At 40.2% G+C, this 72,089-nt stretch overlaps 1 protein-coding gene and 4 pseudogenes across 1 annotated transcript; 1 reads left to right on the top strand and 4 right to left on the bottom strand.

The window, feature by feature from the left end:
- Positions 1 to 1,403: 1,403 nt before the first annotated feature.
- On the bottom strand, positions 1,404 to 6,990 carry EMB3103 (Pentatricopeptide repeat (PPR) superfamily protein). The gene is made up of 10 exons (XM_089606856.1): positions 6,642 to 6,990; positions 6,069 to 6,153; positions 5,672 to 5,935; positions 4,800 to 5,102; positions 4,069 to 4,173; positions 3,406 to 3,505; positions 2,956 to 3,275; positions 2,167 to 2,343; positions 1,948 to 2,076; positions 1,404 to 1,862 (listed from the first exon to the last, which is right to left on the bottom strand). The coding sequence occupies exons 1-10, from the start codon at positions 6,920 to 6,922 to the stop codon at positions 1,629 to 1,631; spliced, it is 1,998 nt and encodes a 665-aa protein (XP_089462982.1). The 5' UTR covers positions 6,923 to 6,990; the 3' UTR covers positions 1,404 to 1,628.
- Positions 6,991 to 8,665: 1,675 nt separating this feature from the next.
- On the top strand, positions 8,666 to 9,256 carry LOC149405015 (protein-tyrosine-phosphatase PTP1 pseudogene; annotated as a pseudogene).
- A 21,690-nt stretch (positions 9,257 to 30,946) lies between these two features.
- LOC149405014 (germin-like protein pseudogene) lies at positions 30,947 to 31,829 on the bottom strand (annotated as a pseudogene).
- Positions 31,830 to 49,968: 18,139 nt separating this feature from the next.
- LOC149405013 (germin-like protein pseudogene) lies at positions 49,969 to 50,873 on the bottom strand (annotated as a pseudogene).
- A 4,125-nt stretch (positions 50,874 to 54,998) lies between these two features.
- On the bottom strand, positions 54,999 to 55,535 carry LOC149405012 (germin-like protein pseudogene; annotated as a pseudogene).
- Positions 55,536 to 72,089: the final 16,554 nt, after the last annotated feature.

Below are 72,089 nucleotides of genomic sequence, written 5' to 3'. Positions count from 1 at the left end.
GTTTGATTGGGCCAATCAGTCCCGAATCGTGGATTACATAACTGTCACCAACAAATCTTTGAAGCACTCGTGGCCGTGGGTGGACGTCGATGTCGTATACGTTCCCGTTTGTTTCACGGATAGGTCGCACTGACTTCTTCTACTTGTGAACATTCGAGAGCGGTCTATTACGATCTACGATTCAATGTCCGAGACAAACTTGCTGAATTCATCCCGTTAGCTCTGTGTTTTCTTCATGTGTTCGATAGATTGGGTATTGAAGACACGAGTTCGGCCAAGTTCAATGTCGGAACTGCTGCCAACATGCCACAACAGGGAAATGGGTACGTACATGGTTACATATTGTTTAATATTACCAATAATACACAAATTTGTTTAATACCATATTTTTGTAAAACAACGGTGATTGTGGCATGTTTGTTGTGAAGGCCATTGAGTTTATAACTCACGGGTTTGACGTGTCGACGATCAAACAAGAAGACATGACCATGTACCGACATAAGTTCACCATCGACCTATACCGACACAGGGCGGTGAAAATTACAACAGAGGCGGAATCGGACAACGACATGGATGAATGAAGAAAATTGATGCATGAACTCTTATTTATTTTATTTAGTTTTTGTTAAAATTATGGTACTTTAATGATTATGGTATGTAAAACTTTAACTTAATCTCAATTTAATTATATATGTACTTTATTAAGATAGTGTTGATTTATTATGGTACTTTATTATGATTTGTTGGGATGTGATTTCAGATGCAAATATTATGTACATAGATATGTCAACAATGTTGATACAAAGGTGTCAACAATGTTGATACAGAGGTGTCAACATTGTTGGCATCTAAAGTCAACATTGTTGACATAGATGTCAACAAATAATGAACGTCATCTTCAAAAATCACATAACATACCCATAACAAACTCAAGCTTTTAAACAACAAAAACTTTATTATTTGAAGACAAAGAGCTTTTTTATACCCGGAAAATGAAAAAACAACGAATCTAGGGCTTTATTCCGTGGATTGCAACTTCTCTTTTTTTGGGCTGAGATTCGGAATGCTCCTCCGACAATAGCTGAGCTCCTCCAACGACTTTTTTGAGCTGTGTTCACGAGTTTTCTGAGCTTGGATGAGATGGGGGAGAGAGAGAAGATTTGGACGAGAGACAGAAGAGATGGACTGGACGAGAGAGAGAAGAGATGGACGAAGGAGGAGAGAGAGAGAGAGTGACTGAGACCTAAAAAGGAATTATGTCTTCATTTCGGGAGTGAAGATAAATTTGTTAAAAAAATAGATAGTAAAGGGCAAACTTGACTTTTTACACATGTGATGGTGGCATTTTGGGCGAAATTATGGTTTTCGTGGAAAGTGGGAAATTGTTATCAAATAGGTGGCAAATGGGGCAATTTCTCTTCTTTGAATGATGAGTAGTTCCGAAAGGTGGGATCTACATGACTACAACCAGACTCAGAATACGAAAAATATAACAGACAAAACAAAAGTAATAATAAGACCATATAAACATGGCTCTTGATATTGCACTACAAGTACTATTACGTACAATACACATCTACAACAATACATTAACAGTTTGACTAAATCAACTATTTTGAGAAACTAAATCACCTCTTACTCTTACTTTGATTATATTCCGGAGGCCTTGACATGATTTGCTGTTTCGAGAGTATCTCAGCGACCAATTGGCGGCCCAACAACTGCGAGTTCTTCAAAATCAGGTTTCGGGTCGGAGAATCTACAACATACCCTTGACTTGTCATCCATTGAAGAAGTTGGAGAAGCAAATCTTTCTTTTCGGGGTTCATCACATAACGAGTCACAGCCATCCCAAATATCTCCTGAGAAAACAAAGACAACCTTAATTCCCAAAGGAAAAAATAAATAATAAATTAAAAAATAAACTTATTTGCTGAATGCTATTACCTGGTCAACCTTGCCGCCGAAACCGTTGACCACTTGCAAGACGTCATTTATAAGGTTGATGTTCCCCGACTTCATGAAAGCAGACGCGAACTTCTTCCGAGCCGGTGACGATATCAACTCTCCATTGTCCTGATCGTGTATATATATACATACATATATAATATTAATTATATATACAGGAAAATGGGGTGAAGAACTATTCCAGGATGATTGGCAGACCTTGACAACAACATAGGCGTCTTTGAGAAGACCACCATCAATGAGAATGTGGAGAATCTTCTCGTGAAGAGCCTTGCACATCATGCTTTTTCCGTACTTCAACAGATTGTACACCGAGAATGCTTCTCCGTGAGCCTTCATTTTCCCGAGATAAAACATTAATGGTGAACATAGCTCCTGTACGAGAATGTGTTAGCATTAACAAATAGGCCCAAAAAAAAAAAAAAAAAAAAAAAAACTTCTATTCCATGCCAAGAACAAAAATCTCGTATCAATACATATACTTGAATCCTTCTCTGAGTTCCATTTCGGTCCTTCAAATAATTTATAGCATAACCCGTAGTTGAACTCTTGATTTGCAAAAAAATTTGTTCTGTCCGTAATGGTATTACCTTACATTTGAAGAATCTAACACCTAAAACTTACGTGACAGCAACAACTTCATTATATAATATAAAATAAAAAAAACTAATTAAGTTTAATACAAAATCTAACCATAGAAATCCAAAACTGATTAACTTTTGTTTACTTTTTTAGAAGTCATATCACGTTTTAATTAGTTTATTTCATAAAAGTAATAAGGTATTTGAGGTCTCAAATATATTTGCTAATGGCTTAGGTATTACATTCCACACAACAACACACACACACACACACAAAAAAAAAAAAAAAAAAAAAAAAAAAAAAAAAAAAAAACACGTTTATAACTTCAATAGCACAAAAACTGCTACGAAATCTTTAGAACAAACCCTTTCTTATTATTTTTATAAAAATCGGACGAGAAGTTACCTCCTCTACTTGGTGGCCTTTGTTGTGCATGTCCATCAACATGCGATAAGCGAGCAAATACATGTTCTCTTTGCAGAAATACCTAATCAAGATATGAAACGTGTTTCGGTCGGGGCTGATCGCCAATCCGTCCATCTTCTTCAGCATCTCCATCACGCTCGCCATGTCTCCAGCTCTGCAATACGCGCAGAGCATCGTGTTCATCATCACGAGGTCGTACTTGTCGTATGTCGATTCGAAATCCTTTGCCAATCGCTTCGCATCTTCGAAGAGACCCACCCGGCAAAAAGCTGAGATCATGATGCTGTACGCGAAACCATCTGAAAAAAGAAAAAACACAACTGCGACGCTAGTTTTCGGATCATAGAATTGCTTTGTATGCAACGTTAAATGGGGTGATTGGCCCTTTTTATTTTTTTCTTTTTTCTTTTTTTTCCTCTTTTTACATACCTGATTTAACGCCTTTCTTCTTCATTTCCTTAAAAACTGACTTGGCTTCATCAATTCGTCTGGCTTTTGAAAAAGCATCCATCAGTAAACAGTAAGGCATCTGAAAATACAAAAAAAAAAGAAAAAAAAAATGTTAATTAGCTGTTGAACAATATCAGTGCTGCTATAATTCGAGGAGGATTTTATTTGCGAATTTTCCCGTTATTAGTTCAGAATCCGAGGAGGATTAGTTATGCTCTAATCGTCGTACTTAAAATGTTTTAGTTATCCAGTCAGATAGTTTGCTTTCCTAGTATTACTCTTACGGATCAAATTGTTTGTCAATTAAGTACAATTCTTTTATTCAAACACACAAAAGCCCTAAAATGAAAAAATCCATAAACGTTCAACGTGTAGAGAGGATTGTAGTTTCTGATATAAAAAGCGACGAATTAAAGTTTTCTTTTACAGGAAATAATCTTGATATAAATAATTAAGATGACCAATATACGTAGCAAAAGGGCTCGTCTATAAACATAACAAACCAAGTGGAAATAAATTCAGAAGATCTTAAATGGCTAAAATTTCACTAACGACAGAGTGGCACTCAACACATTTTAAAGTTAAATAATAATAATAATAAAAGGAGTTTATTGATGAACACTAGGATAAAGCTAAGAGTACCTCATCATGAGCATAGCCCATGGCTTCCAATTCAGCTAATAGCTCTCTAGACTTTTCAAACACGCCTCCCCTCACATATACCTTTAATAATGTGGTTAACATCACCTGAAATGCATTCAACACAAACTTGATGAACGCTGCTTTTTAGCCATCATGTAAATTAATATTTTATTTAAAATATTTCATAGGCCGCTCAAATCACAAAGGTAGATGATCTTAAATAGGCCGGGGATGCAAAAAGAAAGAAGCCAATGACCAAAAACAGGTACCACATTAATGGATTTTTCCCACTAGTATAAGTCCACGTGAATAAACCACTAGTATTTCTAGAAGCCGTTCTGTTCTTAAGTTATCGATTTAGCATAAAACTGAGAAGGAAAACCATGCCAAGCCATTGTTTCTAAAAACAAAGAAGGTAGTCAAGAAATTCTTTTTAACACTGACTTTTTTCCTACTCGTGATTCAGTAAATGGCTCAAGTCCCTTAATGGGTTCCCATGAGTCATTCACTATATTACAATAATACATGATGAACAGATTGATTACTATCTAAGGGACCCATAAAAAATATTCATTGGGTTTTCGTTTCTCTTCGTTTACTTTTACAAGTGCAAGCTATTCTAATTTGTAAAGAGTACCATGTTCTATTTCCTTCGGAATTCCCAATCCACATCGCGCAGGATCTAATTGGCAAATTTTTTTTTTTTTTTTTGGGTAAGCATGAAAACAAACCTTATTTGGTACTAACCCTGCGTATTTAATATCTCGGACCACAGCCTCGGCCTTTTTGTAGTTTCCACTCGCCGAATAGGCATTAAGCAAAGAGCTGAAGTGGAACAGGTTCGGCGAATGCCCTTCCTCCTTCATCCGAATAAAATAAGTTTCAGCTTCTTCCAGTTTGCTGTTCGACGCACAAATCGCCAAAAGCGTACCATATATCACACCGTCCATCTTCAACCCGCTTTGCTGCAATTCTTCAACAAGCTCCAACACCTTCGAGTAGCTGTGTTTCGATTTTATGCAACCTGCAAGTAACTGACCACAAGCAAGAACAGTCAGCTTTCACAGAATCTTTTTAGTCGGTATAAAACGAGGCTGTTCACAATCTTCTAGCTCTGGCTTCGGTAGTCAACAAAGATCATCTGTTAGATTGATACAAACTTGTATAAAATTGTAATATTGAAAACATAAGCAAAAGGAAATACATCAATATCGGACATCTTCTGATCCCTTCTATTTATACCTTAACTTTTTTAAGTTCTTTTTTTTTGCCCCTAACTATTTACTTATTGTGATTTCCTCAATATCTAGATTCCTAAGATAGAGTCCTAATTAAGCTAGGGATGGAAAATTAGTAATTCCATTTTATTTGCCTTGGTATGAATAGATCATTAGAGGGGTCAATAGGGTCCATGAGAAGACTTATTCAGTTAATTATGTTTATTTCCTTAGTGGCATCTTGGTGAAAATCTGAGGGACTAGTTCACCTTTGGGATAGCGAACCGAGTTTATCAATAATACTCTACCGATTGCATTTCCTAAGACAAGAGATCAAACTGTCGATGACCAGTAAAGAACGAAAAGAAAAGAAAAAAACTGCATACCGTGCTATAAGTAATTATATCCGGTGTCAGACCGTCCCGCTTCATCTGATCGAACAATTTGATTCCGCTATCGAACTTTCCGTTCTTGACCAAAATATTCAGTACAGAGTTACACACAACGACGTAGGTTTTGATCGATTCATCTTCGATTCCGTTGTATATTTCCAGAGCCCTGATCGGATTGGAGGTCTTTCCCATGAGCTTTATGTATGTGCTGTAAGATTGGGGACTGATCTTCCCACTCTGCTTCATCCAATCAAAAACCTGAACTCGAAAACGCAGAAGATCATATACAGATAAAAGCGCCGGGTCATTCAAAAAACCCCGAAGATGAAAATCCATTAACATATGTATATATCTGAAAAAAATAAAATAAAAAGAAACCAAATAAAAATACCTGAGAAAGTTCATGCCATTTTTTCCCGGCTCCGAAATACCTTAATATAGTATTTAGGTCTTGCACTCGTAAAACATCGTCTAATCTGCATAAAAACCATCATCTGAGCTTCAATTCACTAATTAAGCAGGCATTTAAGAGGTTGAGATTATCGATGAAGCCATGTCAAACTACAACAAGGTAATCATAGATTTGCATACACTCGTCCTTATCATATTCAGTTCAAAAATCCAGTTTGCTAATCAGAATGCAACAGCCTTTCATCTCCAACTTATTACTTCACTTTTTCCCATGATTATTTAATCATATGTTTCTCATTCATTTATGGATACAATATATAAATAAATAAGACATATATCAAATTACAGTACGAAATTATGAACAGTAAGACTCCAAATTTTATCAACTCTCTGGATAACCCTGCCAAGGAACTTCAAATTGAAAGCAGAGGAAATCCAATCACAAAACCAATTAAGTGCCAAAAATCCAATAGATATTATCATCCTCGCAAAACACCTAATCGAAAAAAAAATAAAAAATAAAAAGAAAGTAAAGAGAGCGAGTGCTTGGGACCTTGAGAGAGTGGAGGCCAAGTCAGAGGAGGTTTTGACTTCGGAAACGGCAGAGTATCTAGCAGCGTTAGGGTTGAAATGTGGCGTCCTTCGATCATTGGTTGGTCGGCCATTCGAGTGCTGTTCCGCGACCAATGTCGTCGCTCTTTGTGCCGCGAAACTGAGTCGAGAATCGCTCGGTTTTGGCGGGAGAGACAACGAAGAAGAAGAAGAAGAAGAAGGGAAAGACAAGGAGCGAGGAAGAAGAGGTTGTAACCCAGCGCCGAGAACAGACACCTCCATTTTATCTCAGTTGATGAACCGCTCATAAATGGTTAAAAACAAATCAATCTGCGGGAAGATAAATGTTTAGCCTATTCTCAATAGTGCTCTAAACTTTTCTTTTGTTTTGCTATTAGCCCTGGACTAGGAAATGTTCGGTATTCCTCTCAAAAACAATTTTTTAGTTTTTGAGTTGAAAAAATTGAAAACAAAAATTGAAAACATGTTTGGTTTAAGATTTTGGAAAAAAATTTCAAAAATTTTTGAAGTTGTTTTGGAAAAAAGTAAAGAAAACTGAAAACAAATAAAAGGTGTTTTTGAAATAAAATTTATTTCTCTTCTCTCCTCTTTCTCCTCATCTTCTCTTTTCATTCTTTCAAAAACAAAAATGAAAACTATACCAAACACTTTTTTCAGTTTTTTCACTTTCTCAAAAACAAAAATGAAAACTGTACCAAACAGCTTTTTGAAAACAACTACGAAACAGTTTTTCAGTACAACTACAAAAATTAGAAAACAGAAAACAAAAACTTTTTGAGTTAACTACCAAACACAATAACATTTGTAGTTTCTTTTGCCCGTTTATGTCTAGTATTTTAGGTGAGTGACAAAATAAAGTTGGATTGTGCCCTTAATACAAGTCTATTTTGTGGTACTTAACGCAACCTAATTATTAGAGATCAAATAAGTTTGTATGTGTCGTTTATGTCTAATAAACGATAAGTTGAACAAGTTGTTTTTCCTTTATTTGTTTCATTGTATTTTCCTTTATTTTCCTTATGTTTCATGGCTATATAAAGTCATTTAGTTGTACTTTTCTCATTGAAGATTGGAATAAACATTTTCACTCTCAATCATTCAAGATGAGAGTTAGTTTTCCCCAATTCTCAAATCCAATTTATATCTATCCTAACCTAAAAATGTAATATGGTATCAGAGCGAATTTCTGCATTCGATTTTCTAGGTTAGAGAAAATTCACTTCGTCCTCCCCGATTTCCTCGACGATCGGAAAAGATCTCCGACGCGAGCCCGGTGGAATTTCACGAAGGTCAATTTCCTTTTACCTCTAAGTATTCCGGTTATTTGGCGCATCTTTTTCTCGATTTCAAGTTCTTCTCACCATCGCTTCATCTACGGAAGAAGCTTCATCAACGGAGCGCATTGGAAGTTCGGAGTGTTTTTATCAAGATTCTAGTCCGGCGAATTCAAAGCCGTTTCATCAACAAGAATCTATTTCCGGCGATTCAAGCCGTGTTAACTTTCAAGATCTTCTTCCGACGATTTTCCGCTTTGTCAAGACTTCAAGATCTTTTTTTTTTCGGCGATTCAACGTCGTATCAACGGGTTCAAGATCCCAATCCGGCGAGTCCCGCCGCGTCGACATTCAAGATCTTCTCCGGCGAATTCCCGCCGTGTCAAGGCTTCAAGCTTCTTTTTTGTTGCTATGATGCCGGATAATGAAGCTTCATTGACGGAGATGGTTCATACGATTACGTTTTGCCCCCAAATCCAAAATTTGTTTCTTCTTCATTGTCTGTTTCATGACGCTTCAAGAAACCTCGACGGAAAGTGGATCGGCGACGTTGCTATGCCTAATACTGATTCAAGATACCCAACCAAATCAGGGTTCTTTCTTCCACGTCCGTACTCTAATGGCGTCCATGGCTGCCGTAGGAGCGAGTCCCTTCGTCTTCATCTCTCTCTCACACATTCTGGGGAACATCACTTCACGGCGATCCAGAGCCCACTGGAAATTTTCCTCCGCCATGGACTCCGTCGCCGCTAAGCCCTTGGCGCCTCTGAACTTCCCGCCCGAATCTCCACCGCGAGCTTCGCTGAGCCCCGACCAGCTCAGGTGGTGCTCGGAAGCCCCAGGGCTCTTCAAGGACAAGCTCCGAACCCCGCAGAGGATTCACAAAGAGTTCACTTCGCTCCAGGCTAATAGGCTTTCTCCAATCGAGATGATGAACAGAAGTACCGTCGCTTTCGACCCCGTCAACTTGAGCAAGAATCGATACACCGATGTCGTGCCTTTTGACAGCACTAGAGTCGTCCTCGAATCTTGCAAAGATTACAGACCTTCGGCGAGGGGCTACATTAATGTTAGCTTCGTCACGGCCTCTAATTCGGAGAGCGTTTCCCGGTTCATAGCCACACAAGGTCCGCTTCCAGAGACTTACGAGGACTTCTGGGAGATGGTGATTCAACAACGATGCCCTGCGATTGTGATGATAACTCGGCTGATTGACAATTATAGGACAGAGAAATGTGGAGATTATTTCCAGGCAGAAGATCATCCAAGAGAATTCCTGTTCTTCTTAGCGCACTCAAGGTGTTCGACAAAATGCCTCTGAGAGATTTTTTCCTCAAAACAAGACTGGTTCTTCACAAAGTCAATTTTTTCTTCATTCATTCGATCGAGGTCTTCTCCGAGTTGTCTTCTCCGATATCAAGTTCAATCTAAGATGAACTTTCGGGAAAGTTCATCTTGCGGGGGTGTATTAGAGATCAAATAAGTTTGTATGTGTCGTTTATGTCTAATAAACGATAAGTTGAACAAGTTGTTTTTCCTTTATTTGTTTCATTGTATTTTCCTTATGTTTCATGGCTATATAAAGTCATTTAGTTGTACTTTTCTCATTGAAGATTGGAATAAACATTTTCACTCTCAATCATTCAAGATGGGAGTTAGTTTTCCTCAATTCTCAAATCCAATTTCTATATATCCTAACCTAGAAATGTAATACTAATTGATAATTTTACACCACCACCACCACCTTTAAAGTAGAGATTGTAGGTTCAATCACCACCGATAAAACTGCCCTTCAAAAAAAAAAAAATACAAGTCTATTTCCTCATTTATAAAGGAGTAAGTCTTGTTAAAAGGTTTCCTGTATTATTGAATATCCTCTTTCTGATTCTCTCATATTCCTCTCTTGTGTCGAGGCCTTTCCTCCTTCCTTCATGAAGCCCAAGATCATTACCAAATACACAGTCTTTCATTCGACCCCACGAACCCACAAATATCACACCTTTTTTATTCTTTTCTTTTTCTGCTGATGATAGCCTTGTTTTTTTTTTTTTTTTTTTTTTTTTTTTTTTTCTTTTTTTATTATCAAAACCACCATTAACGACCACCTTGTTCTTAGAGACACCCTAAACACCTATTCCACCATTTCAGGCCAAAGAAATTAATTTTGATAAATCTGAGCTGTGTTTCGGGAAGTCGGTCCATGTCGACCAACAAATTTCCATTACCTCCACGCTCCTTGTTCGTATCGTGCCTTGTCATGAGAAATACCCTAGCCTTCCCGTTTTCGCTGATCGCACAAAAAAAAAACCTCTTCACCTACATTAAAGATCGGGTTTGGAATAAAATAAGGGACTGTAAACTTCTCTCTTCTCCCAATCCGAGAAAGAAATACTCATAAAATTCATAGTCCAAGCAATCCCTAGCTATGTCATGAGCTGTTTCCGTCTCCCAAAAAGCCTCACCACCACAATACATCATATACTAGCTAGCTTTTGGTGGGGCTCTACCGAGGAAAAATTAAAATTCATTGGTGTACTTGGAAATTTCTTTGTAAAAGAAAGACCGAGAGTGGGCTGGGATTTCAAGACCTGTAGCCTTCAATCAAGCCCTCCAAGCCAAACAAGTGTGGAGTATCATTCGTAATCCCACATCCCGAATCCTTAAAGCTTGCTGTTACCGGGCTACTTTTGACTCGGTGCAAACTTGCAGGCATGGACCCACACGAGATGCAGCCACAGGCCTAGCCGTTGGAGCCAAAAGACCCACGCAAAAAGGTCTCGGAAGGCGGGACCTCGGCCGCCCAGCCAAGGTCTTTCCCGAGACCGGGAAGTCTCGACAATGGAAGGTGTCTTGGCCTATGAAGTCATGCCTGGTCGACCAAGGTCCCGCCCGGCCTACTAGGGTATCGCCCGGTGACGCGAGGTCTCGTCCAAAAGATCGCGACACCGGGAGGTCCCGGCCATGAGGGTTTCGGCCTACGAAGTCCCGCCTGGTCTGCCAAGGTCACCACCCGGGAGGTGAAGCACCATGAGATCCCAATCCGCCTACTAGGTTCTCGGCCGGTGACGCGAGGTGTTGTCCAAGAGGTCGCGACACCCAAAGGTCTCGTCCGGAAGCTTGTAGGCAAATGTCGGGCTTTTATAAGAGCCCACGATGTGAGCCTGAGAGTGAGTTTCGATTTGGTCAGGTACACATGTTGGGCTCAAGGATTAAAATCTCGCGCGAGATGGGTGTATCTCGCACGAGATCTCGCGTTTTTAAGAAGTGCAAGAGGGGTATGTGAATATCTCGCGAAATGTATTAAATCTCGCGAAATCTCGCCAAATTTCTCGCGTCTCCCTTGATCTCGCGCGAGATCTTCATTTACCGTCCGCCGGATGTTCATTTTTGTGTAAATCTCGCCGTTTTCCGCCATTTCCGCGAGGTAAGTGTTCTTGTCTTATTTTTAATGTTTTTTAGTTGATTTTTGAATGGATTTTATGTCCGGTTTAGACTTTAAATATTGATTTTTGAATGATTTTTAATGAAATTATGATGTACGAAGAAGAAGACATAGATTTTTTTATTTTTGAGTATTTGTTCACTTGATTTTATATGAATTTTTTATCATCCGAATTTAGGTAGTTATTTGAATAATTAGATGTTATTGTTAATGTTGATGTTGTTGTTTTGAAATGGGTTTTTTTTAATCCGTATTTAAATATTTATTTTGTTGATTAAGATGTAATTTGTAATTAATTTGATCTGTGTATTGATTTGTACTCTATTTAGAATTCTTTGTGTGAAATATTGAAAACTTTATTTTTTTGTGTATCCTAAATTTAAACAAAATCTTAATTAAAAAGTTGTTTAAATACCCCGCGGAATACCCTTTTTTGGGCGGTATATCCCGCGAAATGTTGTTTATCACACGGTACGAGATACCCCGGACGTTCATCAAATACCACGGGATACCACGGTATGAGACGAGATACCCCCAAAATTAAAAGTGCGGTACGACCGCGAGATGCGAGATTTTAATCCTTGGTTTGGCTTGACAAATAAGGTCTTTAGCCCATGTGGAATTAAAGGAAAAAAATAAATGTGCGTTTGGTTGTAGGATATCGCACAATAGAATGACCAGCGACAAACAAAAAGAAGAAAAAGGGAAGTAAAGAGGAAAGGAAATGAAGAAAAAGAAAGCTAAGATTTTGGCAATTTGTAAGACGCTTGGTAGTCAAACATCTTCTTTTTATGTTCAAGTTTGGAGATGAGATTTCTTGCATTGTGCTCATCATTTCCAGTAGTGTTGCTCTTTTTTATTTGCTCTCTAGATACCCGATTTGGGTATTTCATCATTTGGTGAGAATATTGTTCCTCTTTTGTGCCATATTTATTTAGATGATGTTGAACCTCTACTTGTTAGAGAAGACTTTTGGGTATCCCGTATATTGTTAATGGAAAGTTTCTTATGCGACCTATAGGTTTCATGATTTTTTACTCTCGTCTTGAGGATTTTCCACATTAAAATTGGTTGTGTGTTGATATTGTTGTTGATTATTTGATTTACTTTACAGTTAGCTTGGTTACTTTGCCTTATTAGATTTAAGTGAGCGCATTAAAGTTATGAAAAATCATATTTTGCATTGTTTTAGGTGATTTTTTTCCAACGCTTTAAGCTGCATTGAAAGATGTTCTTTACTCACTCTATAATGTCTTTAGAAGCACTATTACTATTATTTTGTGTAGTCAACATCGACCTTTGAAGTGGAAAAGATCTCGGTTTGTGCTTTGATTTAGAATAAAATTTGTGTTCCTTCTAAGTAACTACAATATCCTCGTAGACCCAAGGATAAAATGATACTTGACATTTGTTGAGCATATATATTCTACAAAATCGTTTCTTCCATTTTTCGTTAACATACTCGACCGTTATAGAGATTTTTATGTATTTCTAATTGGGATGAATCAATTACAATGAATGAACTTCTTTTATATCTTTCGAAGTCCATCACCATGTGCTTCCTTTTTGGATGTGGGACTTTGTGTTGCTATTATTTTTTCAAAAACTAATATACGGCTAATCAAACATGGCCAACAGTCTGGAATCGTGGACGCTTGATTTGATGTTGAAGGATTGTTGAGTTTAATTATGTGGTCTTTCAAAATCTTCGTAAAGAAATCATCCTCGTCCCCCCAATCCTACATTAACTCATATCATTCTATCAATGTCTTGAGTCATAAGGAGAGCAAAAATACACACACACACAAAAAAAAAAAAAAAAAACTACATGTCAATAACTCAAGCATTGTGATCACAATGTTTAGTCTCCATTATCTAACATAATATATTAATTGGATTCATGCACATAATGAATTGATTCGATAAAGTAAGATCTGTAAGTGATATCTTTATAAGCTGCATTTTGAGGTCTTCTCGGGCTCGCTAGATGCACTATTACCATTATTATGTGCAGTCGCTATCAACTTTTGAGTAGAAAAAAAATCTTAGTTTGCGCTAACATTTAGACTAAAATTTATTGTTCCTTCTAATCAGGCAAACATCTTGAATGTACAAATGACACTTGATTTTTTCCGCACAAAATACACTTATTCCTAACTATGAGTAAATTAAACCTTCTATTTTATTGATTTTTAATACCTAAACAGTTCTAAAGATGATCTATAATTGAAAATGATATCCTCGTTAACATATCATAGGAAATGATACTTTCCATATGTGGAGCATATGTTTTTATTTATTTATTTATCAAGATGTAGTCGTTCATAATCGATTTTACATTTTCTGTTTTGGTGGTCGAACAATGTAGAAAACAAAGAAGAACTCATATGTTTTTATTTATTTATTTATCAAGATGTAGTCGTTCATAATCCATTTTATCATTTTTTGTTTTGGTGGTCGAACGATGTAGAAAACAAAGAAGAACTTAAAAAAAAAAAAGCAAATCAAATCATAATGGGGAAGTATGAGGCGTGATGAATATTCCGGCAAGTTATTCTAGTTATTAACAATTAAAATGAATTAAGATATTTTTAACTGCCTATTAGAAAATTAAAACAAGTTATAATGGTTACAACTATCTCATTATCATAATAGCTTTACTTAAAAAAATGCATTAAAAAGTACTTTAGTTTAAAGAGAAATAAATCATAATATATAACGTTATACATTATTATTTTCATAATTTATAAATTTGGTTGCTACATGATACTATTATGCTCTCAATCAAACGCATGCGAAGTTTCTTGGGAAATGGCCGGTTATAGTAGTCATTTCAATGATTTGGACCAAAATATAGGGTAGCTTGTTTTTGAACACTTTTAGTAGTGTTTTTAGGAGAGATAATTAGTTTGATACCCGGTTTGCCCTTTAATTTGTAATTTTGTTCATTCAAGCCTTAAACCAAAACTTGCTCAACAAGACTTCTCATACGGTCTTGTTTATTGTGTCATGCACAGCTCTCTCTCTCTCTCCTCTCTTTTTCACTACTACAAAATTGATTTTCTGATGCGCAAGACTATCAGATGCGACTAGTCGCATCTAAATAACTTTTAGATGCGACTAGTCGCATCGGATAGTCAATCAGAAGCCGAAAAAATTCGCTCAAATTGTCTTTTGATTTTGACAATCCGATGCGACTAGTCGCACCTGAAAATATGTTGAAACTTTCAGGTGCGACTGTGTCGCATCAGATAGTTTTAAATTTTTAGGCGGGCCTCATCTCCCCCTATTTTATTTCATTAATCTGACATGGCGAATGAAATTTTTATTTTTTTTTAATTATAATCCGGTGCGACTAGTCGCACCTGAAGAGTTATCCGGTGCGACTAGTTGCACTTGAAGAGTTATCAGGTGCGATTAAGTCGCACCTGATGATTAGGGTTTGTTTAAAAACCCAGGTCGCGATCCTTTCTTCTCCAGCCGCTCAAACCCAATTTCTTCACTCTCCCTCTCTGCTAACTTCCCTTCTCCAACCACCCTCTCCTCCGTCCACCCAGCTCTCCTCCGTCCCTTTCTTCTCGGCCTCTTCCTTCGCCGACCACCGCGCCACGTACCCGTACCCGCTTCACAACCTCGTACACATTCGGTCCTCCGTGCGTCTCTGGTCCTCCACCTCGTACCCGGCCACTGGACCTCCGCCTCATCCGGCCACCGGACCTCGCCAGTCACCACTGCCTCTCTCTCTCACTCGGTATTTCTCTCTCTCACTCCCTCTCTGCCTCGCTCCCTCTCTGCCTCGCTCTCTATCACTCGGTTTAAACTCACAGACGTCGTCTCGTGCCTCCGGACCTCGTCGTGCGCTCAGCCCCGGCCCCGCTGCCTCCGAGTCACCACTGCCTCTCTCTCTCACTCCCTCTCTGCCTCGCTCCCTCTCTGCCTCGCTCTCTCTCACTCGGTTTAAACTCACAGCCGTCGTCTCGTGCCTCCGGATCTCGCCGTGCGCTCAGCCCCGGCCCCGCTGCCTCCGAGTCACCACTGGCTCTCTCTCTCACTCGGTATTTCTCTCTCTCACTCCCTCTCTGCCTCGCTCCCTCTCTGCCTCGGTCTCTCTCACTCGGATTAAACTCACAGCCATCGTCTCGTGCCTCCGGACCTCGCCGTGCGCTCAGCCCCGGCCCCGCTGCCTCCGAGTCCCAGCCACCGAGCCGTTGTCCCCGAGTCCCAGCCTCCGAGCCGATGTCCCCGAGTCCCCGGCCGGCCGTCCTAGGTTAGTGTATATATTAGTTTTTTTTTTATAATCACATATTAGTTAGTTAGCTAGGTTAGTTAGGTTGATAAATATATATTAGTGTATATATTAGTTAGTTAGGTTAGTGTATATATAATATGTTAGTTAATATGTTAGGTTAGTTAATTAATGTGAAATATGTAAGTTAATAATAATGTGTAACTTAATTAGTATTAATTTGATAATTAATTTAACATGTTTAGTAATTTGGTTAAGTTTAATAATTCTATTAGTTTAGGTTAAAAGTTTAAATTGATTGTAAATTAGTTAGTATTAATATCTTATTTTGGAGGATATTTAGGTGTGACGTTTGGTGCGACAAGTCGCACCCAAAATGTCGCACCTGATAGTTATGACTTTCAGGTGCGACAAGTCGCATCTGATATCATCAGGTGCGGACTTTCAGATGCGACTTTGTCGCATCTAAAGTCGCACCTGATGATACTTTCAGGTGCGACTGTGGTGCTTTCAGGTGCGACTTTTTTCGCACCTGATGCTATCAATTGTACTAGTGTTTTCTCTGCTTGTGAAGGACGTTTCATCATCCTCCATGAGCTGCGTGTTTATGAAGTGAAGCTCAGCTCTCCAGCAACCTCGTCCTCGTCTAAAAGTAAGCTTCTTTTGTTTATCATCGTCGTCGTCTTCTCTCCTCTCTTTTTGTTTCTGGGCTTTCGTTCATCCTCGTCGGGTTTTTGAGTTTCTGGGTTTCGGATTCATGTCTGTTCAACGTCATCATCGTGCATCTTAAAAGAAAGTTTATTTTTTGTCGTTCATCTTTGTTTTCGTGCGTTTGTTGTCAGGGTTTTAGGTCTGTGTCATTCTTTGTTTGTTGGTGCCATTATCCGCCGTCTCTGTGTTGTTTGTTGCTGGGTTTGTTTGTGTGTTGTTCTTCATTGTTTTGGACGTTTGAGTTTTTTTCGCGTTCTTGAATTGTAGACATACATGTCTACAGTCTCTGAAATTGTAGACTGTAGACATATAGTAATTGTAGAGATATAGGTCTACAACTTCAGTAATTGTAGACATATAGGTCTACAACTTCCGTTGTTGTAGACGTATTAGTCTACAACAACTGAAGGTGTAGACCTGTATGTCTACAGTTACAGTAATTGTATATGGTATATCTACAATTGGTGTAATTGTAGATACACATTTCTACAAATATTCTCATTGTAGACATTTAATTTTTTTTTTCATGCATGATAATAACAAAATCAGATATGCGTTTTTCCTATGCAGGAATGTCATAAATATATATATTTTTGAAGCATAGTGGTACATGGGTCGAACCCACAGTATATGTCGAGGGAGGAAATTTGGGTATTATGATGTCGTCTTCGGTGAACTACCCTAGTCTGATGTAGATGTTGTTCATGGAGCTTAGCCTTTCCCCATCAACTCACAGAATCAGTTTGAAGTACTTGATTGATGGTGCATGTAAACCTGTTGAGATTAAAGACATCGGTCAATTGAAAGCTTATTTGTATTTGAGGAAAACGATACCTGACGTCGGAAGATTTCATATGATTTTGGAAATATCTGAAGAGCCGCGGGAAGGGCATGAGGCATCAAGGGAGAGCTTGTGGAATGCCGGTATGTTGATCTTTTTATTTTATTTTATTTCGTACTGTGTTCTAACTGCAGACATACGTTATCTACAATTGTGGTGATTGTAGACATTTATGTCTACAATTAGTAGTGATTGTAGACATTGATGTCTATAATTAGTAGTGATTGTAGACATTGATGTCTACAGTTGAAGGCCTTAAATTCTACAATTACAGGTATTTATAAACATCTACGTCTACAGTTTTAGTCATATGTCTACATGTACATGACTTACTCTTATTATTCTTCTATTCTAGGTGAGGCCATCATCATTCCTCGAGTTTGAGGTAGGTGACAGAGATGGGAACACGTGAGCTGTGAATTTACACGAAAAAACATGCTCGTGCCGGGAATTTCAACTTGACAGTTTCATATGTGCTCATGGTATTGTTGCGTGTGGACATCGTAACCTTTCGGTTGATGGCTATATTTCGCCTTACTATAGCGCAGAGTACTGGAGAGCAAGTTATGCAGGTGTCCACCATCCCTATGGTAATTTTCCCATGAGGTCGCGAATTTTATAATTCAGCCTCCGACACACAGAGCACGTGCCGCCGGTAGACCGAGGAAGAGACGTATACCTTCTCAACGGGAAGAGCCTATTCGTAAGAAGTGTTCGCGATGTGGAGAAGTTGGTCACAACCGGACTACATGCAGCAATCTAGTTCCTTTGTCCGAGAGGAATGGATGAATTATTTTCCGGATTTTCAGAGTCCAACATACACATGAACTTCTAAAATTTCGGCTGAGTGTACGTCTTTGAATGTGTATTTCATATCTTTTTAGAACTTGGAGTGTATTTCATATCTTTCATGTCTTTTTTACGTCTTGAATGCATTACATGATAGAAGTTGTTCAAATTGTAGACTTCATTGTCGACCAGTTGAGGTGATTGTAGACATTAAGTTCAAACGAGAGATATATATGTCTACAATTGTGGTGATTGTAGACATTAAATGTCTACAATCAGTTCAAATTGTAGATATATATGTCTACAATCACCACAACTGTAGACATCACTGTACACATCTGTAGACACATCCATAACAGTTTTTAGGCATTCAAGCTTCAAATTGTCATACAATTCCATACAAAAATATAAACATAGTTTTAAAAGTAACTTCATAGTTTGAGATTTGAGTTCATGTAAACATAAAAATCCTAGTCCAAAGATGTCGGAAACTCGTCGTCAGATCCGTAGCCGGTAGCGAGTTTCACTGCCCCATGACGGTATAACTCGATTGTGAGCTTCTGCCTAAACATGTTCATGAGGGATGAGTCTAAACCAGCCATGTGTACACCGTGGGTCAAGTACTCAACTGCCTTGATCACGAACATGCCACAATCCCCGCTGCAAATATATATGTTAGTATAGTATAAAAAAAATATGAAATACACAAGAATTCTAGCGGAGGACATTACCCATTCTCTTGTTGTGGCATAGTGTTACACCCTTAGGTGGTGACTCGGCCGGCGATGCACAATGACGCTGAAGTGCGTTGCCGGCCAACGCCAAGGCATGCACGGGCAGCATGGCCTTGGGCAAAATTGGAAGGCGTAAAGGGCACGTGTGGGAGGCATGTGCGGGAAAGCAAGTGAGAACGTGGGAAAGACGGTTAGAAGATGCAGTGTGGCATTCAGGAAGAGAAATGGCTAAGGCATAGCAAGGATTGACGCGTGGCGGGCAAAGAGTCTAGGGCGGGAACGGTTACCGGGCGGTTACCAAGATGTCTTTGACGAACGTGGGCGATTATGGACATGCACGACCATGATCTTTCTAGCATGGATGAGGCGAAGACGTGGGCACTTTAATCATGGGTAAATAACCGCTCGTGCCATGTGGGCAGCGACGGTTATAGGTAGTTTCCTAGGCGGTTTGGGATGAAAACCGCATGTTCTCTATTTATGCTTGGATATTCGAGGTAGAAGGCACGGGGTGATCGAGAGAGAATTACATTGTCGTGTCATATCCTTACTTTGAGTGTATTTCCTTTGTTTATGGTAATAAAGGTTGGGTGGTTCCCGTAAATCGTGTGTTCTCTTGATTGTGTGCTTATTTTACTTGTCCCGTGTGTATTGTTGGGTTCTATTTGCTTGCCGGATTATTGTTACCGTGCACTTTTATTCCGCTGTGCATTGTGTAGGTATTTGGCTGAGTCGAGTGTGGGCGACGCTCGAGCCATCACGTGGGCAATTCTTGTGTTGGAAAATTGTCCCCGTGACAATTGGTATCAGAGCCTTAAGTGGCGTTAATGGTGACGGCGGCGTAGACGCAAACGATGAACGAACTGAGGGACAAGTTGTCCCATGTGGAAAGCATTGTCGGGATTGATGATCCGCGAGATGATGATGCTGGAAGTCTCTCGCTCCAGACGATGGTCAATGGCGAATCGCTGGAATCCCTCAACCGGGCTCATCTTGACTGGGTGAAGACGGTGGAGAACCAATTTTTATCGCTAAGCGATCAGTTGAGGACTTCGACCGGGTCGTTGAAGAAGTTGGAGGAAGAGATGGCTGTGATGAAGAGGGCATTGGCAAGTCCAGGTCCAGCGAGTGTTGATGGGGGCACGTCGAAGGCACGAGTCCCGGAGCCAAAAGCGTTTGAGGGTGCACGCAATGCCAAAGAGTTGGAGAACTTCTTGTGGGATATGGAGCAGTATTTCAAAGTTGTTCGTATGCCGGAGGCGGAACGAGTAACCATCACGAGCATGTATCTTATGGGGGATGCAAAGCTTTGGTGGCGCACCCGGATGGAAGGCGATGCTGCTTCGGGAAGACCTGTCATCGAAACTTGGGAAGTGCTAAGAAAGAATTTAAGGATAAATTCTTGCCTTGCAACACGGCATGGATTGCTAGAGAGTCCATTCGAAGGCTAAAGCATCGAGGCACAGTAAGAGAGTACGTGAAGGAATATAGTTCTTTGATGTTGGATATCAAGAACATGTCGGATGAAGATAAGTTGTTCAACTTCCTTTCGGGTTTACAACCATGGGCACAGACCGAGTTGCGAAGGCAGTCAGTGCGAGATCTTCCTTCGGCCATGGCGGCAACGGATGGTTTGATAGACTTCGATTCGTCGCAGGGTGCTTCGAAGGAGAAGAAGAAATCCAAGGATAAGGAAGTGGAGCCTTCTCGAGAGGGGAATGGCGAGAACAAGTAGAAGGATCGACAAGGAAAGAAGGATGGTGCTGGTCCTTCGAATAAGAAGAAATGGGGCTGCTTCATTTGTGATGGAGCACATTTGGCAAGAGATTGTCCGGATAGAGAGAAACTCAATGCCATGACTAAGGAAGGTGATGATTCTGAGCCAGCGCTTCGATGCAACCCGATGCAATTGCTAAATGTGGTGATAGCCGATGCTAGAAGTCCATGGACTGACTTGATGTATGTGGCTGTGCGCATCAATGACCGGAGGGTCAAGGCTTTGGTGGATTCGGGAGCGACTCACAACTTCATGTCGAAGAAGGAAGCAATGAGGCTAGAGTCAACGGTGGAGATTTGCACGGCCAAATTCAAGATGGCCAACTCTGTGGCACAACCAACGTCGGGAAGACAAGGCTGGTCATGGAAGTTGGAAAATGGTTTGGTGAATGTGAAGTCACCGTGGTAGATCTGGAGGACTTCAATCTAATCCTTGATATGGATTTCTTTATTCAGGCAAAGGTGGCAGCAGTGCCATACTTGAGGGGGATTTTCATCCACGATGAAGATCGACCGTGCTTTGTCAAGGCTATGGACGGAGACTTGGGCAAAGATGGTGAAAATGGGACACTTGAGAAGAAGCCGTCCAAAGATGGGAGTTGGAGAGGAAAGGAAGCAAGGCTGACCACGATCCGAGAGATCAAGATAGATGATGCAGAAGGAGGCGGTGACACAGCGGGGCATGTGCCGAGCCATAGCAATCAGGCTGGTCTCACTGAGGAAGACAGTGACACGGCAGTAAGCTTATCTAGTCAGAGTCTCGGAGGGTGGGAGGATCATTTGCTATCTCGGCAAATGGATGCTAAGTTTGGATCAGGAACCATAACAAGGCGTGTTGGACGAGCAGGGCCCTGGCTGAAGGCAATGTTCGGCGGAACGGGAAGACGCAGGCCACGTTCAGCACCGGGTTGGAGGACTTGAGCAAATGTCCAAACAATTTGGCGAGAGAAGGCTACGGTCAGGATAGAGTCTGATCAAGCCGGCGAAGTGGAGACTTTGCCGCTGTACACTTACCATGAAGAAGATGTCGAGGCAGATCTGGGAATCTGTCCGACGAGGACGTCGGAGTCTTCAGGTTGGGGCGGTTTGTTACACCCTTAGGTGGTGACTCGGCCGGCGATGCACAATGACGCTGAAGTATGTTGCCGGCCAGCGCCAAGGCATGCACGGGCAGCATGGCCTTGGGCAAAATTGGAAGGCGTAAAGGGCATGTGTGGGAGGCATGTGCGGGAAAGCAAGTGAGAACGTGGGAAAGACGGTTAGAAGATGCAGTGTGGCATTCAGGAAGAGAAATGGCTAAGGCATAGCAAGGATTGACGCGTGGCGGGCAAAGAGTCTAGGGCGGGAACGGTTACCGGGCGGTTACCAAGATGTCTTTGACGAACGTGGGCGATTATGGACATGCACGACCATGATCTTTCTAGCATGGATGAGGCGAAGACGTGGGCACTTTAATCATGGGTAAATAACCGCTCGTGCCATGTGGGCAGCGACGGTTATAGGTAGTTTCCTAGGCGGTTTGGGATGAAAACCGCATGTTCTCTATTTATGCTTGGATATTCGAGGTAGAAGGCACGGGGTGATCGAGAGAGAATCACATTTTCGTGTCCTATCCTTACTTTGAGTGTATTTCTTTTGTTTATGGTAATAAAGGTTGGGTGGTTCCCGTAAAGCGTGTGTTCTCTTGATTGTGTGCTTGTTTTATTTGTCCCGTGTGTATTGTTGGGTTCTATTTGCTTGCCGGATTATTGTTACCGTGCACTTTTATTCCGCTGTGCATTGTGTAGGTATTTGGCTGAGTCGAGTGTGGGCGACGCTCGAGCCATCACGTGGGCAATTCTCGTGTTGGAAAATTGTCCCCGTGACACATAGCATTATGGTCGTCAACGCTGAACGCCGCCGAGCGTGTGTCTTCGATGCCCAATATGTCAAAAGCATTAATCGAACACAGAACAATCAGGATGATTTCAGCGAGTCTGAGCAGGTGGGTCATCACGGATTTGTGGCTCCTTTTGCTCTTGGACATGGAGTCGTAGACCATTAGCTTCTGTGACTTCAGATGAACTACCACAAAGACCCAATGGGACAACTTCTCGATACAACAAGGCACGTAGATATAATCAACCTGCACCCACGGCCATGAATGGAGTTGACACTCAATATCAGCAGTAATGTAGTCCAAGATGCGGGTTTCCTTCTTCCAGTTAAATTCATCCTTGTCGGTGCATGCTTTTCATTTGTCATACGCCTCATCGGCGTAACTATAAAAAAACCCATCCATTATTGTAGATGTCGAAAAAAATAGTCTACAACAACAAAATTGTGTGAAAATGTAGACATAAACATCTACAATTCTAGTGACTATAGTTTTAAATGTCTACAATTACAGAAATTATAAACTATGAAGTTTTCAAAACATTGTAAATGTAGATCAAAGAATTCTACAATCATATTAATAATAACTCAAACTCAGCTTTGCATGCCATCAAAAAGTTACCCAAAACACTCAAAGTGAAGAAATTTACCTCATTTACAGTTGGTTTTCGTTTTCGGAGCTGAAATTGCAATGTCTCATCTGAATTTGACGTCAAAGATTCAATGACCGGTTTTGGTTTCTTCACTCGAGACGTTGTTGGCTTCTTGGCTGGAGAAATATTTTTCTTCTGCGGCGCCGGAGCTTTCTTCTTCGTCCTCGGACTCTTCCGAACCGGTGCGCATTTTTTGGCCGTCATTTTCTGTGATTTAGGGTTTAAAAAAAGGTGATTCGTAGAGATTTGAAAGAATAATGAAGATTAGCAATGAACCTGAGATATTTAGGAGAGATTAGCAACGACCCCGGCGATTTCGGTGACGTGGGTGGCGGTTCCCAGTGATTTCGGCGACGTGGGTAAGAGTTTCCGACGATTTCAGCGATGTGGGGGAGGGTACCCGGCGATTTCGGCGAAGTGGGTGAAAGTTTTAGATAGAGGAGAGAGCGCGAACAAGGAGATGAAAATGGGTTTCATTTTGGGTTTTGATATATTAACTGACATAATGGGGTATTTTCAAAACAAAAAATTACGTCAAGGGCAAATATGTACTTGCTCACTTCAGCAACTACTAAAACTGTCCAAAACAAGAAACTCTAAATTTTGGTCCAAATCATTGAAATAACTACTATAATCGGCCATTTCCCTTAGATTAATAATTGTTGGAATAAAATATATTAAAGAGTATTTACTACTTTGTGATTGACTGATTTGTGGCTAAAATTTGAGTTCGATCCACTCGTCGGAATTGATTAATTTCAATATATCCGTAATCCTTGTTGCGAGCAGTATAAGATCGAATATTTATTTGCCAAAATCAGAGCTAAGTTGAATGATAAATTGATGCTCAAAGTATATTGAAAAAATACCAATTATTGGGAAAGAATAATGAAAATGTTGTGGTTGAGTGTGTATATACTAGAGTCCAACATGGAAGAGATATGTGGACTTTGTCGATTATATATATGCAATTTGTGCTCGAAGGCTTGAGTTTCAAGGGTGACCCAATTTTGTGGATGGGCAAGGGGTTAGGGAAGCCCAAGTCCACCACATACGCGCGCTACCGTCATTCGGGCGGGCTTGGGCCTTCCCTCTATTTTTCCTTCTGGATTTTAATTTTATTTTTAAAATAAATAAAATTAGGGGCAAACTAGCAACGTAGCCATTTTGAAACATGACTTTTGAAATCTAGCTCACGTTTGGTAAATTTTGCAATCTAGCCATTTACTGAAATTTACGGCTATAAAATACCTAATGTACCTTTTTTCTTATACTTACATGATCAAAAGCACTAGCCCACGTTTGACCGATTTATATTGTATACAGCAATTTAATTTCAGATTTTTGAATTCATAATAGGAGATTCGGTGATGTAGTTAAATGGGAAATGAAATATTTATTGATTGAATAAGTTAAACAGGATAATGAATACACGTAATTACTCATGACCCGTTCAAAATTTGAAAATAAATTTGGAAAACAAAAATATCGTATTAAATGCGTATTAAATGTAAGGAAAGAAATATCAATTGATAACACCATCGACAACTTCAAACTGCTGGGCATTGATCTGCTCTACCTGCACATATGTAAATTTACCATAATTAACAGAAATTAACAAAGCAGCGGAGATTAACAAAAATTTACAAATATTTACACTGTTTGCTTACACGGCTATAATGTTCATTAAAGAAATAAACACTCAATAACCAACTTTGCCAAATATATAAGTTTTTTTAAAATTCGAAATATATACGCATGTATTAACTTCGAAAATTTTGAATGATCAAACGTGAGCTACAAGTTTTTTATGCCAAATTCTAGTAGAAGATATTATAGTAATAAACATCTTACATAATTAAGACATGTCATCATTTTTTGCTAGAGTGAAAATTTGGACGAAACGTTGGATAGATTACAATTTCACCGTTTCATGTGGCTTAGTTCGACTAATTTTCTAAAATTAAACCTTATTAATTTGGTATTAAATAACATGGCCAATGATGTGACTGAGCCATAAATGTGCGACATTAATCTGAAGGCTTCATGGCTGATTTTGAATGTCCATAACTGTGCATTTACCATGCCCTTAGACATTTTGTAACCGATCATTAATAGGCAACAATTATAACTTTGCTTCACCCGTGCTATAAAGGAGGCCTAGATTCTCATTCTAAAACACACTTCTAAGCTCTACTCTCTCCCTCCGAACTTGTTTTTTGTAGTCTGGTGATATTTTATGGCGCTTTGGTTCTAATTCGCCGTAGTCGAACCAAGTGGTGCTAAGCTCGTCTAGTTGTCGTTGTTTTTTTCGGAGACTTTCATTCAAGTTATCCAGCACCTATGGAGGGTGATAAAAAGCTTAAAGGAAATCGCCAAACGGGTCTCGACACTTTTTTTGTTTCTTTCCGTGCTTGTTCTTATGGGTTTAAGGTTTAGGCATGTTTTAATTTTATCTTATTGTTTTCTGTTTTCATATTGTTTAATATTAGTTTTTCTTATTTATTTATTCAATTTAATTTCCACAAATTGTCTTTATTCCCTCACAATATTTATTAATACTGCTAACAATCTTGAAGCTTTTTATCTGTATAGCGAGGAAGGAAAATATTGGATTTATTTTCATTGTGGTTTATTCAAGAAAACTAATATTTGTTGATTTCTTTTGTAGAAATGGAAAACACGGCAAACATGACCGTTGATGGGAACGTCACCGAGAGTCACAACGTGGTGAACACCCCAAATGTGACCACGACCCAAGTCCCGATGGTGGTGGACAAACCTTGATGACAGCTACGGCCGGGAACGGACCCGGGGGTCTCGCTCGAGCGATTCTGTGGCACGCGTGCCTACCGTTGTGATGCCGGCCGAGAGGTCCGAGAAGTTCACAAGACTGAACTTCAAGCGTTGGCAACAAAAGATGTGGTTCTACTTGACAACAGGCTAGGGCTCATCATGCTATACTCACGGGGAAGGAAAAACGAGCGGTTTACGCGCAGTTCTTGAATGAAGATCCACCCGTTGGGAATTTTTATTCTGTGCGGGATATAAATAATTATGCTACTCGAGCTAATTGATTGAATGATTACATCATCAATGTTCTAAATTTACTAATTTAATACTAATAGTGAGCATTCAACATATAATAAAACATATACTTATGTCCTACACGTTTAACCAAAAATATTAATATACATGATATATATTTAGTATATATCGTGTACACATTCCTCATATAACAATTTCTTACTCATTATATACGTACAGAAACTTAGGGGATATATATATATATATATATATATATATATATATATATTTATATAGATACTATGAACGTACAAAATTTGTATATGTATATATATATATATATTTTTATTTATTTATTTATTTTTATATATATTGACACTTTTATATATATATATATATATATATATATATATATATTAACACTCCAAAAAAAAATCAATAACTTCAAATCTCCTATAATCACAAAATAATAATAATAATAATAATAATATCTTAAAATATTTGGGGTTTCACAAAAATGGTTGTGTAATTCTATTTTAGTCATTTATTTTGTATAAATTATTAAAATATACCCCATTATTTTTTATTTTTTAGGTACGTAAAGACAAATAAATTACAATTAAATCCTTTTAATTTAATAATTTGATATATTTACTAGCGAGTGGATGAATAAAAAAACATAACACATGCTATTAATATTAAAGTTAAAATTAATACAAACTAAAGTAAATGCATTAACAATAAAAATAACAAAATAAAATTACATTGATACCCAAACATACAAAATAAAAGTACACTAAAGAAAAAAAAACTAACTACTATTCTGATAAATCCGACCCCAAATTTTCAATGACACAAAAACTCGACCATAATAATTAGACACAACTTGAGGTTGTGCCTCTTTTGTATGATTCTTGCTTGCTCGGACCTAATAAACTCATGTGTATTAGGATTAACGATGGAATTCAAATTTGCTAAACATTACGGAAATAGTTCGGTCAAGTAATGTATGTTTTATTGTTATTTGAGTAATTTTACTAAAGTATGTTTTTTTTAATTACTTGTGTGTAATTTTATATATTCATCTATTTTTGTTAAAATGTAACTATATATTTGTGTGTAATTTTATGTTTTCATCTAGTTTTATTTTTATATTGCGTATGTTATATCATTATTTATGAAAGTATAACAATGTTCAATATTATTAAATACTAAGGACTGATATGTAATATAAATTAATTTGTGAGGTTTGAGCATTCTCAAAGTGATGGTCTCTATTGGAGTAGAGGGCTTTTAAACCCTCATTTCGAGGTTTGAGGGTGTCCCCATTAGAGATGCCCTAAGAGTATCTCCAATGGAACTCATAAACCTTATTTTGAGGGTTTAAGTAGAATTTTATTTTGAGGGTTTGAGTAGTGAACTCTTAAATATGAGGGTGCACTATTCAGACCCTAAAAATTGTTGTGATATTATATTTAAGTTTTTTATTATTATTTTGCATAAGTTATTAGAATTGACGTCGTTTTCCAAATTTTGATGAAATATTTTATTTTTATAAAGATATATATATATATATATATATATATATATTACAAGTAAGTCATTTTAATTTAATAATTTGATATAGGGGAAATGGTGGCAAAAATACTCAATTTTTAGACAAAACATTACTTACATACTCATTCTTTTTTTTTCTTGGGCAAAAATACTCAAAGTTTCAAATTTAATTCCACGTAAATATTTTGTCGTTAAAATTTCTGTTAGAGCTTAACGGTCCGAGTAGTAACGGACTCACTGTACCATAACATGTGGTATTTTTGCCAAAGAAAAAAAAAACTTTGAGTATATAAATAATATTTTGATCAAACATTAAGTATTATTGTCACCGTTTAAACTAGTGGATACCTCTCGAAGATCTCCTTATACCAGGCCTATCATTTGGATTTCATAGATGGAAAAGAGGATAAATAAAAAATATAGAATGCGTGCTATTAATCAAGGATTAAAATCTCGTAAGAGATATGAATATCTCGCGCGAGTTCTCATTTTCAATTCGTGGTTTGTCTTACTTCTCGCAAGTTCTTGCGACGTTTCCTGCGGAGCTTGATTTATAATTAAAAAAAAGCCCTAAAAAATCGCAGTTTACCTTCAAATCTGGACGAGAACCTTGCCTGCTCAGATACCGCTTCTTCCCTTGTTCGTGTGAAAAACTCATTTTTTTTTTCAATTTCAACTCTCAGCCATTAAATGTCTGCAAATATCTCAAAAGTCAAAACAAGTGAGATGGTGAAGAAGAAGAAGAGTATGGCCCCACTTTTGAATTTTTTAATAGAGAGATATAGGGAGAGAGAGAGGGAGAGAATAGGTATTGTCGGAATGGTTTGTAAGAATAATATATTATTAGAAAGCAATTTATCCATGTACTTGTATGGGAAAGCGTGAGTCCCATCTATTATAAATAAACACAAACAAAGGTCCAAATAATAGTGATTCACCTGCAAATAAACCAAATATACATTCTCTTTATATATATATAATAATAATATAACAAGCAGTATGTATGTACATTGCAGCGAAACAATTAATATATTTTAATCTGACGGAAGAAATATTTGTAGACATGTCTAAAAATATCTAGGTTTTAAAAAAAATGTACATAAAATTTTTCTGGAAACACTTTTTTTCTGATAAAAAAAATCACTACGTAATGAACAATGATTTTGTGTCTAAGGATCAAACCTCTACTTTATATATAATAATAATAATATGTACCAATTAATATATTTATTTAAATGATTTATTTTTATCATCTATCATTTCATGATAGAAATAAATATATCTTATATTAAAATCAAAATAAAATTGAAAGAAAGAAAAAAAATGATGGTGTACATATATATTTATATATATACATATATTAATTAGATACTTTGCTTTTATGTATGTATGAAAATTGAAATATAGTTTGTTTAAATTTATTTATTTTGAAATACTTTGAGGGATACTCTCTTTTTTGTTGTATGCGCGAAGTGCAATTTATCACACGGTACGAGATATCCCGAACGTTCGTAAAATATCACGAAATACCCTGATACGAGACGAGATATCATCAAAATGAAAAATGCGATACGACAGCGAGATGCGAGATTTCAATCCTTGCTATTAATATTAAAAATAACACGAACTAGTACAAGAAGAGTATAATATTAAATATATTAACACCAAAAATAACTAAATAATAAATTTTATTCTTTTAAAGTATGTTTTATTATTATTTGTATGTAATTTCATATTTTTATCTATGTTTTATTAAAATATAACACTATGTTGTATATATTTTATTATTATTTATGGAGCTATAATAATGTTTAATATTATTAAATATTAAAGACTAATATGTTATATAGATAAATTTTTAGAGATAAATTTGAGAATTTCTATTGGAATGGAGTAGAGAGTTAAACTCTATTCTATTTTAAAGGTGGAGGACCTTCAAAATAAATAAGGTCCCATTGAAAATGTCCTAATACCCCATTTTTATATACATAATTTAACATTATATTTAGATATTTGTTTTCAATAAAGTCAATGTCGGGCATAATAGCCTATCACTTGACAAAAAGACAAATCTATCCAAAACTCAAATAAATATGCAACAAGCTACTCCAAAACAGTATATAATTTTCAGTGGGGTCTGGACACAAATGCCATCTTTTTTTATTTTTTTTATAATGACTCCAAAAAAAAATATATTGATAAAAGTCAAAAGGTTTAGAGAACAATAATAATGTAAAGAAAATTAAAAAATTTGTATATGAAGAAGATGATAAATGAACCACAAATAATCATAAATACAAAAAATAATCCGTTGACTATTCGTCTATGTAGGTAATTAGTCATTGTCATATTATTACACGAATCACGAGCGAAAACGTCAGTCTTCGCTTGTTGCAGATTATGGTTATAGAGATTTTGCCCAGTGGAGATTCATGCAAAAAAAAAACCATATCTTAGATTTGAATTTCAGATCTTAAGAAAATAACTACTCCGATCAAAGATCAGACATACAAAAGACAGATATAATAAGTCTGGATTATTGAAAAAAAAAAACATGAAGAAGAAAAATAAAGATAAAAAATACTTTCTCTGAAGTCGAGAGTCTTCCGTTGGTTGAGACCATCAGAGTCTCCGTGTTTCAGGAGAGACGACAACACCAAAGATTAAAAGCTCAAATCTTAATTGTGTGGGAGAGAGAGAGCGTGCCATCTAAGATTTTTTTTTTTTTTTTGAGAATATAGTAGTAGATTAGAGACTATTGTTGTAATGCCATTTTTTTATTGATCGGATGTTATAATGCCATCTTTATAATAGTGGTGAGCATTTATATCAATTTTATATTCTTTGTCCTCCGCATTTTGCACAATTATTAATTTTTTTTAATAATTAATACTACCATACTTTTAAAGATGAAAAAAATAATATTAAAAAAAGATGAAAACGAATCATGACTAAAGATTGTGTACTGTATTTCTTAAACGGTCCACCCGATTCTAGATATTGAAAGCGCAGTTTAAATCGGATCGAACCGATTTCAATTTTATTGTATATATAAAGTCAATTATAAATCAATCCGGGTTTGAAAACTTCAAAATTGACTATCCTTACAAAATGAGGTTGACTAACGTACTAATAAAATAACCATCTCTTTATCATAGCCAAGAAAATGTATAACTTATGAACATGGAATGCCTGGCTAACTATATTAAATATATATATATATATATATATATATATATATATATATTTTAATAAAAGGGAGAAGCACACATAAACTCTTTTCAACAATTCAATAGTTTTTTTATTTTTTAGCAAAAGGGCAACAGTTTTTTTTTTTTAAAATTTCATATTCCATACATAGAGCAGAACTCAAAACAGAACACGTCTAGTTTTGCTTCTGTTTATTTGAAGAAATACATAAAAACAATGTAACCACACATAAATATATTTAAGACAAACAAGAAACAATACCAGAAATATTTCTAGTGACTCCCATCGAACAAGGCCTTGAGCCTCCTGATTTCCGCGGGGTTGATGAAGGTGTTGGCACTCATCAACTCCGTAGGGAAATCATTACCAAACAAATGGAAGGGCACGAATTGGATTCCGGGGTTGTCACTGTTAAACCCTACAAAGAACATGGCTGGCTTTGACTTTGGCGAGTTGTATTGGAAGTGCAAAAGGCCGTGAGGGTAGACCATCACGTCACCTTTCTTGAGGGTCGTGAGGTGGACTTTGTTGTCTGAGGTGACGAGGCCGGAGATTAGGGTTCCCTCAATGAGGATGAGAATCTCCGAACCCCTCGGGTGAGTGTGGAGAGGAATTACACCGCCAGCTTCAAGGTCTGCCCTTGCCAAGGCAAGCCCTAGGCCGTTGACTCCCGGGAAAGTGTTGTAGAACGCGACAGCAGTGCCAGCTTTGAGGATGTTGGACGTGTTTGTGCGAGGCCCGAGACCCGAGAACACGAAGTCTCTAGCCGTGACCTTTGCTTGGTCTTTGCAGGCAAACCCCGAGGGAGTTTCTTGGGAAGTGTAGTCTCCGATGCAAAAGTCTTGTACGGCGCCGAAGGACGGGGAGAGACTGAGGGAAATTAGGAAGATAGTAGAAAGAAGTACCATGTTCTTCATTATTATGGCTCCAAACTATATATATCTTTTGTTTTTTTTTCTTTTCTTTTGTGGTAGTCTTGTATTAATTGTTTTGTGAGTGATAGTACTGGGTACGTATGGGATTTTATAGGCTCTCTTGTCTTGCTCGTTACGCGTGTTTATATTATAGTATGTTAACTATTGGCAAATGCATGCACATGCAAGTTGTTTGAAAGACGTATGAAAATGTTACCTCTAGATGCTTCCCATAATATTTCAAAGACGTGTCAAAGTTTTGAGTTTGACCATCTATAAACAAATGTATATAATATGATGAAAATATATGAAAGTTTATCTCTATCACAATATTTCAAAGACGTATATAAATGTTTTGAGTTTGGCTACTTTCATAAAAATGTAAATAATATTTGAAAATCTTACCATCAATGTCGTATTTGATTACAAAATCATGATTTAATTTTATTGTACTTAGTTTACTAAAATATTAGCAAATCAAAGCTGGTTGGAGTGTCAATATTTTCTGCTACTTATTGATAACATCTTAAAAAATTTAGAAATATCAAGTTCGTTCAAAGTTTGACCTAATATATTATCACACACAACATTATAAATAAATTTAAGAATACAAATTTTTTGCATAGTATAACATAAAAGATTTTAGGTAAATATTACATATGTGAAAGTATCATGGGGTTTCATCTCAAAACCAATTGACAATGAGAGAAGTAACTCATGATCTTTATAAACATTATTAGTTCCCGTTCTCTTTTTTCATGTGGGATTCTTGACAACATCTTTCAAGATGATGGCTGTTTAACGATTTTCTCATCATCTTGGGCCGAATTCCAACGATTGAACCGGTTTATCCGTTTAAACTTAGTCAGTTCTGATTCCATTATGTTGAGATTTGAGAATCAAGAGGATTTGAGAATGAAGGAAATCGTTACTTTTAGCTTCATTCTCAAATCTTCTGGATTTTCAAATCTCAACATTACAAAATAATACTCGCAGCCAAATAATTCATTAGACAACGTGAATACATAAATATAAAACCAGAATAAAACCTTAATCGATGATATATACAACAAAAAGGGGAAGTAGACGTTGAGGATTGCTAGACAGTTTTTGGATAAATTACATAATTTCCCCCTCAACTTTGACACGAATAACAATTCACCCCTCGATCTTTGAAATCTTACGTAACTGACCTTGTACTCCTACATCGTAACAAACATAGCCCTTCTGTTTAATTTTTAACAGGAAATAGTTTCATGATACTAACGTTAAGTAATATTTAAGGGTAATTGTGTAAATTCATTGTAAGTAATATTTTCCTTTTTTTATTCACAACCTCTATCTCTCTCTTTATCTCCGTCGATCTAGTTCCCATTTTCTCTCTCCCCCAAACATGGCGTCAAATTGGTCTGACCTAATCTGCCACCACCACGGCACAACCACCAGAAGCTTCCATCGCTCTGCATTTACCGTCAACCAGCAATTCCGACGCGTGAAAGAACCCGCCCTGGGACGACGAGTTCCTCGACTTCTCCGCCTCGCACCGCGGCTCCCAACGCCGCTCCGTCAGCTACTTCAAAATAAATATAAAATTTTAGAATTGATCAATTATGGTCTTTTTTTTGTGAAAATGACTCCATGGAAAGAGTCTGAAGAATTCTCATTGATTTAATAGCTTGTATGGCTTTGATTGCATTTGGTTTCACTTATCACCGATTTAATTACTTGATCTCTTCTCTTCGCCCTCAAACTGACCAAGTGGTCCCAGTTCCTCGCCGGCGTACATGATCAAATTAATATCTATAATGAAATTGAGTCATTGTGCATCGTTTTTATTTTTTATTTTTTTCTTCCTTCTCTCAGTTGGTTACTAAAAAAAAGCAATTAATTTATGCTACTTTATGCAGGGCAGACCCAACACGAGCTAAATACCAACAAGAAGTGAAAAACATAATTCTTTCTCAAAGAAACAAGTCTTTTGTGCGTTTCGGGAAATAAGTATCTACCATTACTGATTGAACCTCACCATGGTGTGGTGTTCGAAGAGATCTGAAATCAAAAACAAAAAAAATCTCATCTGGGTATCGTCGATTCTCACATCATCTTGGATATTTGGATATAGAGCCGAAAGGGCTCATGCTCGGAGCTCTAGCCATCACTCGGAGATAGAATTTAGGGTTCGGCGGTGATCGGAACCTTCTGGCTGTAGTTCTTACTCGCCAGAGAATTTGTGAGTGTCAGAGAATCCTCGAGAAATTTGTGGATCGCGGTGAGTGAGAGTTGCGAGGTGGTCGCGCCAGAGGAGAGTTGTGGGATATTATTTGCGTAGAAGAAGAGAAAGGAAGAAAGTAAAAGAAAAAAAATAATAAATATATCTCTGAATTATTTATTATTTTATTTTAGATAAGGGCATTTAAGTAATATAACAAAATTAAGTGGTCACATGACCAAAACGTGACCAATACTTGGATGGCCGTCAAAAATTTTGAACAGAAGGATTATGTTTGTTGCGATGTAGGAGTACAAGGTCAGTTATGTAAGATTTCAAAGATCGAGTGGTGAATTGTTATTCGTGTCAAAGTTGAGGGGGAAATTATGTAATTTATCCACAGTTTTTTGAAAGTGATATTGCTCTCTCAACTGTGTTGCACTACACAAGCAACCAATTCTAAAAATACAACAACAGAAGAAGAGTTGACCACTCACCAACGAGTTCGACTACGACAAACATAACTTGCACTAGAGTATACCATTGGACTACAAATGTGATGCCGAAATCTTTGGACTTTGCACTAGAGCATACCATTGGACTACAAATGTGATGCCGAAATCTTTGGACTTTCCTTCATGAAGGAAATAAACGAGATCACACTCCACCTCAACACGATTTTCAGCCTTCAATTTCGAATATTTGCTTTTAAGTTTTGTTAATTGTCTTTCCATTTTGCTTGTTATTTGGTTTCCTGATCTATGGCGTTTGTTGCTTTTTTGGTTTTATTTCCTTTATCGTTTTGAGACTCTCTTCTTCATATCGGAGATGGAGGAATTTTAATGATCGGTGGAAAAATATCAAGAATATCCCTCGTGTTTAATATCTGACATACCCCTTCAGTTTAATATAAATGACATATACCTCCCCTAAAAAAATGTCATATTACAAATATCACCTTAATAGAATAAATATTTATTTACGATTTTATTAAAAAAAATGTTAAAATCCCTCTTTATAAAAAAGATCCTTAACTTTTTATAAAGAAATTTTTTAATTTAATATTTTTTGTATATAGAATAAAAAATTAAAAAATTATTTCATTAAGGATATTTTGGGAAGTTCAATTTTTTTTTTTTTTTTTTTGTAAAAAATAAACGAAAAGGGTGATTTGTAATATAACTTAATTGAAAGGGAGGTATATGTCAATTATATTAAACTGAATGAATATATCTGATATTTCTGAAAATTGAAGGTATAAATCGTGCATTTCGATTAAATACAGAGGATACTGTTGATGATGATTTTTTTTTTTTAAAAAAAGTCGAGCATAGCTTGCACCAAAGACGCTGTTTCTCGTTACTCTCTGTCCGTTCTATTATCAAAATAGAAACAAAACAACTTTTAACTATAATCTCTTTGTATTTTTTGTATTTTTTTTTTTAATTTTATAAAATGGTTGTTTATATAGGCCAAGCTTATGCTCAATATAGCATTAGTGTGTGTTAATGCTCGATGGTTACAAAATCATTGAAGTATTTCAAATGCACCATTAATTCCAAACGGGATAAGTTTTTTAGAGATTGTGAAGGAGAAAAATTTAGACTTTGGGTATATTGTGAAAGGTAATACAATATAAATTCTATATAGTGAGTTTCCCCAGCTAGCTAGGTAACCCTTTATCCCATTCATTTTCTTTCACAACACGTTCATTTTTTTTCACAAATTTATAGTGTTTTTTTAACACAATTTAAACATCGATTTTTCTTTTACATTAGTGTCAATATTAATAAATAAATAATGGATCTTAGATCATATAGCTAACTCTGCCACAAATGAACTAATAATTAATTAATGAAAACATATTGCCATCGCATTATAAATATATACAATAAAAGTATAAAACAGAATTATTTATCGCCTCCAGTTTAGGCCTTTGTGTCTGAACACACACACGCACACACACACACACACACACACACACACATATATATATATATATATTAAATGTTTGAATTCATGAGATTCTGGAGAAGTCTAAGACACATACGTAACCGCATACAACAACGGCTGCGAAAGTCAACAAAAAAAGTATATAAATCATAGGTCTGACCGATCGGTAAACTTTTTTTTTTTTTGGATTGGTATATACAAGAAAGTCAACACGATCAGGTCAATATGTTTCATTTAATCTCGGAAAAACTTTATAAGAGATACCTCACAGTATTAATTAAGTTAAACACTTGACATAGAAACCCAGTTCTTTTAGGACAATCTTAACCAGCCTCAGATATATATTCGAATAATTTGCAGTTTAACTGTATTATAATTTCTGAAAATATATAAAATGCTAGGTAATCAAGTTCGTGTTTAAATTACCCACGACACAAATACATTAGGCCAAAATCGGTGACTTGAAAAAATATAGGTGGATTCAAGAACACAGTGTTTCGATCATATAACTAAGCAACCCATGTATTGTTTTATTTTAAGTAATTAGAATAATGTACTTAAATCAAGGAATTAAATTTCGGGAATGACGTCGAAATTCCGAGTTTTGAACATTACCGACACAAAAATGACCATTTGTCGTTTCGCGTATTTTTGTCGTCGACATTCCCCCGAATTTCGACCGTGCCCACATTATTTCGACGCCGTCTGTGCAAAATCAACAATATTTCCGTCATTTCTTGATAATTTCGGCGACATTCCCGTGTTATTCCCACTGTTTTGTGCCGACAATTTGAGTTTGTGATGAAATCAAATCGTTAATGAAAGATGTGTACGTATTTATGTTGTGTGGTTCACATATGTTTTTCTCAATTTTTTTTTAATATAATCCAAATATTTGATATTTGAGACTTAGATTTCAAAGTTAGAATTTATTGTTGTTTTTTTTATAGAACTCGAATTTATTTCATGTTTGAGATTTAGATTTCAAAGTTAGAATTTCTTATTGTTTTGATAGAATCCGAATTTATTTTAATGGGCTGACTACTGTGATCTCCAAGCACGAACCGGAGGTTATTATCAACCCCACTGCCACTCAACCTACTATTGAGTCTTTTTTATCTATGTTGGACTTAGTATGTGTTTTGAACTTAAATTTGAAGACTAAACTTATTATGTGTGTGTTTGAAACTAATTTTGTTACGTGTCTGAAGTATGAATTTTATTTGTTATATTAAGAATTATGCAACATTATTTCTGTCGGGATTTCCATGTTTTATCGAAATTTCTGTCGGCACAATTTTTTTTTAAATTTCCACATTTTTTCCATCGCAATTCCCTTCGACCACCACAATTTCCTTTTTTTTGAGGCCATCGACACGAAATCGGCCATCGGGGTTTCAATCCTTGACTTAAATATTCGATAATGCTAAAATACTGTAGTTTCCCAGAGTAAAAATATAATCTGCGGGTTAAATGTTTTTTAGACATTATATATTAAATGTTTATGTGCGCAGTGACGTTAGACCAAATAAATTTCATTTATTAATGGTTGACATTTTTGTAATCAGATCACATGATAATTCTTGAAATTCAGGTACTATCAAAGCTTTTAGATGAAATCATAAAAATAAAAAATAAAAAAAGGAAAAATGGTACGAAATAGCCAATTCAAACTATGATTTTTGCAAAATAGTCATACTTTTATTAAGTATAGCAAAATAACCAATTGAGAGTACAAGTTTTCATTAAATTTAATCCTATCACAATTAATTTTAATTCAGCCTTCATAAAGCTTACATTATGTCTTTATTGTTCGTTGAGATTAAATTAAATCCAACCTAGATTAATCTTACTTGGGCTAGTTTGTTTATAGTTGACAAACTATAGTTATTTTGCAAAGAGTCAAGAGGTTATATAGCCAAATAGAACTTATGCTTTTGCAAAATAGCCATAGTTTGCCAACTATAAGCAAACTAGTCTAAGTAAGATTAATCTAGGCTGAATTAAATTTAATCCCAACGAACTATAAAGACAGAATGTAAGCTTTACGAAGGCTGTATTAAAATTAATCGAGGCAGGATTAAAAGTCATAGTACTCTCAATTGACTATTTTGCTATACCTAATGAAATTATGGCTATTTTGCAAAAGTCATAGTTTGAATTGGCTATTTCATACCATTTTTCTTTTTGCAAAAGTTTAAGTTTTATTGGGCTATATAGGCCCTGAACCCCAAAAAAAATCAGATAGTGTTGAAGTTCGATTGGTCAAATTCACGCAGAGAAATTTATCTAATCATTCACGAGTAAAAGAAAGCATGATTTCTTTCAGCGTAATTTAAATCCACAAAACTTCATGGCTTCTTTTTTCCAAAATCTGGACTGATCTCGTTCATATTCTCAAAACTGTATAGAAATATACCTGAAACAAGTGTATAATATATGTCAACTCTGTTGGAGCTTCATAGGAAAAAGAAGAAAACGTTTTCTTTTGTTTCGATCATAACGAGCTCAGTCTCCGCGCTTTGCGTTGAGATTATTATTATTATTGTTGACCTGTAAAATGAGTACAACAATATCTCACGAAAATGCACTGACTCCGAGTACAAAGCCTCCGAGTACAGAGGTGATTTAGGCAAGACTTTCTCTTTATACAGACGAATCTAATACAAGAGAGCAATGTTTTCTAGAGATTTCAAGTGAAAGAAAGTGTGTAAAAAAGTCCGTGTCTCGTTCTGTGCTGCTGCCTCTATTTATACTCATCTGGTCGTGTCTTGGACGGTTATTTTGAGGAACGTGGGGTGATCAATCCCACGTTCTGGACGGTTATGGGTAACTGCCTTTCGCCTCTCTCTGAGGTGGGCGGTTAATGCTCCTCGCGTGGTTCCTGAACCGTCGAGGTGTGCGTTTTAGAGCTTGAAACATGTTTTCTATTAGTTTTGACTAGTCTTTGACCCACGTTCTTCTCTTCTCTTCGAAGTTCTGATCGGTGGGTTTCGTTCTTAACTTATGAACGGTTCGTTCCTTCTCAATGGATGGCCCTTGGGTTTACTTAACCTGAGCTCGGTGCTGGATTCATATTTCTGCTCGGTAGTCTGACTAGCCAGATCGGAGTCTGACTAATTTATCCCGTAACAGCTGCCCTCCAGTTTCTTAGTCTTTTCTTTAGCAAAAATGGTAAGGAACTATTTCGGTTTGCTTTGTGACCGTGTTCATCTTTGCTTACTCGTCTCGGGATGATCCGAGTAGAATTCTTCATTCTTTTCTTTTTACAGGACGACGTCGTTTGTCATCTGGCCTTTCTGAACCGTAGCGTCTTTTGCTTCGACGGTCAGATGTGTTTGGCTTCCTGGACAAGCTTAATCCTCACCGTTCATGAAGTCTTTATATAAGGCCTTTCCTCAACTTTTGACTTCATTTCGCTTTTTCTTCTGAATTCTGGTCTCAGAGCGTTCTCGGCTTGATCTGCTTATTCAGATTGTGCTTTTGGCTTTTTCGTTTTTGCTCGGATCTTCCGATCTTCAATCTCGCGGGTAAGGTCTGTTCTTTTTTCATTGTTTTGATACCTTCCTTTTGTTTTGAGATTGTTGTTCGGCGATCGATATCTTCTTTATTTATTGTATTCGGACCCTTCGGACTTTAGGAATCTTAGTTTCTCAACTTCATTAGGGCTATGGGTGGACTTGCGCGTCCTGATCTAAGCTTCGATCCTCGCGTCGTTCGGCGATCGGAACCTGATCCCGATAGTGTTACCTTGTTGGATGGGTCCAAGTTTCCTTTCCTCAGAAGTCCCGTGTGGTATCATGTCCCAGAGATCGGATGAGACCGTCCTGTAATGGCATATGATGAATCATGCGTGCCTCCCAATCCTGAGTCCGAGGTGGTTGATAACGAGAAAAAGGTTTTTGACTCGTCTTCCCTGTCGTGTAGGGACACTATGGTCGTGGAGATATCGTCCTCGTCCGATTCTTCGAAGGAGAGCGGGTCGGAATCTCGTGATACGACGAGCCTTTCTCTTTCGCAAGACCGAGGAGAGGGTTGCTCTCAAGGCACTCCGGGTCCAAGTGGGAGGACTTTTGGGGTTGATCTTCCAGAGGAAGAGGAAGAGGCCCTGGTCTTTGAACGGAAAGAGGGCCAGTTTTCGGCCAAAGTTTGGACTTCTCGGGTTACCGAGAAATATCTACAAGGGTTGAGGGAGGAATTCGAGATAGCTGATGGAATTATCCTCTCGGCACCTTTGGAACACGAGAGAGCCGATCAGCCCCCCGTCGGAAAGATTGCGTTCAATAGGGCCATTTTGAACGTGATCGGAGGGTTGCCAATGCATCCTCTCATTTCCCAGTTCGTTTCCGACCTGGGTTGTTCTCCTACCCAGCTCGTCCCCAACGTGTATAAAATCTTTGTCGGGATGGCTGTGCTGTGGGCGAAAATTTATGATCGCCCTGTCACTTTGCAAGATTTCTCACAATACTACTCGTTTAAGTCGGCCCCAGGGCAGCATGGTTACTATTATGCTCGGGCTAATGACGATCAGTCTAAGGTGGTTACTCGCCTGCCGACCAGCCAGAAAAATTGGAAAGATCATTTCTTCTGGGTTGAAGGGAACGCCTCTTATGAAAGGTGCCCCATAAGGGCTCCGTTCTCGGAATTGGGTGTGATTTTGGTCCAGAATTTTGTTTGATAATATTAGCCGGGCTTTTGTTCTGGGTTCTTATATGTTTTATGTTTGGTTCCAGGTTCCCTTCCGCAATGCTCCGAGGAGGAGCGACCACTTCACTCGGAAATTTTTGATCTTTCAGAGGCTGATCGGTCGACGTTTTTGTTATCGGACCCGGACCTGCTCGACCAATATTATTATTACCCTTATTCAAGTAAGTATTTTACCTGTCCTTTCTCAGCTTACATATGTTCTTTTCTCATTTTCATTTTCGTTTCTTAACAGAGATCGCCCAGATGGCAAAAAAGAAATCCGCTCCCGAGCTGATCCCTCCCAATCCGAAACGCGTCAAGGCTTCTAAGGCTTCGACGGCCGGCAAGCGGGCGTCCTCGTCGATTTCGAAGGTCTTGGAGCCTCTGAGCTCTTCTCCCGTTAAGGTTCTGGCCGAGCCTTCGTTTGCCTCCGATCCTTTGGCTCCGGTCGTTTCTTTCTTCCGCGAGCGTTTCCCTGCCGAGAAGGCTCAGGAGGTTCTCAGGCTCGAGCCTTTGGAGAGGCTTAACCAGGCCACTGACTTGGCGATTTCGGTAAGTTTTGACTCGTCTGGTCGGTACCTCTTCCCTTTTGATAACTCATTGTGGCTGATCGTTTGATCGTTGCAGAATTTTGTCAGTATGACCGGGCTAGTCGGACTGCTAGGCTCCGAGCTCACCTCCTTGAGACAAAGGAATGATCGATTTCTCAAGGAGAGAGATGTTGCCAGGGATGAGACAGCCAAGGTTAGGTCTGAGTTAACTCGAAAGTTCCGAGAAGACCTCGAGGCTGCTCGTCTAGCGGCGGTGGAAGAGTACAAAGCTTCCGACGATTATCGTGATATGCGCGATGATCTCTATACCGCTGGGATGACCGAGGCTGTTCGGCTTCTTGGTCCGAAGAATCCTACTCTGGATGCGACGGATCTCGATCTCGACTCGGAGTCAAGGGCTAGCGAAGAAGGCGACCAGGAGTAGAATTTATAGTTGTTGTTTTATTATTATTATTTTTTTTTTATTTCTGCTAACCCGCTTGGGTTTTGAACAATTGATCCGAGGTCGGATCTTTATTATGTAATTTTCGTTTTTCCCTTTCGGGATTTGAACAAATGATCCTTGGTCGGATCTATATTTTGTGTAAATAGAGCTTCAAAATTTTGGTAAAGTAAAGTATTACTATTACTAGGTATATTTTCTAAAAACTGTTCGTTAGTTATCTAGCCGCCCAGTTTACTTTGTCGAAATTTTGAAAGATAATTTATATATAACATAATGCGATACATAAGTAATTACGAGTAGAGGAAAGAAAGATGAACAAATACTTGAAATTATAAGCACGTGATTACTCGAAACTCCGAGTAGAAAATTGAAAGATAGAAAATTACTTGAAATCATAAGTACGTGCGACCAAGCCGCTTTTCGAAAATTTAACAAGTAAACATAATTCATGCGACCAAGCCGCTTTTTGAAAATGTAAACGCGATACATGCGACCAAGCCGCTTTTTGAAAGATTAACAAATAAACAAGTCAAACGTAAAATTGGCGAAGGTGCTCAGCGTTCCAGGGGTTTTTCTCCATATCGCCGCTCAACTGTTGTAGTCGGTAGGCCCCGTTTCCGAAGTCTTCTCGGATGATGTAGGGTCCCTCCCAGTTTGCGTTGAAGGCTCCTTCCTGGTGGATTTTGGTGTGGAGAAAAACTCTTCTGAGGACTTTGTCGCCGACTTTGAATGACCTTGGTCGGACTCTCCTGTTGAAATACCGAGAAACCTTTTGCTGGTTAGCTAGATTTCTCAATCTGGCGTTTTCTCTTTTTTCTTCTAACAGGTCTAGACTAATTTCAAGCATGTCGTTTTTTACCTTTGTTGAGTAATTTTCTCTTCTCATTGTTGGTATTAAGACGTCGGTCGGTATGGCCGCGTCGGAACCGTATGCGAGGGAGAAAGGTGTTTCGCCAGTTGCGGAGTGCTCGGTGGTCCTGTATGACCAGAGGACTTCTTGAAGCATATCCACCCACTTTGACTTTTGCTCGTCTAACTTTGTTTTCAGGCCGTGTTTTATTGTTTTGTTGACGGCCTCCACCAATCCATTGGATTGTGGTCTGACTGGTGTAGAAAAAACTTTGTTAATGCCATATTTTTCACAAAAGCTTTTGAAGGAATCGCAGTCGAATTGGGTTCTGTGGTCGGATACAATTTTGACTGGTATTCCAAAACGAGTAATGATATTTTTCCATACGAATTTCTCAATTGCATGGGCCGTTATTTTATTTAAGGGTTCGGCTTCAACCCATTTTGAAAAATAGTCGATGGCTACAATCGCATACCTGCATCCTCCTCGGCCTGTTGGCAAAGCTCCGATTAGGTCTATTCCCCATTCTGCGAATGGGATCGGGCATGAGAGGGTGATGAGCGGATTAGGTGGAAGCCTCGGGATGTTTGAGAACTTCTGACACTTGACGCATCTTTGCGTCATGTGCCGTGCATCGGCCTTTAATGTCGGCCAGTAGAGTCCTTGTCGGATGATCTTTTGCGCCAATGCTTCGCATCCGATGTGACTTCCGCATATCCCTTCATGGATTTCTTTGAGAGCGTACTCGGCTTCGTCTTCATCTAGGCACTTGAGTAGAGCTTGGGAAAATCCCCTTTTGTAGAGATTCTGACCTTCGAGGAAATATCGGGCGGCTCTGAACTTCAAACTTCTAGCCTCGTTTTTGTCGTTGGGTAGAGTTCCCTGCTGCAAGTATTTCCTGATCGGAGTTTGCCAAGACTTTCGTTGCTCGATATGAAGCACGTGGGTGGCCTGCTCGATGCTGGGCTGCCCAATTTTGATCACTGGGATTGACTCTGAGTCTGATCCTTGAGTGGCGTGCTTTGCTAATGCGTCGGCCTCTACATTCATGGCTCTTGGGACTTGGGTGATCTCGCAAAGTTCGAATTCGTTTGCTAAGTTTTTAGCCTTCTCGGCATATAGCGACATCTTCTCGCCTTTTGCCTGAAATTCACATTTCATTTGATTAACAATTAACTGAGAATCCGAATATACTTTGAGCTTTTTGATTTCTAAATCTTTTGCTATTTGCAGCCCATGTATCATAGCTTCGTACTCAGCTTCATTGTTCGAAGTATTAAAATCGAATTTTAAAGCGAATTTTACCTTGTCTCCTTCTGGACTGGATAGCGCAATTCCGACCCCGGACCCCTTTTCGTTGACTGCTCCGTCTACATACATGTCCCAAATCGGGAATTCGACTGGCCTGTATGTGAACTCTGCAATGAAGTCGGCGACTGCTTGTCCTTTAATTGCTGGTCGGGGGCTGAAGTGTATGTCATATTGTGTCAACTCAATTGACCATTTCATTAGCCTTCCGGATACGTCAGGCTTTTGCAGCACCTGGCGCAGTGGGAAATTGGTGAGGACCGTAATCGGATGTGCAAGGAAGTAGTGTTTTAGCTTCCGAGAAGCAGTGATGAGGGCGAAAGCTAGCTTTTCGAGTTCCGGGTATCTTCCTTCTGCCTCGTTAAGACGCCGCGAAGTATAATAAACCGGGACTTGGTGTTTTCCCTCATTCTTGATTAGTGCTGAGCTTACTGCATGTTCTGAGACGGCTAGGTAGATCTCCAGGGGCTCTCCCTCCTGTACTTTTCTCAAAGTCGGAGGCCATGCCAAGTGTTCCTTTAGAGATTCGAAGCTCTCGTCGCACTGCTTGGTCCATTCAAATTCCTTGGAACCTCTGAGTATATTGAAGAAATGAATACTTCGGTCGGTAGACCGAGAGATAAAGCGACTTAGTGCAGCTATGCATCCCGTCAATTTTTGCACCTCTTTGATGTTTCGTGGTGGTCTCATGTTCCATAGGGCTGTGATCTTCTCTGGATTCACTTCAATGCCTCGTTCATGAACGATGAAACCCAAGAATTTTCCTGCGGAGACACCAAATGTACATTTTAGAGGATTTAATTTCATGTGATATTGCCTTAACAGTTCGAATGATCTTCTAAGATCATTCGTATGTTCAACTATTTTTCGGCTCTTAACTAACAAGTCATCAATGTATGCTTCCATTGTGATCCCGAGTAATTCGGCGAACATTCGATTTACTAATCTTTGATATGTTGCTCCAACATTTTTTAACCCGAAAGGCATTACCGTATAACAGTATAGTCCCCGATCAGTTATGAATGCCGTGTGGTCCTGGTCGGGACCATACATAGGGATTTGATTGTAGCCAGAGTAGGCATCCATAAAACTTAGGATTTCATGACCTGCCGTGGCGTCTACTAACTGATCAATTCTCGGCATAGGAAAACTATCCTTTGGACAAGCCTTGTTCAGATCTGTAAAATCCACACAAGTTCTCCATTTCCCGTTGGGTTTCTTGACCAAGACGGGGTTGGCCACCCACTTAGGATATTTAGTTTCTTTTATTGATCCGTTAGAAATCAGTTTGTCTACTTCTTCCTTCAGAGCAGTATACCTTTCGGAGTTTAAAGCTCTTCTTTTCTGTCTGATAGGTTTTTCTTTAGGATCTATATTTAACCTATGACATGCTATTTGAGGATCTATCCCTGTCATGTCGGACTGCGACCAGGCAAATATATCTAAACTATTAGATATGAGAGTAATTAGGTTACTTTTGGTACCTGATTCAAGATATTTTCCAATCTTGAGCTTCTTCTCAGGTTGCTTTGGATCTGGGGCGACTTCCTCGACTTCGTCTCCTGGGCCAATTTCTTCTCGGCTCGGGAGGCGTGGGTCAAAATCTGAATCGATCATCATGACCTTGTGAACATCTTTGTCCTGACTCTCTTTGAGATAATTCGCATAGCAGCTCCTTGCGATAGCCTGAGTTCCGACTACTTCACCTATCCCGTGCTCGGTAGGGAACTTCATCTTCAAATATTCCACCGACGCAACGGCCCCGAGGGACTGCAAGGTCGGTCTGCCAATGATCGCATTGAATGAAGATTTTCCGGGGACCACTATCCATGTTGTGTTGATGGTTTTACTCCTCGGGTTTTCTCCCACAGTTATTGGGAGCGAGACTAATCCCTTGGGCTGGATTGAATCTCCCGTGAAGCCATAGAGGTTCTCAGGGGAAGGAGCCAACGTGTCTTGCTTAAGACCCATCTTGTTGAACGTGTCTTCATAGAGTACGTCAACAGCGCTTCCAGTGTCCACCAAAATCCGGTGTACGTTCCTGTTGCCGATTAAGGCCGAAATGACCAATGGATCGTTGTGAGGATACATCACCCACCGAGCATCTTCTGCTGTAAAGGTAATAGGCTCCGAGCTAGACTTGGCTATCTTGTTAGGCCTCTGCTCGGCTGTAAACAAGATCTGCCGGGGTCCTGCGTAGGCTTCCCTTACATAGCTTTTTTGAGCGCTCCTTGAAGTTCCTCCCACATGTGGTCCTCCGACTATGAGTGAGATTTCGGCATATGCCTCACCTCTCTGCTCCTCTTGCTCCCCTTGCTCGGCCTTGAATTTCTTCAACGCTCCTCTTCGGATTAGAGCTTCTATGGCCTCTTTGAGGTTGAAACAGTCGGCAGTACGGTGACCGATGTCCGCGTGGAAAGCGCAATATTTTGTTTTGTCTCTCTTTGAGATATCTTTCTTGATCGGCTTTGGCTTAGGGAAATCTTCCTTGTCCTGTGTAAGACTAAATATCTCCTCTATCGGGGCATTGAGCTTATGATATTTATCGAACTTACTGGAAAAAGGTTTCAGAGGTCCTGCTCCCGACCGGCTCTTCTTCGGTGGGCGGTGGTCCTCAGAGTGTCGTTCCCTATGCTCTTCTCGGTAGCTCTTCGGTGGCTTTGCTTTTCTTGCTGCCAGCCTTGCTTCCTCCGCGTTGATATATTTCTGAGCTCTCTTCAAGAAATCGTTGTAGTCCCTTGGACTAGTCTTCTGAAGAGACCACCAGAATTCTGACTCTGTTCGGACGCCGGAAGAAATCCCGAAGAGCTTAAAGTCTTCGTTCAGATCGTCAACCTGAAGTGCTTGTTCCGAGTAGCGATTAATAAAATCTTTTAGAGACTCGTCATGGGCTTGTCTTACCGCCAGCAATCTTTCTTTGGGAGTTTTCCCTGAACTGGAACCGACAAACTGTTCCAAGAATTTTCTAGACAGCTGTTTCCAGGATCCTATGGAGTTTGGCTTTAGTTTTCTGTACCATCTTTTGGCTGAGCCAGTCAGAGTGATAGAGAAGGCTCTGCACATAACTTCTGGTCCGGCTCCTTGCAGCAGCATCCAAGAGGAAAAGGTGTCTATATGGTCTCCCGGGTCGGTCTTTCCGTCGTATACTGGGATGCTTGGCATCCTAAACCGATCAGGCAACGAGTGTTCTAACACGCGGGCCGTGAACGGGGAGATAGCTTCTCCAACCTTCGGAACAGACTCCTTCTGACCTAGAGCTACCTCTTCAATCCGACGTTCCAACCTTCTAAGGTTTGTTTTGTTGGTGCTTGCACTGTCTTCGGTCTCCGAGCTTTCTAAGCTGTGCCTGAAAGTGCTTGAATGTCCTTTGTCCATGCTGGGCTGGTACCGATCAGGAATCTTTTCCTGACTGTACTGCTCCTTCTCGGACTCAGAAACATCTTCCATCCTCTCATACCGATCTCTGGCATGTTTCCGAGGTTTCTTAACCTGCGGATCTTGTCCGATGGGTTCCTTCCCTGATCGGTGCGAGGGCTCTTCATCTGGGATCACTATCGCGCTTCGCAGTGTGACCCTCTTTGCCTGTAACCTTCTCTTCAAATCCCTGTTATTTGCCTCTAAGACCGAGAGACGCTCTTGCATCTGTCTGAATTGTTCTTCGAGGCTGGGTTCCGGAAGGAGTTCAGCTATTTCTTCCGAGGTGAGAGGTAGGGTGCGGTTATGGTGCTCTATCTCCGTCTCCTGGATAGAGACAGCGTTCACGGGTGCGGACGAACTAGCCATATTCTTCAGCTGGTCCCCCTCCTTCTAGCGCCAACTGTTGACCTGTAAAATTAGTACAACAATATCTCACGAAAATGCACTGACTCCGAGTACAAAGCCTCCGAGTACAGAGGTGATTTAGGCAAGACTTTCTCTCTATACAGACGAATCTAATACAAGAGAGCAATGTTTTCTAGAGATTTCAAGTGAAAGAAAGTGTGTAAAAAAGTCTGTGTCTCGTTCTGTGCTGCTGCCTCTATTTATACTCATCTGGTCGTGTCTTGGACGGTTATTTTGAGGAACGTGGGGTGATCAATCCCACGTTCTGGACGGTTATGGGTAACTGCCTTTCGCCTCTCTCTGAGGTGGGCGGTTAATGCTCCTCGCGTGGTTCCTGAACCGTCGAGGTGTGCGTTTTAGAGCTTGAAACATGTTTTCTATTAGTTTTGACTAGTCTTTGACCCACGTTCTTCTCTTCTCTTCGAAGTTCTGATCGGTGGGTTTCGTTCTTAACTTATGAACGGTTCGTTCCTTCTCAATGGATGGCCCTTGGGTTTACTTAACCTGAGCTCGGTGCTGGATTCATATTTCTGCTCGGTAGTCCGACTAGCCAGATCGGAGTCTGACTAATTTATCCCGTAACAATTATTATTATTTTTTTTATAACTTATGATTACATGAGACCTAACTTAAACAATGGAAATAAGTATTATATGTAACTTATTAATTAATAAATCTAGAAAATTAAATTTTATATGCATATAAATAAAGACTTACATTATATATTTAAAAGGTCCATTAGATATATAGTCATATTTACGGTTTCACATTGCTATATAGCAAACGTTTCGTAAATCTTAGGTAAATAACCATGTATTTACACGTGTAAATTAACGTAAATACCCCACCTTTTTATTTCAATGAAATGACAAACCAGAAATGTCACGTCATCTTTATGGCTATTTACTTCAGATTTATGAAACGTTGGTTATATGGCAATTCCAAACGTTTTAGTTGGCTAGTTACCTAATTTTTTTTTGTATATTTAATCTACATATGAAATTCTGTTTAGTCAGAGACAAGATGTCGTACAATGTAGAGTCAATGTATCCGACAATCTGCTCTGATGCAATAGATGGACAAATATGAAATGGTGCGTAAAAGTAAATGACACAAAGAATGGTAACTCAATTTGGTGCAACGCACCTATCATATTTTTAAAGATGAAAAAAATATTAAAAAAAGATGAATACAAACCATAATACTAAAGATTGTATACTAGGCATTTTTTAAATGGTTCATCCGATTTTAGATATTGAAAACGCAGATTAAATCGGATCGTATTTAAGACTTACACATCGTAAGAGTTCATGAATTTAATACCGGAATACATTTTTTTTTACAGCCTCTTCTTTCATATTAAGATCAATACTAAGCCACATACATTATAAAACATGATTACTTCTCCGGCTTATCATTCCAACTTATGTTTCTTCCTTGCATTTCTTATAGATCAAGTTAAGTAGAACAGTGCTTCGTTAAATGACCAAATTATTTGTTTTTTTTTTCTTTTTTTTTTACCCATAATGCTTTCTATTTTGTCGAGTCCTACTTTGGTCTCTGATTTGATCGTTGACTATCCTTACAAAATGAGGTTGACCAAAGTACTAATAAAATAATTGTTGATGTTAGACTTCGTCTTTCGTCGATAACGTGTTGGGCCATGCTCAAGCGCGGCCCGAAACCGCAAAGTTGGCCTAATAAGAGCAAATCATCGACCTTACATCGGTTTATAGCCGCGAGCTGATCCTCGTCACGAGGTGATTCAGTTCGCTCAACTAAAGACATGTATTGTCCCTGAATACCCGGACAACTTTTGTCCACCGACGTACACATCTCCTAACCGCCCCAAAAGACCGGATCAACTTCGACAAGTGTCACACTGAATGGTGGATAGATCCGAGCTTAACGCACGATGTGGCTCAAAAGATCGGAGTTCGCTAACCGCTCCCTCCAGCTATACATACAATATCGATAGGCCTAATACACATGTTACATCTACTTAATATATTACTTTCCTTTTGCTACTATTCTCTTGTAATCATTTCAATAAAGCTCGTAATATAAAAGACCATTTTTTTTATCTGCTTTTATCATTTGGAATTTATATAATTCTTTTGCTCATATGTTGGAATTGAGTTTAAGCTACTTACGGAAATCTGAAGCCCAACACAAATTCAAATCGACTCAATTTCATCATAAGTTCTCGAGACTGTTTTAGTGTGATTTTGCATGTCAACAATAACCATCTCTCGATCGTAGCCAAGAAAATCTATAACTTATCGACATAGAATGCCAAGCTAACTATACTATGATTATTATCTTTCTTTTTTTTCTTCTTTTTTTTAATAAAAGGGAGAACCACATAAATCCTTGCAACAATTTAATAGGGTTTTTTTTTTTTTTTTTTTTTTTTAGCGGAACGGCAATAGTCTTTTATTTCATATTCCATACATAGAGCAGAACTCAAAACAGAACACGTCTAGTTTTGCTTCTGTTTATTTGAAGAAATACATAAAATAGTGTAACCACACATAAATATATTTAAGACAAACAAGAAACAATAGTAGAAATATTTCTAGTGACTCCCACCGAACAAGGCCTTGAGCCTCCTGATTTCCGCGGGGTCGATGAAGGTGTTCGCACTCATCAACTCCGTAGGGAAATCATTACCAAACAAATTGAAGGGCACGAATTGGATTCCGGGGTTGTCACTGTTAAACCCTACAAAGAACATGGCTGGCTTTGACTTTGGCGAGTTGTATTGGAAGTGCAAAAGGCCGTGAGGGTAGACCATCACGTCACCTTTCTTGAGGGTCGTGAGGTGGACTTTGTTGTCTGAGGTGACGAGGCCGGAGATTAGGGTTCCCTCAATGAGGATGAGAATCTCCGAACCCCTCGGGTGAGTGTGGAGAGGAATTACACCGCCAGCTTCAAGGTCTGCCCTTGCCAAGGCAAGCCCTAGGCCGTTGACTCCCGGGAAAGTGTTGTAGAACGCGACAGCAGTGCCAGCTTTGAGGATGTTGGACGTGTTTGTGCGAGGCCCGAGACCCGAGAACACGAAGTCTCTAGCCGTGACCTTTGCTTGGTCTTTGCAGGCAAACCCCGAGGGAGTTTCTTGGGAAGTGTAGTCTCCGATGCAAAAGTCTTGTACGGCGCCGAAGGACGGGGAGAGACTGAGGGAAATTAGGAAGATAGTAGAAAGAAGTACCATGTTCTTCATTATTATGGCTCCAAACTATATATATCTTTTGTTTTTTTTTCTTTTCTTTTGTGGTAGTCTTGTATTAATTGTTTTGTGAGTGATAGTACTGGGTACGTATGGGATTTTATAGGCTCTCTTGTCTTGCTCGTTACGCGTGTTTATATTATAGTATGTTAACTATTGGCAAATGCATGCACATGCAAGTTGTTTGAAAGACGTATGAAAATGTTACCTCTAGATGCTTCCCATAATATTTCAAAGACGTGTCAAAGTTTTGAGTTTGACCATCTATAAACAAATGTATATAATATGATGAAAATATATGAAAGTTTATCTCTATCACAATATTTCAAAGACGTATATAAATGTTTTGAGTTTGGCTACTTTCATAAAAATGTAAATAATATAATAATATTTGAAAATCTTATCATCAATGTCGTATTTGATTACAAAATCATGATTACAAAATATTAGCAAATCAAAGCTGGTTGGAGTGTCAAGATTACCTGCTACTTATTGATAACATCTTAAAAAAATTTAGAAATATCAAGTTCGTTCAAAGTTTGACCTAATATATTATCACACAACATTATAAATAAATGTAAGAATACAAATTTTTTGCATAGTATAATATAAAAGATTTTAGGTAAATATTACATGTGAAAGTATCATGAGGTTTTATCTTAAAACCAATTGACAATGAGAGAAATAACTCATGATTTTTATAAACATTATTAGTTTCCGTTCTCTTTTTTTTTTCATGTGGAATTCCTAATAGCATCTTTCAAGATGATGACTGTTTAACGATTTTCTTATCATCTTGGGTCGAATTCCAACGATTGAACCAGTTTATCCGTTTAGAATTAGTGAGTTCTGATATCATTATGTTGAGATTTGAGAATCAAGAGGATTTGAGAATCAAGAAAATCGTTACTTTTAGCTTCATTCTCAAATCTTCTTATTTTCAAATCTCAACGTCACAAAATAATACTCGCAGCCAAATAATTCATTAGACAACGTGAATACAGAAATATAAAACCAGAATAAAACCTTAATCGATGATATACAACAAAAAGGGGAAGTAAACGTTGAGAATCGCTAGATACTTTTTTTTAAAAGTGATATTGCTCTCTTAACTTAACTGTGTTGCACTACACAAGCAACCAATTCTGAAAATACAACAGAAAAAGAAGAATTGACCACTCACCAACGAGTTCACTGCGACAAACATAACTTGCACAAGAGTATACCATTGGACTACAAATGTGATGCCGAAATCTTCGGACTTTCCTTCATGAAGGAAATAAATGAGATCACGCTCCACCTCCACACGATTTTCAGCCTTCAATTTCGAATATTTGCTTTTAAATTTTGTTAATTGTCTTTCCATTTTGCTTGTTATTTGGTTTCCAGATTTATGGCGTTTGTTGCTTTTTTGGTTTTATTTCCTTTATCGTTTTGAGACTCTCTTCTTCATATTGGAGATGGAGGAATTTTAATGATCAGTTGATGACAAATTTTTTTTTTTAAAAAAAGTCGAGCATAGCTTGCACCAAAGACGCTGTTTCTCGTTCCTCTACGTCCGTTCTACATCAAAATGGAAACAAAACAACTTTTCAACTATAATCTCTTTGTATTTTTTTTTTATTTTTTTATTTTTTATAAAATGGTTGTTTATATAGGCCAAGCTTATGCTCAATATAGCATTAGGGTGTGTTAATGCTCGAAGGTTACAAAATCATTGAAGTATTTCAAATGCACCATTAATTCCAAACGGGATAAGTTTTTTAGAGATTGTGAAGGAGAAAAATTTAGACTTTGGGTATATTGTGAAAGGTAATACAATATAAATTCTATATAGTGAGTTTCCCCAGCTAGGTAACCCTTTATCCATTCATTTTCTTTCACAACACGTTCATTTTTGTTCACAAACTTATAGTGTTTTTTTAACACAATTTAAATATCGATTTTTCTTTTACATTAGTGTCAATATTAATAAATAAATAATGGATCTTAGACCATATAGCTAACTCTGCCACAAATGAACTAATAATTAATTATTGAAAACATATTGCCATCGCATTCTAAATATATACAATAAAAGCATAAAACAGAATTATTTATCGCCTCCAGTTTAGGCCTTTGTGTCTGAAATATATCCGTATCAATCAACACATTAAATGTTTGAATTTATTAGATTCTGGAGAAGTCTAAGACACATACGTAAGCGCATACAACAACAGCAACGAGAGTCAACAAAAAAATATATGCAAATCATAGCTCTTGACCGATCGGTAAACTCTTTTTTTTTTTTTTTGGATTGGTATATACAAGAAAGTCAACACGATCAGGTCAATATGTTTTATTTAATCTAAAAAAACGGAGAATTGACGCTAATAATAATGTCACGTACCATATTTAACCAAAAACTAAAAAATTGACAAAAATAGTACTTGTAATAGGTAAGAGAAATTAATTTTTCCACAACTACACTCAACCCATTAATGAATAACACTCCCTCAACACACACAAGGCTGGCCGGATTTTTCTTCTTCAGAATACTTGGGTTGCCGATTTTTTTCTTCATAATACAAGGTCTTTTCCACCAATGGGTCGCTGGAGGTTTCTTCACGACGGTTGCCGGAGTTTTTCTTCACTTGGGTCGCCGGAATCTTGCTCGCCGACGGTTTGTTTCCTTATCCCATTTTAAACCCATTTTGCAATAATCCTAAACCCATCTTAAACCCATTTTTTCCTGCAAATCCAAATGACGGTTTGTTTCCTGCAGATCCAAGGTTGTTCTTCAAAACTTCAAGATCCAAGGTTCTTGTTCCTGCAAATCCAAGATCAAAAACTTCTTCAAACATATTTTGGTAAGTTCGTCCTATTTTTAACATATAAGAACATGTTTAATTGTTTTGATTCATTTTGAAATAGGTTACTTTGGATTTGTGAGTGATTAGTTTGTCAAAAATGGTGTTTTTTTTGTTGTGTTCCCGACTTTTTCAGGGTGTCACGAAGTGGATTCAATCTGTGACACAAGTGTCACGTATTGGATTTATTTCGTGACACATGTGTCATGGACTGGATTCACTTTGTGACACTCTGTCACGAAGTGAATCCACTCTGTGACACATCTGTCACGAAGTGAATCCACTTTGTGACACTTGTGTCACAGATTGAATGTATTTTGATGTTAACAACCGTGTTTTAATACTTATATCTAATGTGACCGAACGTATACAGCGATGACAGAAATATGTTTATATGCTAAGCATAACACGAAGTGGGTACAATCGAGCGTCTATCAAGAGGGGCTCATACCGCCAACCATAGACGACAATGAAATCTCTTAATCATTTGATTTCGAGACAATACACACGACGTATAACACATAAGGAATGAAATCAAGTACTTTAAGTAGCACGAATGTTAAAAATTACTAACACGCATTAATATCCGATCAGACAACCAACTGCCATCGTGCCACAGGTTGTAGAAGAAGGTCTTCTTGTTTATAGCCATCGTGACACCCTGGAAAATTCGGGAACACAACAAAAAAACACCATTTTTGACAAACTAATAATTCACAAATGCAATGGAACCTATTTCAAAATGAATCGAAACAATTAAACATGTTCTTATATGTTAAAAACAAGACGAACTTACGAAAATATGTTTGAAGAAGTTTTGGATCTTGGATTTGCAGGAAGAAGAACCTTGGATCTTGAAGTTCTGAAGAACAACCTTGGATTTGCAGGAAACAAACTGTCATTTGGATTTGCAAGAAAAATGGGTTTATGATTATTGCAAAATGGGTTTAAGAAACAAACCGTCGGCGAGCAAGCTTCCGGCGACCCAAGTGAAGAAGAACTCCGGCGACCGTCGTGAAGAAACCTCCGGCGATCCACAGGCGGAGAAGATCTTGTATTATGAAAAAAAAATCGACAACCCAGGTATTCTGAAGAAAAAAAATTCGGCCAATCTTGTGTGTGTTGAGGGAGTGTTATTCATTAATGGGTTGATGGTAGTTGTGGAAAAATTAGTTTCTCTCACCTACTACAAGTACTAGTTTTCTCAATTTTTGAGTTTTGAACTAAATTTGATAAGTGATTTTAAAATGATATTATTAGTGTCAATTCCCAAACTTTACAAGAGATACCTCACAGTATTAATTAACTTAAACACTTGACATTGAAAAACTCCAGTATTATTTGGATGGTGTTCGTCGATGCCAAACGAGCATCGTCTTCCAAAAGTCATGGTGAGAGTTCGCGTGGATCTGGCCGCGTCCGAGAGAGAGATAGAGAGAAAGGTGTTGGCGGCGGCGAGGCTACGATGCTGCCATAGCCGAATTGGATTCCGGGGTTGTCGCTGTTAAACCCTACAAAGAACATGGCTGGCTTTGACTTTGGCGAGTTGTATTGGAAGTGCAGAAGGCCGTGAGGGTAGACCATCACGTCACCTTTCTTGAGGGTCGTGAGGTGGACTTTGTTGTCTGAGGTGACGAGGCCGGAGATTAGGCTTCCCTCAATGACGATAAGAATTTCCGAACCCCTCGGGTGAGTGTGGAGAGGGATTACGCCGCCGGCCTCAAGGTCTGCCCTTGCCAGGGCAAGCCCTAGGCCATTGACTCCCGGGAAAGTGTTGTAGAACGCGACATCAGTGCCAGCTTTGAGGATGTTGGATGTGTTTGTGCGAGGCCCGAGACCCGAGACCCGAGAACACGAAGTCTCTAGCCGTGACCTTTGATTGGTCTTTGCAGGCAAACCCTGATGGAGTTTCTTGAGAAGCATCGATTTCTCTTTTCAACTTAGCTATGATATTAGCAAAATAAATAATCAATCTTATACCACTTGTTGCGAAAAATAAAAATATGACTAAATCCGTCGCAAATGAGCTAAATCCGTCGCAATAAAGCCAACACATTTTAGATATACAATTAAACTAAATTATTTATCGCCTCTAATTTAATTAGGCCTTGTGTCTGAAGTAATATATATATATATATATATATATATATATATATATATATATATATATATATATATGTATGTATCAACATGATTATTTTATTAAGAGTTGAATTCATGAGATTATTTTATCGCCTCAAAAGTCTTGTACGGCGCCGAAGGACAGCGAGAGACTGAGGGAAACTAGGAAGATAGTAGAAAGAAGTACCATGTTCTTCATTGATAGAGACAATCCTGGAGTGGCACACACCTGATCACAGCCAGCTGAGTTGCATGTCCATTGGTCTAAGCGTTAGTCAAGACGGTTAGGCAGTTAGGAAGGTTGTTAGCAAGATATAATGTACCTGGACAATTATAGTTTGTATAAATACGTGTAACTCAACGTAATCAAGTTAAGGAAAATACTGAATACACAAAAAGGCTCATAGAGAAGATTCTCTCTCTAGAGCATTGGATTCCTATAGATCTGAGTTTTATCTTGGTATCAGAGCTTCATCAATGGCGTTCGACGGAATTTCCTCGTCGTCATCAGAGATCTTGAGATCAGTAGCCTCATCACACTTCGCTCCTACTCTCTCATCTGCAATCTCTATCAAACTCGACAAAGACAACTATTTTGTTTGGAGAAGCCAAGTCTTACCAGCAGTGATCGGACACAACCTTGAAGGATTCGTCTTCGGAACGAAGATCTGCCCCAAGGAGTTCATCGAGATCACAGATCCTCAAGGAAATGTCACGAAAACGACAAATCCAGAGTACATTCAATGGCTGAGAGAAGATCAGCTTCTTTTGAGTTGGCTCCTCTCATCTCTATCGACCACAATTCTCAGGTCAGTCACAAGGATTCGATCATCTCATGGAATATGGATTGCTCTGGAACAGAGATTTGCAGTTAGATCGAAGGTTGGGTTAATGCCTCTGAAGACTCAGCTTCAAGCAACGAAGAAAGGAAATCTCTCGATTGGTGATTATTTCGCCAAAATGGAAGCCATCGCAGACGCAATCTTCTTGGCTGGTGGCGATATCTCCGATGATGATCTGATCCTGGCATCGCCAAAATGGAAGCCATCGCAGACGCAATCTTCTTGGCTCATGGGACTACCTGTTGAGTATGATGTTGTAGTAGCGCTGGTGAACAATCGTCTGCAACAATGTGATGGTGATTCATCTGGAATAACCGTTCAAGAGGTCCTGGCTATGGCTCTCTCACAAGAAACACGGATTGAGCAGCTCATCACAATCAACGATTGATGTTCAGTCAGCTACCACAAACTACACTGGAGCAATGGCAAACTACACAGATACTCGTGGTAGAGGCCGCTCTAGTGGCAGAGGTGGTCGAGGACGGTTCACTGGCGGTCGATGCTCGAATTCACGACCTACTTGTCAGATCTGTGGCAAGCAAGGACACGTGGCCGTTGCATGCTGGCACAGACTCGATGAGTCATTCCAAGGACCCACCTCAGCACCAGTCACAACCAACAACAACAATCAAACCAACAAGGCAGCGTTCTATGCTGGTCCTGAAATTGTTGCTGATCCGGCGTGGTATGCTGATTCTGGTACAACGAATCACGTGACTGCCGAGCTGGACAAACTCCATGTATACGCTGAGTATAATGGCAACGACAAACTCATGGTTGGAAATGGTAAATGTCTCTCCATCACTCACACTGGATTGTCACATTTACATTCCAAATCAGCAAAAGTTAAACTGAAAAATGTCCTACGTGTGCCTCAGATAAAGAAAAGTTTGGTTAGCTTATCAAAACTAACACTAGATAATGATGTCTATGTTGAGTTTCATGCTGATCATTGTGTTGTTAAGGACAATCAGACAGGACAGGTACTGGTGCAAGGAACGCTTGAAAATGGACTTTACGTACTAGGCAAGTCACAGAGTCTTGATGAAGGAACCAGTCAGTCAGCTTTCTTGAGCCAGAAGCCACCAGAAAACTATCAATCAGAGTCTTCTGCATGTTTTTCTACAACAAAGGAGTGTCAATGGCACACGTGGCATAGAAGATTATGCTATGCCTCGAATAAAATTGTAGAGTCAGTCTTGAGAACATGTGATGTTTCTTTACCTGTTGAACATGATAAACAATTCTGTGATGCTTGTCAACTAGGAAAGAGTCACTCATTACCTTTTACATTGTCTCAAACTGTGTCTACTAGACCTCTACAACTAATACACACGGATCTATGGGGACCAGCTCCAATAGTATCCACACTTGGCTATAGATACTATATGCATTTTGTAGATGACTATTCCAGATTTACCTGAATCTATCCGCTGAAGATCAAGTCAGAAGCTTTCACAGTGTTCAAAAACTTCAAAAGATATGTAGAGAAGTCACTCAATGCAAAGATCTGTGCAGTTCAAAGCGACTGGGGTGGCGAGTACAGACCGATCAAGCCTTTTCTTGAAGAGCACGGTATTGCAGCTCGCTGTAGCTGTCCTCATGTCCATGGCCAGAATGGAAAAGCTGAGCGCAAACACAGACACATCACAGAGCTGGGACTGTCAATGCTTGCTCAAGCAATCTTGCCTCTTCAGTTCTGGTGGGATGCGTTCTCATCAGCAACATTGGTCATCAACTCACTGCCAACCCTTGTTCTGCATGGAATGAGTCCATACCGGAAGTTGTTTCAAAGAAAACCAGACTACACTTTCCTACGTGTTTTTGGCTGCACAGTGTTCCCACATCTGAGGCCATACAACAATAACAAGATGCAATTCCGGTCGTCAAAGTGTGTGTTCATTGGCTACAGCTCGCAGCACAAAGGGTACAAGTGCTTACACACCTCAGGCCGTGTCTATATCACAAGAAATGCAGTGTTCAATGAGAGTGAATTTCCATTCTCTCAAATGTTCCCTGATCAGGTAACCCCTGTTATTGATCCTGCGATAATCATGCTTCCAACTATTACTTTTACACCATCAAATCAGACCACACCTGATCAACCCTCACCTGATAGACCTCAGCCTACTGAACCACAATCACCCCAAAGACTCTCACCTCTCCCATTAGACATGACAAGTCCACAGCATCCACACTGTCCAACTATCCCTATCCACTCAATTTCAATACAACTCCCCTTTGAACCCTCACCCTCCACTGACAACCAAATCCAATCACATACACACTCCACTGACCACCAAATCGCATCGCATACACACTCCACTGACCACCAAATCCCATCACCTACACCCTCCACTGAACACCAAATCCCTGCTGAACCAGTTCTCTCTACTCACCCTATGACCACACGCTCCAAATCAGGAATCTACAAACCAAAAGCCCTAACTGCCACAAAACATCCTATCCTAGTAGAACCTGGTCCAAAGGAGCCTCAAACAGTCTCACAAGCCTTAACAGATCGAAAATGGACTCAGGCTATGAACCTTGAGCTCGATGCCCTAGCCAAAAATCAGACGTGGTCCCTGGTTCCTACATCACCTACGCAGAACATTATTGGTAACAAGTGGGTTTACAAAGTCAAATACAACTCCGATGGCTCTATACAAAGGTTCAAAGCGCGCTTTGTTGCCAAGGGATTTTCACAAACACCTGGGATAGACTTCACTGAAACCTTTAGCCCCGTTGTGAAGCCCTGCACGATTCGTGTGGTTCTCACCCTTGCCGTGTATCATAACTGGAGTATCATCCAGCTTGATGTGAACAACGCATTTCTCAATGGTGTCCTCACTGAAGATGTATATATGAGTCAACCACAGGGATTTGTTGATGCTGCCAGACCAAACCACGTGTGTAAGTTGTACAAGGCCTTGTACGGTCTGAAACAAGCCCCGCGGGCCTGGTTTGATCGACTCCGACTTGCTCTCTTGTCGTGGGGTTTTGTTAGCTCTCGTGCAGACACGTCCCTGTTCATCTTCAACAAAGACTCCGTCTTCATAGTCTTGTTGGTCTATGTTGATGATATTATCGTCAGCGGGAACAAACAGTCTGTTATCAAGCGCCTCACACAGGACTTAAACTCCCAGTTTGCACTAAAAGACTTAGGTGATCTCCACTACTTCCTTGGGATTGAAGTCACTAGGTCTGCAACAGGGTTGTTTTTGTCACAAACCAAGTATGTCGCTGACTTGCTCAACAAGGTAAATCTCACTGGTGTCAAACCGTGTTCCACGCCAGCAGCTTCGACACCTGTGTTATCCCGGGAAGGTGGGAAACCAATGGAGGAGCCATACCAATACAGGAGTGTGATTGGGGCGTTGCAATACCTCACTATCACGCGCCCTGATATTGCGTTCATTGTTAACAAGCTCAGCCAATTTCTCTCTGCCCCAACTACAGTACATTGGCTAACGTGTAAACGAGTGTTGAGGTACCTTAAAGGGTCTATGACGCATGGTTTATCCCTTGCTCCTGCCAAGTCTCTTCACCTCACAAGCTTTGCTGACGCTGACTGGGCAAGCAATGTTGACGATCGTCGATCCACAAGCGCTTATTGTGTGTTCCTAGCCGGCTGTCTGGTATCTTGGAGCTCACGCAAACAGGGTGTGGTCGCGCGTTCAAGCACGGAATCCGAATATCGTGCTCTAGCTCATACCGCCGCTGAGATCACATGGATTGGGTCTCTCCTTGGTGAGTTGAGTGTTTCGATCAACACACCACCAGTCATTTGGTGTGATAACTTGGGGGCTGCAGCTATGGCAGCGAATCCGGTGTTTCACGCTCGCACGAAACACATCGAGCTTGACCTACACTTTATACGTGATATGGTTGTTCTATGCACTACCAGAAATATGGGATACAACTACAGTTTTTATTTTTTTTATTTTTTAACTCCAGTTTAGCCTTTTAATGGAGTCTTTGAATACAGACTACGGTCACCTTTTTTTAGGTCTATATTAGACTCCAGTCGAATATAAAGCTGTAGATAATGGTCTATTTTTCTCTACAACTAATATAAAAAAGTAGTGGTAATACTCAAAAAATTAAAAATGATCAAAATTTCATCATTTTTAAACGGAGGGAAATTTCCCACAAAATTTTGGCACATTTACACTACAGTCAAAAGTAAAAAAGAAGTTGTAATACTTAAAATATAAAAAATTAACAAAATTTTACTATTTGAGTGTGGGTGGGAAATTTCCCACAAAAAATTTGTTTGAGCGGTAGATGAAAATGGATTAAAATTGACTATGTATAATTCTTTTTTTTGAAACGCAAATTGACTATGTATAAGAAAATACACTTTCTCTCTTTCATCTTGTATATCTCATCTTTCTCTATGTCTGAAACACCATCCTCGTCTCTATATCTCCGTACTTGTTCTTCTCCTTCTTCATCGCTGTGAAACCCCACTAAGATTTCATTTGGGCGGTAGATGAAAGTTGACCGAAATAGACTATCTCATCTTCGTATATCACAATCTCTCTTTCTGTCTCTTCTCTCATCGTATAATACTAGCCCTAGTTTATCACATCCGACCTCCCCCCTCTCAAATACCCCACTCACTCCATTAAATCTTAACCTAGAAATACAAAGATCTCCAAATTTGCCATCGAATCTTCAAATCAACATAAACCCTAGATTTTATGACTGATTCTCTTAGTCTCGTTGCTTCTCCGAGGAAACTCCGGCGCCGCACTTCTTCTTTCCCGTCCCTACACTCTCTCTCGCTCGAGACATTTTTTTCTGAAAGATTCAAACCTAATTTCTTTCCTCTCGCTACTTCTTCACAGAAGTCCATCCCCGACTCACGGAGGTAAGCTTATCGCATTCTCGCACTTCTTCTTCTCTCTCACTTCTATAATCTCGTTTCAAATTCACTGTTCCGTCGAAATCCAATTTGATTTGTCACCAATTTTGCATTCTATGCTTTAGTCTTTGAAGAAATCCGAATTTGAATATTAGGTTTTGCGGCGAGCAAGATAGATGGATCGGACCCACTTGCCATTTTGAGAGGGTCTCGAGGCTCAGGGTCTAGTATGTCAGGCTATGGCGTTGTTGATATGTCAGGCTATGGCGTCGAAGATTCTTGGCTAGCCTTAACGCTGCGATTGGATCACCTCTGGTAAATTCCCAACTTCATTTTTATGCCTTAACGCTACACCGGCCACTCAGACAAATTATGCTGCTCAGAGCTCTCAGTCAGGATTTGTTCCTAAAGTCTCTCAGCAAACTTCAATGTTTGTTCCACAGCCACTGGCACATCAGCTGCCTAAGGTATTTCGGCTTAATTCTGTTCTGTAGGGTATTTTATCCCTGTACAAGTTAAAAAGATCTGCATATTTGTGCTACCATTATTCTGATATTTCAGTTTTGTAATTTGGTTTTGTACTTTGTTGTAATCCTTTCCAATTTCAAGAAAAAGATGCTGCCATGTTTCATTGTTTTCACTCACAGAATGTTATAGATATCATGTAATAGGAAACGACATTGTGAATTATATTAGTAAAGCTAAAGCACATGTGTAAATATATAGCTGTGTTAGGTGTTTTTTCATTCTTTATATACATAATAAACCTATGCTGCTTTGGATCGATAATTTAGGCTTTAATTAAAATATGGCGGAAATAAGATTTGTTTGTGCATCTCATTAGTTATAGTAAATCACAGAATTGTCGCATCCAGGACGTTCACACCGAAAATGGTACAAACCTCTCTCTCTCTCTCTCTCTCTCTCTCTCTCTATATATATATATATATATATGTATATATGTATACATGGTTATTTAAAGATGAATTTGTGTGATTATATTGAAGAAATGGACTGAGTTTATTCCATGTATGCGTACAGTTATGGCTTGTCAATCCGTTGCAAACATCGTCAAATCGTCTCTCGGTCCCGTTGGCCTCGACAAGGTATTTAATGTTTTTAAGTGTTGAAAGGTATGAAAAAAGAACAGATCTATATGAGATGGCTGGTAGAAAGTTATTTTGGTAGTAGAGTTATTTTGCTAGTAGAACTTCGAAGGATGTATTTGTAAGTTATTTTGATCAGCATCTAAATCGTTACCAAGTACATTTGTTTTATATCTGGATTTGTATATTTGACTTTAATCGCACTGAATAATCATTATTTATACTATCTGCCCTTTTGATGCTTTTTAGTTCCACTAAACATGAGATTATGCCATACGCCATCGGGCAATTCTCGCTCAGATATTGTTCTCTTGTATAGTACTATGCGATGTATCTATTCTGATTTTAATTTTGCTCTGTAGAACTTCCTCTCCGTCTGGCTGATTTCGGTGTCCTACATCGTAATGAAGCAAATGGCAATGGTGCCCCAAAGCCGGCAAAGTCAACACAAACTTCTTCCATGGCAGCCAATTCTTCAAACCCCGAAAAGGCTGTAAGTTTTGTTCTTGGTTGATATTGCTTTTGAGATCATAGATGGGACGTTTTTGTCCAGTGTTTTGTTTTGGGGTTGATTTTTTTTGTTTTTGTTTTTTGTTTTGTTTTGTGTTTAAGGCAGCAAGTTTTGTTTTTGGATACTGTTTCTTTTCTGGGTGACAGAAAAAATAGAATGTTTTGTTTTGACTGGTACTCATCCGGTTTTGCTCATTCTACAATGGAAGTTAGAAGCTAATAATACCATTGAATATCTTCAGACAGAATTTTTCGATGCTGTTTTGGTACATGAATGTGATGTTTTCAACGAAGGATTTTGCAATTAGCTTCACTGTTCGTAAAATAGAATATCTGCAATGCACCTTAGTCCTAGGGTGAGTTCTGTGTCGAGTGTCAAATTCAGAACACATGTAACTTAGTTTCCAAGAACCGATTATATCATATCATGTTATTTATTTGTTATTTTTTTCTTCTTCTGTAATTGTGATTAGGCGGGAGGGAGCGAAGAAGCTTCAGGCAGAAGAAAGTCTAGTAAATACTTCTCCAAAGAAAAGGTCAAGGATGAAAAAGAGACGGTTGAGCTTCCGGCTAAAAGAAAAGGTCGAGACGAACCCGACAAGTCACTGAAACCTTCACTGGCTAAACGGGCTCTCAAAATCGAGGACGATGATGATGACGACGACTTTGTTTTACCGAAAGCCAAGAAAAGCACGGTTTCTGCTACCCCGGGAAAGAAGGTGAAGAGTGCGTTGGGCCGGGGAACTGGGCAGAAAGCTCAAGATAACGATGAAAGTGATGATGAAGATATGAAAGACGCAGTAGAGTCCCCCAAATCCGGTGGAAGGGGATGCGGTGGAAGAGGCGGTTCGGCGGCACCGGTGGCCGAAAGAGGAAGGGGAAGAGGTGGTGGTGGTGGTCGTGGTGGATTTATGAATTTTGGAGAACGAAAAGATCCTCCAAACAAAGGGCAAAAGGTTAAGACATTATTATATTCTGCGATTGCCACTTTGTGTTTTTTTTTTAAATTCCGTCTCAAATAACGTTCTATAATTATCTGTATTCATTTCTGCTCATTTCAGGAAGTTCCTCAAGGTGCTTCGGATTGTTTAGCGAATTTGACTTTTGTAATTAGTGGTACTCTTGACAGGTAACATTTCAGTAGTGCAATCCAGTAACTCTATAATGTCTGATATGGATTGGTTGATGGTTTTTTTCCTATTCGACCGTCTGTTTTATTTGTGTTAATGGAACATATTATTAACATATTAGTCAATGTACATGGCTCGTATTCGCGAGTTTGTCTTCAAAGTAGAATGTTGACAAGACTTTAGTGACTGTCATTTACCAGTTTTCTTTCCCTTTTCTTTTGATGCCCTTGTGTTATGAGCTTCAGAGTGCGTTTTGATCAAGAGAGAATCAGCGAGACAGAGATTGGGCATGAGATTGAAACACGTTGAGAAAGAAAAGAGGGAGAGAGGCTGAGAGAAAGAGAAAGAACAGGATCAGAATTAGAAGAGAGTAATCGAAGTTTGTTTATCTCATAAGAAGATGTACGGCAAATGAGCTTTAAGTGGATTCTCGCCAGTTATTCACGAGTTTCTGAGGTAATTTTCTCCTTTTCTAATCGTGAATTAGGGTTTCCTTTTGATTCCGCTTGATTTCGGAAATTGAATGGTTTGAGGATAAATTTGATGGAGATGTTTATGATTCACGTCGTTCTTGTTTCTCGCGTTCCTTTGTTTGGTTTGATTGTGATTCTCTTGAGTTAGGTTTCATGAATTTGGGGTTTTTGTGGGTAAAGGGTTCTTGATTATTGGTGCTGAATTGATGCTTGATTTGTGATGATCGTTGAATTTTTCAGAATCTTTGTATGATATATCCACTGCCAATATTATTTCATATTAGGTCTGATTGTTTCAGTTTCATTACAAAAAATAAATATTTAACCCATTCCTTTAAATCACAAGTCCAAATGAGCTTAGTCAAGCTTGGTAGTGTTTTGAACTATTTTTCTATCCACAGTGGGTTTATGAAAAATTGTAAGTACTTAGTGTCTGTCCTAGTCTATGTGTGTGTTATGTTAGGTAAGTCTGATTTGATCATGTGTGTGTGAAATATTAGTGTTAGTGTCTAATTAGTGTTAGGTTCAAAGCTAAACAATGTCTCAGGGTGTTAGTACATGGTGTGGTTTTTTCTTATGTCTCGGGTGTTTATGATTTTGTGTGATTTTGGTGTGTGTTTTTCCCTTGCCTGCAGGTTCAATGGGTTCACTATATTAACTTTTCTTGTAGCGTCTCCTTAAAAAAAAAAACTTTACTTGTAGTGTCATAAACAAATTGTAAGTAATTTATCTTTTCCAAATATTTGTAATGCCAAATTTATGCATGTAAATGTAAATGATATTTATGATTGATTTAATGAAATATGAGATTTTTTGATATTATTGTTAGGTATTTTTTGGATATTCGTTTATTATAAATGTAATTTAGTATAAATATTTATTTAAATATATATTTTTATTAAAAAAATTGCTCTACATAAATAAGATGTAGTCTATATTGTTAAAATAGAATTTCATGGATATAAAATACAGTTAAAAAATGTAGTCTTCAAGAGAAAAGACTGGAGTCATAGGCAAAGAGATAAGACTCCAGTGCAATAGATGCCACAAAAACACAGTAGTCTGTCTAACTCAATTAATTATAACTACTTTTTAAAGATGTAGTGTTTATTGACTCTCAACTTGAACAACTACATTATAAAAATGTAGTCTTCAACAGAAAAGAATGGAGTCATAGGCAAAGAGATAAGACTCCAATGCTATAGATGACACAAAAACGCCGTAGTCTGTCTAATTAAATCAATTAAGACTACTTGTTAAAACTGTAGTGTTTTTTTCTTATGTAATTGAGTTATATATAACTACATCATAACGCTGTAGTATTTATAGATGAGACTAGTAAGACTACATCTAATAAATGTAGTTATATATTTTAACTACAGTCTTATAAAACATATACACTACGGCAAAAAACTGGAGTCATAATCAAAGAGATAAGACTCCAGTGCAATTGATGACAGTCAGTAAACTGTAGTCGATTTAAAATGACTACGGCGTTCGGCAGTAGTTAGAGGCCAAATTTCTGGTAGTGGAGAAAGCTTGAAATTCGCTATGTCCCCACCATTGACCAAGTTGCCGATGTACTCACGAAAAACCTGTCCACCTCAAGGTTTCTGAAGCTCAGGGACAAACTTCACGTCCGTACCGTGCCGTCTCGTTTGAGGAGGGCTGATAGAGACAATCCTGGAGTGGCACACACCTGATCACAGCCAGCTGAGTTGCACGTCCATTTGTCTAAGCGTTAGTCAAGACGGTTAGGCAGTTAGGAAGGTTGTTAGCAAGATACAATGTACCTGGACAATTATAGATTGTATAAATACGTGTAACTCAACGTAATCAAGTTAAGGAAAATACTGAATACACAAAAAGGCTCATAGAGAAGATTCTCTCTCTAGAGCATTGGATTCCTCTAGATCTGAGTTTTATTTTTCATTATGGCTCCAAAATATATATTTTGTTATTTGTTTTCTTTTGTGGTCTTTAAATATTTTTGTGAGTGATAGTACTGGGTAGCAAGTATGGGATTTTATAGGCTCTTATATCTTGCTCATTACGCGTATTTATATTATAGTATACTAACTGTTATGAGGGATTTTCCCTCACCCAAAAGAAACATAAGCCCAACCCAAAAAATCAAGGGACCTAGCCCTGCCAGGTAGGGTGACCTCCAGGCCGAGCTTGACTTGCAAGCAAGGTCGACCCCCAGGACAAGCTCGACCTCCAGGCGAGCTCGACTTCCAGGCAGGGTCGACCTCCAGGCCGAGCTCGACTTCCAGGCAGGGTCGACCTCCAGGCAGGCTCGACCTCCAAGCGAGCTCGACCCCCCCAGGCGAGCTCGACCTCCAGGCAGGGTCAACCTCCAGCCAGGGTCGACCTCCAGGCCAGGGTCGACCTCCAAGCAGGGTCGACCTCAAGCCAGGGTCGACCTCCAGGCGAGCTCGACCTCCGGGCGAGCTCGACCTCCAGGCAGGGTCGACCTCCAGGTCAGGCTCGACCTCCAGGCGAGCTCGACCCCCAGGCGAGCTCGACCTCGAGGCAGGCTCGACCACCAGGCGAGCTCGAACCCAGGCAGGCTCGACCTCCAGGCCAGGCTCGACCTCCAGGCGAGCTTGACCTCAAGGCAATCTCGACCCCCAGGCGAGCTCGACCTCCAGGCAGGCTCGACCTCCAGACCAGGTTCGACCTCCAGGAGGAAGTCCAACCCAAAAATTGTGAAGGCAATCCCAGCCCTGCCAAGGGCCAGGAAAGAAAAGTCCCAGCCCTGCCAAGGGCAAGGAAGGAAAAATCACAGCCCTGCCAAGGGCCAGGAAGGAAAAGTCTCAGCCATGCCAAGGGCCAGGAAGGAAAAGTCTCAGCCCTCGTAACAACGGCCTTCCCCTCATAATGACGACCTCCAGGCAGGGTCGACCTCCAGGCCAGGCACGACCTCCAGGCCAGGCTCGACCTCTCGTCAGGCTCAACCTCCAGGCCAGGCTCGACCTCCAGCCAGGCTCGACCTACAGGCAGGGTCGACCTCTAGGCCAGGCACGACCTCCAGGCCAGGCTCGACCTCTCGTCAGGCTCAACCTCCAGGCCAGGCTCGACCTCCAGCCAGGCTCGACCTACAGGCAGGGTCGACCTCTAGGCCAGGCACGACCTCCAGGCCAGGCTCGACCTCCCGTTAGGCTCGACCTCCCGTCAGGCTCGACCTCCAGACCAGGCTCGACCTCAAGCCAGACTCGGCCTCCAGTCAGGCTCGACCTCCATCCAGGCTCGACCTCCACCTCATGTCTGAAGAGGGAGCCCGATTAAATGACGGTTTTACCCAACCCATCATCACATCTCTATAAATACCTCCATTTTTCCCATTTGGAGGTAAGTTTGCTCACACTTACAAAAACCTCTGCTTCTCTCTCTAGAACTTTGAAGCACGACACCTAGACTAATGTTGAGCGTCAGAGTGCCCACCGGAGGAAACCCCTCCGCGGTCCTTTAGCTCACTCTTTTCCCTTTTCTCAGGTGATGAGTCGTCGGAAATCTCTTTCCGGCACGGCGGAGGTACATGTGTTGGGACAACTTCTCCGTTTGACCACCGCGCGGTCATAGGGTCCGGCCCTAGACTGAACCGCGGACCGGTTTTCGTGTTGATCCATTTTCAGGCATTAACATTTTGGCGCTAGAAGGAAGGGATCTCTCGAGCAACAACCACGAGATTCCACCGGCAAATCTTTCCTCCACGACTTTGAAGGTTCACCACCTTAGGTACCGAAGAACGTGATCAGGAACCCTTCTCTCGAGATGGCCAACCGCGTGACCGTCTCCGAAAACTCAGCCGCCCGCCCCGCGGGGAGCATCGGCCTCAAGTCCAGGCCCGCCAAAATTAGGCTCACAACGCCCCCCAGGCGAGCGTGACCTCCGACCCCGTCCAGGATGAGAGGGACGCGCGGATGACGCGCCTGGAAGATAATCTTTTCAGGTTGACTGGCGCGCTGGCCAGAATCGGGGGATACGAGCCCGCCCTGGAAGGAATCTTCGGGGGAGGGGAGCAGTTGGAGACCCCGCCAGAGCGTGAAGGGCGCGACCCCAGGCCAGACGAGAGCGAGGACGCCCCAGACCCGAGCTCCCGAGGTGTCGACTGCGGACGTGCCCAACGCGCGCCGCGTCGCCCCGAGGTGCCGACGAGGCGCCTACACGAAATCCCGCTCTCCCAAGACTCTCGCGCACACTCTGTCGCACACACCGATGCGTCCCGACGGTCGGCCTTCGCTCGTCTTGGTGGCAGGGAAGAAGTGGCGGATAGCGGGGACTCACGCACGTTCCACCCGCCCCGCCGCGTCAACACTGCAGGACATGCAGGTAGGAATGAAGATCTCAGGCACCACCTCAACCGCCAATGGGAGATCCCGAGGAGGGCAGAGTCTGCCAACACCGTAGGAGCCCCCCCGGAAAACCACTCACTCGCCAGGACGCGCAAACAAACCAGGCAGCCAGGGACGCTGGGTGGATGGTCATGCCACCCCCCGCGGCGACACTACCGGCCCCCGACACAGAGTTGATGAATCTTGTACAAGGGCTACAAAGGGAGATACGGGAGCTCCGGGCGACGTAGAATTCGAACCCCGCAATACGCAACATGGTCGAAGGCACAGCCTCGCCCCTCGCCCCTTACTTACTCACAGAGGAGGTCGTCGGCGATCTACGGTTCCCCCCGACCCTCATTTACGACGGAAGAAGTGACCCCGTCTTTCACCTGGTGCAGTACCAGACGACCATGCAAATCCGGAGGCAAACCCCGGCCGCCATGTGCCAAGCGTTTTGCCTTACCCTCACAGGTCCGGCATTCGAATGGTACCAGAAGCTGACCAAAGGAGCGATAGGGTCGTTTGAGGAGTTAAAGGAACGTTTCATCACCCGTTTCGCAAGCTTGCTAGTGCAAAAAAAGGAGAAGTCGTACTTGTGGTCGATTAAGCAGAGGAATGGCGAGTCCCTCCAAAGGTACCTGAGCAGGTTCACGGAGGAGGCAAACAAGGTGAGCGATTACACCGACAATGATGCAATCATCGCCCTAATCGACGGGCTCAAGATGGGCAAGTTCCTAAAGTCCCTCGTTGGCAAGAGACCGACGACCATGACCGAGCTCATGATGCGGGCGGCCGAACACATCTCGATCGAGGAGTACCTCGAGGGCCGGAAGGCGTCAGAACGAAGCACCCGGAGAAGGGACGAAGAAGACCGCGAGGGCGAAGATGCACGGAGAAAAAGAAATCGGGGACACCCGATCGCGATCACCGGCGTCCGCCCGCCCCGCGACGCGAGGCCGAGGCTAGTCGATCGCTTCCGGAAGGATGCAGGCTTCACCCCGCTGTCAACCACGCCAGAAATAATTCTAAGTTTCCACGGAGACAAGTTCACCGAACCAGCACCGATGAAGATTCACCCTACCCAACGCAACAGGAGCAAGTATTGTGATTTTCACAAGGATCACGGGCACGTCACGTCCGAGTGTACCCAGTTGAGAAAGCAGATCGAAGACCTCATCCAGGGAGGTCAGCTTAAAGAATCTGTCCTACAGATGGTGGCGGCCAAAGGAGCCTCGTCCAGCCGGCGACCCCAAGCCGCTGATCAGCGACAGCTCGAAGGCACGAGGGTCACCTCCGATCGCAACATTGATCGGGGAAAGGCAGCAGCCACCCCGCTCAACATCGTGACGACCATCATGGGCGGACCAGCAACAGGCGACTCCGTCAAGGGACGCAAGCTATACGCGCGAGCGCTGGAGGGAGACAGGCTGTTGCATCAGGTCAACCTGGCGGGCCATTTCGCCCCACCGCCGACCGTGCCTTGTGAAGTCATACACTTCACGGACGAGGAGGCAAGGAAAATAGCCCACTCCACTCAATATCTTGCAGAACGACGGTAAAGTCAGCCTCATAGAGTTTCTTCCGCAATCTCTGCAAGATTCCACAAGAAACTGGGGGGTTGATGATGAACAGGGACTAGAGACGTCAAGTGCGTCCGACCCAACAGCAAGGAAGGCGGCGAGCGCCCTCCGGGGCATTCACGCGGGTCAGAGACGTTAAGTACGTCCGACCTAACAGCGAGGAAGGCGGCGAGCCGCCCTCCGGGGCACTCACGCGGGTCAGAGACGTCAAGTGCGTCCGACCCAACAACGAGGAAGGCGGCGAGGCGCTCTCCGGGGCACTCACGCGGGTCAGAGACGTCAAGTGCGTCCGACCCAACAGCGAAGAAGGCAGTGAGGCGCCCTCCGGGGCACTCACGCGGGCCGGAGACGTCAAGTGCGTCCGACCCAACAGCGAGGAAGGCGGCGAGGCGCCCTCCGGGGCACTCACGCGGGCCGGAGACGTCAAATGCGTCCGACCCAACAGCGAGGAAGGCGGCGAGGCGCCCTCCGGGGCACTCACGCGGGCCGGAGACGTCAAGTGCGTCCGACCCAACAGCGAGGAAGGCGGCGAGGCGCCCTCCGGGGCACTCATGCGGGTCAGAGACGTCAAGTGCGTCCGACCCAACAGCGAGGAAGGCGGCGAGGCGCCCTCCGGGGCACTCACGCGGGTCTGAGACGTCAAGTGCGTCCAACCCAACAGCGAGGAAGGCGGCGAGGCGCCCTCCGGGGCACTCACGCGGGTCTGAGATGTCAAGTGCGTCCAACCCAACAGTGAGGAAGGTGGCGAGACGCCCTCCGGGGCACTCACGTGGGTCAGAGACGTCAAGTGCGTCCAACCCAAGGCGCCCTCCGGGGCACTCACGCGGGTCAGAGATGTCAAGTGCGTCCAACCCAACAGCGAGGAAGGCGGCGAGGCGCCCTCCGGGGCACTCACGCGGGTCAGAGACGTCAAGTGCGTCCAACCCAACAGCGAGGAAGGCGGCGAGGCGCCCTCCGGGGCACTCACGCGGGTCAGAGACGTCAAGTGCGTCCAACCCAACAGCGAGGAAGACGGCGAGGCACCCTCCGGGGCACTCACGCGAGTCAGAGATGTCAAATGCGTCCAGCCCAACAGCAAGGAAGGCAGCGAAGCGCCCACGAGGCACTCACGCGAATAGGGACTCACCCAAAAAAATCAAAGAAGCACATCAAGCCCATCCCAAGAAACAAGGTGGAAAACTCAAATGCACGACCGAGTGGAAACGGCTCCCCAAAAAAGGACGACTTGCCTAGCGACATGCTCAGCAACCTACCTAGCGGCCTGCCCAAAAAGGGAGACTTGCCCAGCGACCTGCTCAGCAACTTGCCTAGCGACTTGCCTAGCAACCTGCTCAGCTACTTGCCTGACGACCCGCTCAGCAGCTTGCCTAGCGACTTGCCTAGCAACCTGCTCAGCTACTTGCCTGACGACCCGCTCAGCAGCTTGCCTAGCGACTTGCCTAGCCACTTGCTCAGCAGCTTGCCTAGCGACTTGCTCATCGGCTTGCCCAGCAACCTAAGGCGAC

Source organism: Urtica dioica, chromosome 2 (assembly GCF_054948205.1).
Source record: "Urtica dioica subsp. dioica isolate 48M chromosome 2, U.dioica_male_clone48M_v1_H2, whole genome shotgun sequence".
Taxonomy (NCBI): domain Eukaryota; kingdom Viridiplantae; phylum Streptophyta; class Magnoliopsida; order Rosales; family Urticaceae; genus Urtica; species Urtica dioica.
The sequence above is the reverse complement of the archived record's forward strand: the minus strand, read 5'-3'. Positions and strand labels throughout refer to the sequence as shown.

What these genes read in the sequence shown, in the direction of transcription:
- EMB3103 (XM_089606856.1), bottom strand. Translation starts at nt 6,922, where the DNA reads ATGGAGGTGTCTGTTCTCGGCGCTGGGTTACAACCTCTTCTTCCTCGC. An exon ending in TGGGCTATGCTCATGATGAG is followed by an intron (nt 3,506 to 4,068) that starts GTACTCTTAGCT and finishes TTGTATTTTCAG; the next exon opens with ATGCCTTACTGTTTACTGAT. An exon ending in AAGGCCACCAAGTAGAGGAG is followed by an intron (nt 2,344 to 2,955) that starts GTAACTTCTCGT and finishes ATTCTCGTACAG; the next exon opens with GAGCTATGTTCACCATTAAT.